This window comes from Thermobia domestica, chromosome 3, assembly GCF_964235325.1.
Source record: "Thermobia domestica chromosome 3, izTheDome1.hap1.1, whole genome shotgun sequence".
Lineage (NCBI taxonomy): Eukaryota > Metazoa > Arthropoda > Insecta > Zygentoma > Lepismatidae > Thermobia > Thermobia domestica.
Genome location: NC_137456.1, coordinates 197,974,769 through 198,046,857, shown reverse-complemented (window position 1 = coordinate 198,046,857; position 72,089 = coordinate 197,974,769). Strand labels below are relative to the sequence as shown.

General features: G+C 38.1%; 1 protein-coding gene across 1 annotated transcript; it reads right to left on the bottom strand.

Moving 5' to 3' along the window:
- Positions 1-51,249: 51,249 nt before the first annotated feature.
- On the bottom strand, positions 51,250-51,747 carry LOC145682074 (uncharacterized). Its single transcript, XM_081753671.1, has one exon. It carries the CDS (start codon positions 51,745-51,747, stop codon positions 51,250-51,252), a length of 498 nt encoding a protein of 165 aa, XP_081609797.1.
- Between the last annotated feature and the right edge of the window lie 20,342 nt (positions 51,748-72,089).

Sequence of the window (72,089 nt, the reverse complement as noted above, 5' to 3'; positions counted from 1 at the left end):
ATACGAGTCAGAAAACATTCAAGAATTCCATCTTATCATTTCCTCAGAATTCAACGTGGGAAGGAGCAGAATCATCATACATCATCCAGACTCGCTTATATGTATGTGTTTTTAACGTTAGAATTTCATCTCATTATCGAACAGGAAAACGCAAAGTAAATACACTGTCTGGAGTATATTTATAGTTAAATGAAGACCTAACATATTGTTTTATTCTTTCAGGAATAATCATAGACTGTAATATTTTTAATAATATACTTTTTACTTACCTATTTTAATAAAATCGTCTGATGATAACACTTATTTACAGCTCTAGTCATCCAACGGATCAACCACGCACAAAGAGACACACTCACTATTACAAATATGTAGTGAAAGTTTTTACGCGGAAGAGGATCCACACACACGTTTACTCTTCTAACTCTGAATCACAAATGTTCTCTGTATACAAACACACACACACACACACACACACACACACACACACACCAACGTGTTTGCCTTAGAGAAACATGTCATAACAAGTTCGATCATGCCTACCATAATCGAAAACATATCTCGTTACGATTTCAATACATCGTCATCACGGCTTTAACATAAGCAGGAAATTCATTTGGCATAATCTGATCTTTAATTTCTTTACAAAAGTGATTTTAATTACTTATCATAACAGTTATCATCATGTGAATATCCATATAACACATTTCACATCCTACGTTTTTAAAACAATATGATATGCTATGAGAAGCTTCCGCTATTAGAATTTGCTCAATCAATGGAATCCATTTACAGGAGGTCTGCGGGAGGAGTGTATGGGTATGTGTTTCGTTATGAGACTCATATATTGTTTCTTATCCCACGTTTTTAAAAAAAATCGTGAAATACAATATTTACCTTAGCAACTAAGTCAATTTCGTACAATCTGCTGAGAAGCTTTGATCATTTGAATATCACGTCTTCGGTTCATAACCTACATACACTTCGTGGGAATATGACCAAGGGGCTAAGCAACACGATTTTGCATGGGTATGTGTTTCGTTATGAGACTCATATATTGTTTCTAATCCCACGTTTTTAAAAAAATCATGAAATATAATATTTACCGTAGCAACTAAGACCAATTTCATACAATCTGCTGAGAAGCTTCGATCATTTGAATATCATGGTTTCAGTCCATAACCTACAGACATTTCGGGGGAATAGGACCAAGGGGCTACATCGCTTATGGTCTTTGGTTTTCCAGGAGGAGCAGGGGGTTGCGGGGGTTCAAATAACTAGACAATACAAGACGAGAAGACGAAAAGGCATGCTTCGTCTTGATTCTACAGCCGGTAGCCGTCCAAGAGTATGAGCATACGTATACCAGCTTAGCAACAGCGCCCAGGGAACGTTCCCATGGGAAAATTTTTGAAAATTTTCCCACGCCCGACCCAAGTATATTATTCACTACTACGAATTAGTAATCATATTCAGCGCTGTCCAGATTTTTGTTGTTGTTGTTGTTGCAAGAGCCATGTAATATTACAGACTGACATGAATAAATGGAAGGGTCGTTCAACATCTGAGAAATAGCTCAATGCAAAGAACAAGGTTAATTGGATTACGTCAATCAAGTGTCGTGGGAGGAGCATTAACGTCTAAATTCCCAAATATCTTTTCTTTAGTACACAAAGGTATATTGTAAATTGGTCCGTATATAGGCCTAATCAAAAGCATTCGCAGAAAAACATGGCTAAATTAATAATTTTGACAAGTCACAATAGGTAGTAACCCTATACTTAAATCAACAATCCAATAGTGTCAAATTGTCAAGAATTTGCGGAAACTGGTGGCAAATTGTCCGCTTTGTCGAATTTTGGTGGCAAATTGACTGCTGGTAAATTGTCCGTACCCCGAAGAAAACATTGAAGTGGCCCATTTCTATGTCTTCGATTGTACAATTTATTTTCATTTACATATAATCTACATTTTATGTATCAACTGTAAGTAAACAGAAGGCGTTTAAATCACTATTGTTTTATATTATCCTATACATACCTGTCGCTTCTCGTTTCTTTTTGTCCATAGTGTCGAAGTCTTGTGTAAGGTTTGTATATACTTCTTTCCAGGCTTTCTGCTTTTCGACCTTGTCTTTATATGAATCTGTAGTCTTGTCCCATAGACAAGGTCTCATTTCCACTAATTCAATGAAATTCAAAACATCGTACTGAAACACTTTAATCATTGTCACTCGATGAACGATGAAATGAATTGTCACTGAAGTAAGACTTCAGTGCACTGCAGAAAACAATTCACTAAATCAAAAAGCTACTTCAAGCGGAAATAAGTAACATATAGCTACACTCACGCAGAAAGTATGGCACTCCAGAATAGTTTCATATAAATGTTAAACGTCAGTTTAATCCAGCCCCTGTCAACTTGACCTACTTCTGTCCTTGATCCCCTGCGGGCTTGCATAGTTGCATATAGACGAATCGAGTACATTCCTGGAATCGAACGGAGGAAACGGAACTAAATTATGATTTTCTTCAGCATAGGAGGATTTTTGCCAGGGGAGATTTTGTTATAGATAGGCCTACATATGTAGTATGTCCGATATAACATTCATAGATAACGTTTTGCAATGCAGCTTGCATCTTGTAAAACAAAAACGTAGGCAATTTCGGCTGTAGCATGTTGTGTTGATAAATCAAATCATACTATTATACAAGATATTATTCTTTATGCATTTCTTTCCCTCTTTCAACAAACAACCCCTTCCAAATTACGTACTATGATCTTGCAGGAGCCAAGAAAGACAATCCCCACAAAAGGGAAATGCTTAGGAGAAACCTGATCGCTATCAATGATTGACGGAAGGTGTCTTGCAAACTATTATTTTTCTATATTTTCCTCTCGGGGGAGACTAAACAGAAGATCGAAAAAACAAGGTTATTTGCTCTTTGTGTGTGTGGATGTGTGCGCACGAGGTATATGGCCTTCTTTTGGTTCCTTTCTCTTTTTTTCACTTTTGTTGCCATAATTTTAACATCTGTTTAAATTTCTCAAAATTGAAACAGGCTGAGATCAAGCTATTTAAAATAATAATAATAATAATAGGTTCTGGAAAGGCAACATTGCGGCTGCCTATTCACTCAGTCCACAATCGTTCTATGGAACAAATGCCAGACCAAGACAGAGTACATGAATATTTTTATTATGATCTACTTCTACGATTATGATGGATATTTATACCGTACATACTGGGTTGCATAATTAACAGGATGAACGCTTGACAACTATCCTAGATTCATAATTTCTTCGTATCTCCATTTTGTTCATTTCCGCCATGTTGATTTTTTTAAAATTATGACTTCATATATGCTCACATATTCTCTATCAAAACGAATCCAATGACCCCTTTGTTTAAATCGTTTAAGTAAGTTTCAGGTGTAGAAGATAACAAATTAATATACATACATACATCTGTTAAACTCACTTTCCGCGTTGCCGTAGTTACATAATTCAAACAAGATCCGAATTTCTCTTGCTGAGAATTTATGTAAATAGCAAGCCGCTATATTTGTGGTACCTCACAGCCATTTTGATTATTTCATTCTTCATTATATGTTCATATGATGTGAAAAACAAAAAATAATAAAAAAAACTGAAGTAAACAAAAAATCCAAATACAGGAAAAGAAACAAAAATACACAACGCCTTGCCACTCACTCAATGTAGCTAGATTGAAGAAACCTATCAGCAAGCCGGCTCCGTCTTTACCGGCTGCGTGTGCATCCACGCATAAGAAAACATTGCCACCGACAAAACCGGAGCCGGAGCAGACACCGACATGTCGGCGGCTAGTCCGGCTGCATTTGCCGGAGCCGGGAGTTCCACCGGCTTTTTTGCCGGGTCGGAAAGCGTGTGCAAGCTACCACTTGATTACATTGCCGCCGATTCCATCGCCGGCATTGTCGGAACCGGATCCGGCATTGCCGGGGACGTGTGCAAACGCTGTCAGGACAGAACCGCACTGTTGGCAATCCTGGTAACCCTGAAATTTAAAAAAAATCTCGTTTCCTCTCATAAAGATATATTCTTACATTAAAAATAGCATGAAGAAAAATAATACATATATGCACTGATAATAGTGAATCCACACCTCTTGCCCCGGGTGCCTCAACTGCCCTGGTTTCTATTGACTATTTGTCAATGAGATCATTTTCCTACGTTTTTTCCTTCGTACGTGCAACTGATCCGATGGAAATAAGACGACGGAAATTTCTTTTTTACTCGTTTTCTTCATATGTTCGAAATTTTGAAAGGTTTCTAGAGCAGAAATGGTTAATAACAAACGTAGCTTCAATGTTTGAGTTGAATATTATTTTGAAATAGAGAAATTAGAAGCCAATAATAATAATAATAATTTGTCCGAAAACACGAAAATTACCAGCTCTGTTGGAAAGGGTATTTTTCTAAACCGGGAGGGAGTTTTGTAGTTCAATGTAAAACTGAGACCTCTACGGCACTGACAGTGAGAACAATGTAGATTCATATCCACAAACAAAACATTTAATCAGATATTTGTAACATTTCTTGTATCCATGCAGACAAGAAATTTAGATATAACATGTAGATTCCATATAAATAAAGGAAACAGTGGAAATCATCTATCAAAAGAGACGAATTAGAACACGATCATAGTGAAAATCATGTCTTGTAGTGGAACAGACCTACAATCTGTAAGAAGTCGATAGCGCAAGAACATGAAATGAATTAACAAATGTGAGTGAAAGCGGTTCGAGCCCCGTCCACAGAATCTGTTTTTCACTATTATAATTGCCCTCTTTGTATGTGAAAAAATAAACTACTAAAGACAACTTCTTCTTCCCCAAGTAAGTGGCAGAAGTGTGCATATAGCTTCCACAGCATAGTATTGAGTCATGTGAGGTTGGTAAAGCAGTAGATGCAGTTTTTGTGTTGAAAGTTTGAATACGAAAGAAAATGCAGGGGGGAGGTTCGCAGAAAAGAGAAAATCCATCGTGGACAGATGGTGTACCACTAAAGGTCTAACCTACAGACAACTAGCAAAACTGGAAGGAGTAAGTGTTGCTGCAGTGCGAACGGCAATTAAAGGTTGAGGAGTATATCTTCAACGACATATCCCGACCTAGACGAAAACAAGGACAAGCGAATCCAGAATTCGAAAGGAACAAACTGAAGGCGTTTGCCTCTAAAAAAATAACTCTCTGCTCGAGATGTTGCCAAAAATTTGCAATATCTATTGGAATGGTGCAGCGTGTCAAACGGAGACGTAACCTAAAATCTTACAACAAGCAAAAACCACCTAAAGGCAGTGGAGGACACGAAGTAGTCGTAAAAACGCGCGTAAGAAAGTTGTACGTCTCTATTCTGTCCAAAACAAATGTGTTTGTTATTATGGACGACATAAAGTGGGTCAAATTGGACTATAAATCATTGCCTGGACCCATATATTACACTGTTCGCAAAGTTTCGTTTGTCAACAAAGCTGAAAAATCAATTGCAAAATTTGCCAAAAAGGTTCTGGTCTGGCAAGCAATACGTGAATGTGGAACGGAATCACGTGCATTTTTTTACAAACCGTTCAATGACAGGTGATTTACAAGTCAAGGGGTGCCTAAATAAGCGACTTCTGCCAATACAGAGGTTGTTCAGTCTACATTTAGCCAATTTCGACTTACCTACAAATTTAGAAGAATCCATGGCGCCAGGTCCGTAAGTGCTCCATGTGTTTCCTTTGGTTCCTAACAGTAGCCCGACAGCCTAATAGACTTCTCTGAAGAACTGGGAAAGGAATCTTGTCCCATTCCCTTTGCACAGCTTTCCAAAGTCCTTCCATAATTGTCACACGCCGTTTTCCCAAAGCCCGCTTCAGCAATCCAAATCCACAATAGTCCATAGGACTTGCATTTGCAGATTTAACAGGTACCTCATTGAAAGGTATCACCTGTATACTACTTGCCTCCTCCATCTCCCTGTAGAATGCGAGGGATGATCGTGAGGTATGTGATGTGGCCTCATCCAAGTGAATGCACACCAAATTGGCGTCATTTCCGTACATTGTAGAAATCTCATGTTCGTAGATCGGCCATACGATCTGCTCCTGAAAATACTGCGGAAATACTGCAGTTCTTCGCCACCCTACGAATCTTCAGTTTATCTCGGTAACAGTAGCCAGTAACGACCATGAACCCTTTTGGGAAGGACTCTTTACAGACACGAACCCACTTTCTGAAGTTCTTGGCGCCGTTCTCTCGGTACATGGTGGCTCTCGGTTTGCCGCAATGGAAAAGGTAAATCCATGCTTCATCGAGCGTTACGACGTACATCCACCTTTGTTTTGCCAGATGCCGTTCGTACAGCTTCCGGGCGTTACACTTTCGTTCCTTCTGGTGGACATCCGTGAGAAGATGGCCGCGAGCTTTCACGACTTTTTCCAGCTTGAGTTGATGGTGTAACGTCCGGTTCACAGTCTCCAAAGACGCGTCAAGACGATTAGCAATACACATTTGTGTTGTCGGATTTTCTTGCATTGCCATTTTGCGAAGTTTCCTCTGCATGGTGGAGGTGGCGTTTGGTGCATACCCGCTTCCTAGGCAACTTCGTTGATGATCCAAATGGTAGAGTTTCGTTGCCCTTTTACTTTTTAATAACATTTTTTATTCCACTCAAATTGATGTTGCAACCATTCTTCTTGCATTGTTTTCTAATGACAGAAACACTAAAGTGGGTGTCATAAAGAGCCCCAACATAGTCTTCCCAAAACTGGTTTAGTTTGGACGGTATTTTATCACAAAACGGAAATTCACACACTTGGAAACAAATTTAACACAACACTCACAACAATAGTCCTGTTTTATGTGTTATTGTCGTCCGCGTCGAAAAGCAACTCCGTTCCCAGGAAGCAACTGCACAACACTGCAGGACGCCACGAGCCAGGTCGGGTGAGTCCATTCTGTCCAGGAGGGGGAAGGAACGAAATCGGCCAAACGTAGGCTGAACAACCTCTGTACTACGTAAACACAGTGTTAAAACATTATTTTGGTCTGACTTGGAGACATGTCATTATGGAACGGTAGCAATGAATTGGTAGCGGAACCGCGATGTCAATGTTGTGGGCATCGAGATGAATCCATCAAATTGCCCAAAGCTGCGTCCCGTAGAACAATTTTGGGCTTCAATGAAAGCCAAAGTGCGGGAAAGTGTTCGTTCTGCTACTTCAGGTGTGCAGTTTCATTCCGACTAGAACAGACCAGAACCTTTACTGACACCGCTGTCCGGTCCCTTATGAGAGGTTTCAGAAGGAAGGTTTGCCAACTAGCCAGACCTGTTTAAGTTGTGTGTTCGGCATATGTGTATCGTTTGTGTAGATCACAAAGTGTGTTCTAGCTTTCATGTATCCTCGTCGCCAAAAGTGCCTTTACATCGCCGTGACGGGTATGTGACAGTGCAGTACCCTAAGAAAGGTATGGTTGCATAAGAAATTTTGATTAATTTTGAAGAGTTTTTATTTTGACTAGGGAAATAACGTAGGTATAGGGAGTAAGGGCATAGATTTAAAGCATCAGTGCACTGTCATCTCTGAAAAGATTTGTATTTTCAGTTTTTCAAATTATTGTCTTATATGTTAAGTTAAAAACTGCTAACAACTGCTACTAGCGCTGTTACTCTTCAGGAATTTACTACGACATGTTCGGGCTTGAATTATTTCATTCGCCTCACTGTAATTATTTGAGAATGGAAACTGATTAAGCTGAACATGAATATGTTTCGTTATCTTAAAGTAAGGGCCGTAATAAATGTAGATAAGGTTCTTATTATTATATAAAACACATAAGTATTTATTCCGTGTATAGAATAATATAATACAGTAACTAGGCAACATCATAATCACTACCGCCCGCAGGATTTTTTCCAACGGGGGGGAAGAGACCGATATAGTGTTTTTCGTTTTATTCCATATATATATTAACAGTCATAACATTTATCATTGATAGCGTATATCGTCTTTCGCCGCTGAAGCGTATTAGCCAGAACATTCATCTCCAGATATGATGTCGAAAGAAAAACTAAATTGATATGACAGTGATGTGATTAATTTTACTGCACCCTGGATCGATCTATCTTCGATTTACTCATACTCCCCCAGGCCCCCTGCCCCAGGTATTTCAGCTGTTGCGTTATATATATGGTTCCATGTCAGAAGGGCCCGACAAAAGGGCAAAGACAGAAAGGCCAGAGTCAAAATGGCCTGCGACAAAAGGACCCGAGTCAAAACGGTCCTGCTTCAAACGGACCCGGGTTGAAAGGGGCCCCGCTACAAAGGGGCCCGAGCCAAAATAGCCCATGTGAAATAGGCCCGGGTCGAAACGTCTCCGCAAGAAAAGGGCCCAAGTCAAAAGAGCCCGAGTCAAAAGGGACCATGCTACAAAAGAGCAAGACCACAATGGCCCCCGAGTCAAAAGGTTTCCACAACAAAAGAGCCGGAGTCAAAAGAGCCCGAATCAAAACAACTCTCATCAAAAGGGCCAGGTCAAAAGGGTACCATGGCAAAAGGGCCCGAGTAAAAAGGGACTTGCCTCAAACGAACCCGGCTGAAAAAGAGCTCTGCTACAAAACAGCCCGAGTCAAACGGCCCGGGCTAAAAGGCCTCCGCAACAAAAGGGTCCGATCCAAAAGGGGCCGAATCAAACGACGCTCATAAAAAGAGCTCGGGTCAAAAAGGACCCACGACAAAAGAACCCGAGTGAAAAGTCCCCGGAGAAAAGTGGGGCATCGCTGCAAAATGACCCGAGTTAAACGGTCCGTCGTCAAAAGGGCCCGGTTCGGAAGGTCTCCTCAAAAATGGATACGAGTCAAAACGCCTTTCATCAAAACGACCCGAGTCAAAAGGGTCCCACGACAAAAGGGCTCGAGTTCCAAGAGACCTGCGTCAAACGGGCCAGGGTCAAAATGGGTCCCGCTACAAGAGGGCCCGAGTCAAAATGGCCCTCGTAAAAATTGCCCGGGTCAAAACCTCCGCAACAAAAGGGTTTGAGTCAAAAGACCCGAATCAAAACGCCCCTCATTTAAAGGGCAGTGTCTATAGGGTCCCATAACAAAATGACCCGAGTCAGAATGCCCCGCGTCAAACGGGCCTGAATCAAAATACCCCTCATCAAAAGGTTCCCACTACAAGGGGGCTCAAGTCGCAAGGGCTCTGCGTCAAACGGGCCAGAGTGAAAAGGGACCCCGCTACAAAAGGACCCGAGTCAAATGGCCCCCTGTCAAAAGGCCCCGCGTCAAGAGGTCTCGGCAACAAAAGGGCTCGAGTCAAAATGGGCCGAAACGAAATCCCCTCATGATAATGGCCAGGACCAAAAGAGTCCCGCTACAAAAGAGCCCGAGTCAAAACTTTCCCACGTCAAATGGGCCCGGGTCAAAAGGTCTCTTCAACATAAGGGCAGAAGTCAAAAGTGGCCCCTCTACAAAGGGCACAATCAAAACGGACCCGCGAAAAAAGGGCTTGGGTCAAACTTCTCCGAAAGAAAAGAGCAGGAGTCAAAAGGGCCCGAATCAAAAGGACCGCGTCAAAATGGTCCCACGACAAAAGAGCCCGAGTCAAAAGAGACCTGCCTGAAACGAACCCGGGTCAAAAGATGCCCCGCTACAAGAGGGCTCGAGTCAAGATTGCCCTCGTCAAAATTGCCCGGGTCAAAACCTCCGCAACAAAAGGGTTTGAGTCAAAAGACCCGAATCAAAACGCCCCTCATTTAAAGGGCCCGTGTCTATAGGGTCCCACGACAAAATGACCCGAGTCAGAATGCTCCGCGTCAAACGGGCCAGAATCAAAATACCCCTCATCAAAAGGTTCCCACTACAAAGGGGCTCGAGTCGCAAGGGCACTGCATCAAACGGGCCAGAGTGAAAAGGGACTCCGCTACAAAAGGACTCGAGTCAAATGGCCCCTGGCAAAAGAGCCTGGGTCAAAAGGTCTACGCAACAAAAGGGCCCGAGTCAAAAGGAGACGAATGAAAACGCTCCTCATGAAAAGGGCCTGGGTGAAAAGAGTCCCACGACAAAAGGGTCCGAGTCAAAAGGGCCCTGCATCAAATGGACCCGAGTCAAAAGGGGACCCGCTACAAATGCCCCAGTTAAAACAGCCCCACGTCGAAAAGTCCCGGATCTAAAGGATTCTGTGACAAAAGGGCCAGAGTCAACAAGAAACTGCGTCAAACGGGCCCTGATCGAAAGGGACACCACTACAATAGGGCACGGGACAAAACGGCCAGGCGTCAACTGGGCCCGAGTCAAAAGGGCCCGCGTCAGAAAGGCACAAGTCAGAAAGGCACAAGTTAGAAAGACTCCGCGTCAAAATGGTCCGGTAAATACGGTTCCACGGGTAAAAAGCTTGAGATCAAAGTAAGATTGGATATCAGGCATACACAAGAGGATTTTGTCCCCTTAGTAAGTTGAAGTGTTTGTGCAAATGAAGGAAATATATCTGTAGTTATTAGTAACAAATAGGAAATTTGAATAGTAATATTAGTTTTGTTTGCTTGTTGATTGTTTTGGAACACTTGCTATCGCTTAAGTCGTTCTCCATGAAAGTTTGCTAGCACTCCCGTCATAGGCGGACTGGGTGTATTAGGGCCTAGGACGCGGTTACCATGGAGGGCCCTCAGACTATAACACCAATTTCTAAAGTAACGTACAATCAGTGGCGCAACCAGCTATGAACTCGGGGGCCCATGCCCTCTCCGAAACAAACCTGGTCTATCTTATACAGCAGCGCTGCTGACAAATTTTGGTTAAATTTTAAAATAGATCACTGCATAAATGAATATTGAATTAAGTCAAAGCACTGTACGAAAGGAGAAATACCCAGTGAAAACCCCTACATTAATTTCTTAGAGTAATAAATGTTAGTAAAGAGTGCGTCATTTTATGCAAAAATAAAGATGTTCAAAATAATTATTATAGCGCAAATTTTAAAACTTGTAACCGTTAATAATAGGGAGTTTGTGAATTGGAATTTTCATTTGAAGTTTTTTAGCATGTTAATAATAATTATAACTAAATTGCTTGTAATGAGGAGAATTCAAAATTTCAATTTTGTCTACATCAAGTGGTGCAGCAAGTCGTTTGCAGACTACTGTACTGGATATTCTTAGCCCCTCCCGAAATAAAATCCTGGTCGCTCCACTGCGTACAATGAACATCTGCGATGAGCCATCGCGTTACGCAGTTGTAAATTCGTTGTTACTTGATAGTTGTTGCAAGCTATAATTTATCATTGGTCATTGGAAATTTGATGTCACAGCAAGCACAGGATTTCCAGAAACATAAACTATCAAGAGAATATTTTATAATTATTATTGTATTTCAACACGGGGTGTCTAAAAAGTCCCCTGACATGGATAACTCTGTTATTATCAGAGTTACAACAAAATGTACGAGGAGAAACCGCCTATTTTAGTAGACAGTAAGTTCATTCATTTATGTTGTAAGTCCGGGTAAATGGTAACGTTGCATTTTCAAGTAACATTGGGCGCATATAGAGTGTACAGCCCAAACGGCTTGTCCGATTTGAAAAATTCTTGCACTTTAGATTGAAAACATCATATATTGAGACCGTTTTCCCGCCTATATTTTGTTATAACTCTGATAATAAGAGAGTTACCGTATGTCATGGGACTTTTGAGACACTCTGTATAGTAGCTGAAACACTAAAAAAATAATAGCGAATAAGTTTTACTATGGAATGAACAGGACAGCTTACTAAAAATTGTAACACTAAACAACTAATAATAATTTTTGACTTTGGAATGAACACGATAGTTTTGCTGAAAATGATAAACACTGCTAAACCACTAAACAACTAATAATTTTAAAAAGTTAAGATTCTTTGCAGTTCAGCTTATGAATTGCGGAGTTCCTGAATAACTTCGTTCACAGACACTAAATTTAACATGTCTCTTTCCATATTCATTAGCAAAAATGTGTCCAAAATATCTTCACACAAACTAGCTCTGAGATTTGTTTACTCTAACTTTAACTTTGAGAAGCACATTCCACATGTCACTTGCGTGCATGGTAGAGACAACGCATGTTTGTATATAATGTATAAATTATTAAAGCAACTAGACTGACAGAAATTGGTACAAAATTTTCCCTGCACATGACAAACAATTTTTATACAAGGTGTTTGCAGCATCATTATCACTCTTACCATGAATCCCATCCAAAGATGTTCCATCTCCCATAGCATGCTCAGATGCATAATCATCATCATCTTCTACGGATTCAGGGGCATCATTCTCTTCAGGATCATCAAAAATCAGAACGTTTTTTGACAGTGAAATACACGACAGAGAACTGCTGGAGCTCTTTGTATATTTTCTCCTGTTTTATATTTAGTTTTTTTTTCGCAAGAACTCTGAAAGCTCTTGCAGATACATCATTCTTCTTGATTTCTGAAAAGTGCTTGGGTTCCAGTATTTGGAGTTCTTTTGGCTGCTGAAATCTATCACTGACACATGTAACAGCTGTATTCAGAATTTTCGTTGAAGTTTTTTATTCTGAATAAATCATTTTCACTTATATTTAAGTTCTTTTCCAGTTCATCTGCTCTCCTAGCATTTTCTTCTTCTTTAAGATTATTCTGTGCAGAAAGTCTTTTTCCATTGCTATCTCTACACCAGATTGCGCAAGCTGTTGATTTATTTTCACACAAAATATTTTTGTATTTTCGTAAAACATTAAACAGACATCTTTTGCCTCTATTTTCTTCTGAAACTGCTGCTGAAAATTGTCTAGAAGTCTCCAGGTTGTAAGATAGTCCAATCCGTGAGACTTCAGGTATTTTGAAAAAGGCTCCGTTTCCGTAAATAAGTCCTGAAACACAGAAGTCCTCATTACAGTGTTAAATTCTGTCCATTTATTCAGCAAAGTTTAGCTTAAAATTTTGATTTCGCATTAAAACCCCTGTCCTGTACATCATCATTGAGGAACAATAAAAATGAAAGAAATCTTGATGATAGACAGTCGTCCTCGTCTTGGCTTCATGTTTCGTAGCGAAACTCGTTAGTGTCCACTACTGCATTCAGTGCCTTGTTTCTGCTCCATCATCGTGTCGTACCAACTTGTTGAACTTTTCGTAGTCTGTCATGTCCCTCGTGGCTTGCATCAATCATTTTCTTACAAACATCCTTTCTTTTGTAGTATTCAGACAGAACACGGCACTGGTTTCAAATAAATTTGCAGCTTCAGGTATCTACTCAGTCGAATTTGTCATAACCAAATTAAGAGCATAAGCCATGCATTTGGTGTAAATGATTTCAGAATTATCCTTCTCCAGTAATGCTTTAACTCCCTAATAGTAGCCACTGAAGTTAGCAGCTCCATCAAAAGAGCAACTTACAATATCAGACATCAAAACATTTTTGTCACAAAGTACTCTTTTGATTTCATTATAAGTTACTTGTCTTGTAGTGTCACTGTTTACCACTGGCGTCTCTGGCATATACAATTTGGGGAGGACATCAAAGAAAGTTATTTAAATGGTACTATCTAGCCCAACCTGTTTATTATCTTTAATTCCATTTGTTACATTTCTGCTTACCTTCACGGACCCCGTGAGGCATATCAAGAACTCTGTTAACAGCCTGAATATTATATGACAAATAAATATAATTATTATTATTTATATGTTATTCTGTCGTTAGTAAATAAATTAAATTAGAACAAAATATTGAATATTTTGTACTTCAAAATATTGGGGGGACGCGTCCCCCTCGTCCCCCCGCCAGAGACGCCTAAGCTGTTTACGACAACTGCTAACAGCCGCTCAAATACTTGACCGTTTATAACGTAGAGAATTACTATAGCCAGCTGATTAAGCCCTGAAACATCTTGGATAGAATCAACCATTATGTTGAAAATGCCCGCATTCTTGGCGTCTTCCACTGTTTTCTCCTGTTATTTTGTAAACTATTTGATAGAAAATAAATTTTTAAAAATGCGCTGTTTTTCCATTTATGACTTATCAAATATAGACTTACAAAATGTATGAACATCCATAAAGAACCAATCAGCCTGTGGTTAAATATGAACCCAGCTACAAACCAGGCACCAGTCTTCAACCTTGAAAGGGCCGCAACTACCCAACATTATGAAAAAGAGGTCCCAGGTCCCAACAGCTCAACATGATGAGAAACATGCCTAGGACCGCAACTGCTCAGTGAAATGAAATAAGGGCCCCAACTGAACAATATAATGAATAAAGGGCCCAGGGCCCCAACTTCTCAATGTAATGAAAGAAGGCCCCAACTGTCCAATATATTGAAAGAAGGGCCCAAGACCCCAGGTACAAACTAAATCACAGTTTCTGATAATAAAAGACCATAGTGAAATATGGACCTAGCCACAAATCTAGTAACAAAAGGACCCTATTGAAAAAGATAACTTACTGATTGATGGAAAGATGGAAGAGGAGTGTGTGTTGGTAGCATAATAACACTGAGCTACCGAATTATTTAGCTCTCTTTTGTTTTAGCTTTTCTTTCTCTTTCTTTCTTTATTCTTTCATCATTGTTTTCTTAGAGGGCTTAGGCCGCGATTGCGACCTAAGGGCTCTGACCAGTCCGCCCCTAACTACCGTCTTTCTGAGTTTGTATTCTCGTGACATAGCCCAATCAAACTTTATCTATTGCTGACTTTCTCCTTACTTCTAAAATTCCATTTCTACTCCTGGATCAAAGTATAAAAATACATATTAGTATGAAAAATATTCTGTGGAAAACATTAGTTTAATTTTGCTGTGAGAAGACATATGTGGATCTGTATACAGGGTTACTGAAAAGTATTGGTACAGAACAATAATAACGACATGTCAATTGCATTGATTTGGAGTGTGGTCACTACGGAAGGCATCTTGAATTCCGCCATATTGCATATCACACAATATTGTTTTAAATGTAAAAGGTTATGATTTTACACTTCAATTTAGACTTGAATATTCCCACAAATGAGAATGTGAATTCATTTTTGACATTTCATCTGTTTGAGACAGGGTGTGCTATGTTTTACATATGTATCAAATAGGGAAAGTATTATGACAGGGCTGTAACAAAGACACGCATAGACGGAGGAAAAGTAAATTTTACAATTTGGCATTGGTTTATAAACTGCGTTAAATGATTTAGTGCACATCATGGCAGCCATCTTGAATTCCGAATATTGTATACCACACAATATTTTTAAATAGAAAGAGGTATGTGTTGAGTTTTGATTTAGAGTTTAACGTCCCGTTCAGCAGTGATGTTATATGAAAAGAGGTATGTGTATCACATATATTGATGCTAGAATCTTCGTACAAACTACATTCATCGTCCGTTTCAAAAGCATCGGAGTCTATTATTTCCACAATTTCTCCGGACGAAAATACGCCACTATCATAAGAACCACGACTTGTCGCGGTGGTATTCATTAGAGATGGCCTTTTTCAAAAAATCTGTTCTTCGATTTTCGGAAATGTCATTTCTCGTTTTTTCGTTCGTTTTTCGCAAAAAAAAATGTTTTTCGTTTTTCGGAAATTTTTCCGTCTTTCATTTTTCGAAAAAAAACTGTTTTTCGTTTTTTCGAAAGACTTTTCGTTTTTCGAAAAAAATCGTTTTTTTAAAAAAATCGTTTTTTGAAAAACAATTCGTTTTCCCTCTTTCGATGATTTTTCGTTTCTCGAAAAGTTTTCGGAATTCGTGGAATGATAATGTGGGAGGAAATGGGAGTATCCCGGGAAAATACACGGACACGATGTTGTCTGCCACGAACTTACTTGACCTGGGATCAAATACACAAGAGGAAAGCGTTCTAACTGAGCTACCGTGCTCCTTGGATTTGGATCTAATGAAAGGATAGTGTGTAGTGCCTACTATTGATGAAACTCATCCAATCACGACCAAAATTAGTATGGTTATCGACTGCAAAGTATTTATTACACACGTTAAATATTATGGTGTTTGGGACTTTGGTTCCAGAGTTATTGCTAATCATATTTGTGTTTTAAGTTAGTGATATCAAGAAATTTCACTAAGTCGCATTTGATTAAACTCAAATGATCTTGACGAAAGTTGGTAGGATTGTAAATATTGACAAGCTTGGTATGCATGGAAGCTCATGCAAAATATTATGATGTACAGACTTTTTGTTCCTGAGTTATTAGCTATCAATATTAGGTTTGGAATCAGTGAAATCAAGAAATTTCATTAAAGCGCGAAAGATGGAACTCATCCAATTTTTACCAAACTTGGTAAGGTGGTAGATCTTGACGAGCTTAGTAACTATAAAGGTAACCAAAAAAGATCTGTCACTTTTTCACCCAAGACCTTCAAACATCGATATTTAACCTAACACATACCTGGAAGATCAAAAATAGTCTCCTTCTGCCAACGTTTTGGAAGGCCATGTATTCCATCGCGGTAGAACTTGGTGGGCCGTGAACCGAAGAAGGTATCAAGTGCATTTTGCACCTCTACTAGGGATTTGAACTGGTGTCCTCTAAGCTGATTGTCCAAGGAATGGAACAGGTGGTAATCGGACGGTGCAATGTCCGGAGATTATGGCGGATGCAATAGTGTTTCCCATCCAATGTAGAATGGTGTCCCGGGTCATCCTAGCCACGTGGGGCTTAGCGTTGTCCTGTAACAGGACGACCCCTTTGCGATTCAGAAGTGCTGGCTCCAGAGTCTTGAGTTTTTTCTTGAACACGGCTCAACTGCTGACAATACACAGTAGCATTGATGCTCTGACTAGCCTGTAGCTGCATTTTTTCTCAAAATACTGTCCAGAAAAATTGGACTTGAACTTAGTTAAATCAGTAAGTTTCATTAAAACGCGTTAATGAAATATTGGCCAAAGTTGATATGGTCATAGACTTTAACGAGTCTGGTACGCGTGCGAGCTCAGCATGAAATATTGTGATCCACAGACCCTTGGTTCCCGGTTCTTGAGGGATGTAAATTAGAAATAATAATTCACAAAAGTAAACAGTGTAAAATTTATATTTTACAGAATATTAAAAAATAATATTTACTAATAGTGATTATTAATGTGTTATCGACAATATGGCATTACTGCTGAATCGCCGGACCAATTTGAAAATCGAAAAAATGGAGTAAAATATATTGCATTCGCTTATATTTGGTTGGATTACATTAAGTTACGTTAGATTATGTTATTAGAGGCGCAGTTTTACTATACGGATCCATAGTATAAGTAGGAGTAGAAGTAGCAGTAGTAGTAGTAGTAGTAGTAGTAGTAGTAGTGGGAGTAGGGGTAGTGATAGTAGTAGGAACGGGTTAGAAGCCCCACAGGGGTTTGTTGGTTTCTGTTCTCGACATGAAATGAGCAAATTAAAGATTTGCTCAAATTTATCTATACGTTTTACAATCTATGGATCCGCGAAATAGTCCATCCGCCTCCACATACAGTGCCGCTTACAACATCAAAAACAACCAGCAAATACAATCACTATCTGAGCTTTTGCTATTCCCCTTACCTGACTTTCAATCACTCTTCCTCATAAACTTAAATAAATTCTCCAATTGACCCGGTAAATTTCCTAAAATTTGTCCGGCGATACAGCAATTAGCCCAACAGTATATTTTATAACGTAAAAAAAAAGACTAACAAATTACCAAATAGAAGGATCCTGTATAAACTGGTCGTGATAGTGTCAGGCAACTCTGTAATAAATTCACTTTTAACAATTGATTTTAACAAAATATTAAACATGAAGTGATTATATGTACTGATACTAAAGACTTTTCACTAAGATCCCCCATTCATTTCTCTTATTTTCTATAACTAATTAAGTCAGTATCAAAAACAATTTGATTCTTTCAAAAATAGGCAATTTAATACTAACAAAATACTATTGAATAGTTTATGTTCTAAAGATGTTTTATATACGGTAGGACAAAGAACTAAGTATCTGACTATAATAATCTCATCAAACGAGAATTCAAATTTTATATAGGTGGGTCTTCGTTTTCGTATTAGTTTTTACTGCTACTAACTTCAGTAGAAGAATACTACTAAGATGACATTTTTTTTATTTGGTTGTTTGTTGAAGTTCAGCGTGCCTTCTCAGTATCGAGCAAGACTATACAAGACGTGGACCTACATTTTAAAGTGGAATCCGAACCACCATAACACGTTCAATGTTTTCCCACTCGGGACCCTGTGCATCAAAGGAATACGCGCTAGCCACTAGACCAATGGCAGGGCTTGAAATCTTTTCTTGGAATAATGAAATTATATATTTAAAAGAAACGTTTGTCGCTTCCTAGTACCTCTCTCGTTCTATGAGAAAAAAGATTGTAACCAGATATATAGTAAGTATTTATCACTTTCGGTTGCATTAAACTTAGAGATGGAAACTACCATTGTGGCACAAAATCCATATCAAAAGCTGCTTCCGGCTATCGTCTTTTCTTTACTATGAAATCGGAAATGGTAGTTTCTCACTATTTCCGGTTTACATAGAGGGATAGTGATCGATATGACAATCTTCGAATCCTGGATTCATATATATAAACATATCTCATTATCTCTTATTATTTTTGCTCTATGGTGATCATATTGAAATTAGAAGTGGTAGTAAATTTCTACCACAGGATAAAACTTGGAGATAGTCTATTGCGAAGGTACTGAATTCATGCTTCTCGCCATTACCATGCTTGCTCTATGGTGGTCAATACTGAAACCGGGAGTTGTGATCAGGGGCGGATCCAGGACGGACTTCTGGCGGGGGTTATAATACTGCTACTTAGAGCTATTTTTACGAGCTCCAACTCTGAGATGGGTTTTATTTATATATAAAATAACAGTGTTCTCTTCTGGGGGGCGATCGCCCCCTGGATCCCCCCTGATTGTGATACATTTTTCCTACTTCCTGTTTTTGTAGGAAAACAAAATGAGTTTCGTTTCACAGTGTAAAACTAAAAAAAAAAAAAAAACAGACTTGCAATCCATGCGAATTGAATATTCAAACTTCAGTGCAACAAGTAGCACAACTAAAACTCATGGTTGGAATAGATTAATAAGATCAAAGATAGAATCTGTTTCTCGGATGCTGAATCCGTATCAGAAAGCCATTATTAGCTATCACTTATCGTTTTTGTTCTATGGCGATAAAGATTGAAAGCAGGAATGGCTAATTTGAACCACTTCCGGCTTGAATAGAGGGTTAAGGGAGGAGACGGAATCTATTTTTAGAATGCTAAATCGATTTTAAAAAACTTCTCGATATCTTTTATAGTTTTTGTTCTATGAATATAAGTATTCGAACCGAAAGTAGTAGTAAATTTCAAACATTTCCGTTTACAACAGAGTGAAGCAGGTTATGACGATATGTTCTCTTAAAACCCTGAATTGATTCCAGAAAATTGCTTGTCGCTATCTATTACAATTTTTGTTTTATCGCGACAAGTCTTAACACCGGAAATGGTTAATTTGAACACTTTCGGTTCAAATAAAGTGTTAACGAAGAAGATGGAATCTATTCTTGAGATGCTGGATTATTTTTTAAAAAAAAATTCATCTCGATATCTCTGACCGATTTTGCTCAATGGAAATTAGTATTACCTATAAAATCGAAAATAGTAATAAACTTCAACCATTTCTGCCCTTGTGGAGTGTTGCGGATTGTAATTGTATTTCCTCTTGAGAACCTGAATCGATTGTAGGTGAACCACTTGTCGCTATCTATTACCAATTTTGTTCTGTGGCGATTAATGTTGAAACTTGTAATCGTTAATTTGAACCACTTCTGGTGTGGATAGAGATCAAGGGAGAAGGTAGAGCCTATTCTTAGAACGCTTAGTCGATCGCGAAAAACAACATCACTATTTCTTCAAGCTTTTGCTTTATAAAAATCTGTATTGAACCCCTATTGAATATACTAGTAAATTCAGCCACTTTCAATTTCAATAGTATTGTGCGTTGAGATGATATATAGCTTATATACTCTTGAGACGCTGTATCGATTCGTTTAAAAAACACTCACACACACTTGTGGCTATCTATTACTATTTTTGTTCTATATTGATCAATGTTAAACCGAAAATGATTATTTTAAACAACTTCCGATCAGGATAGAGGATTAATGGAAAAGATAGAGCTATTTCTAGGTAGTTGAATCGATTGCAAAAATCTACATCTCGATATCTCGTAATTCAGTATTGAAACCGGAAATAATAGTAAATATAAAAAATTTCTGGTTTTGATTGAATGTTGTAGATAGTTGTATGTTGTCTTGAGACGCTAAATTGTTTGCAATAAATCGCTTCTCGCTATCTATTACTCTTTTCGTTCTATAGCGATACAAATTGAAACCAAAAATGGTATTTGAACCACTTACAGTTTTAAATGGAGGGTTAATTTAGGAGATCGAACCTATTTTAGGGGCTCTAAATCGACTTATCATTTTAGGGGCAAGAAACGACTTCTCAATATTTGTTACTGTTTTGCTCTTGACACCTCTCGACAGACAGACGGACAAAGCCATTCTAAAGACTTCCGACACTTATGCATAGCTTAAGCTGCAAGTGTAATACAGGCGGACATTGAATATATTCTTGGGACACTGAATTGGTTCTGGAAAACCGCGTCTTTCTATATGTTACCGTTTGTGTTCTGTGTTAGATGAATCTATTCGTGTTGCAAACCTATGCTTCTCGCTATTTCTTACCGCTCTTGATCTGATACTAGCTGACAGACGAACGAATGGATAGGCAGACAGATGAACATAGCCGTTCTATAAGACTTCCTATACGTATGCATAGTATACTATAGTTTGGAAGTACTATCTAATGAAAAAAATTCAGTTTGTTTTACAAAAATTATCCGCTTTCCGTTTCTCGGTAATTTTCGTTTTCCGTTTTTCGAAAAAAAACATTTTTGTTTTTTTTTAAATCGTTTTTCGTTTCTCGAATTTTTTTTTTCGTATTTTCGAAAAATTTTTCGTTTTCCATTTTACGTTTTCGAAAAAGTATTTTTCGAAAAAATACGGCCATCCCTAATATTCATAGCCGAAAGCTCAACTAAAAAGAGGAAGTGAATGCTAAGCAAGCTACAAGAAGGATGTTGAAACAAAGCTTCCACTGGCTAATAGAAAAAGGAAAACAAAAGTAGCTACAGATTTTTGCCTTTTGAGTACTCATATCTTTTGGAAAATATATACTTGACATAACATGCCTTTTAACTCAACGACAGATGTGTCCTGTACGCATGAAGGTAAAAAATATTCGTAAAAGGTAAACAAAAGAGACTAGTTTTATGCTTCTGTTTCCTAACAGTCAACTTCGTGTTCAACTGCAGGAACTGACCTTGAAACCTACTACTTGACTGAACGCCTTGTAACAAGAGGGCAACTATAATTACCCATAGGTCTTTTGCAGCTACACAGCGTGCTGTGTGTGTTATGTCTCACTCCTTCTCTGCCCCTGGCTGTGTTCGCGAAAATATTGTATGCTTTTCATGCTTTGAGGGAAGAGGTAAGACACCCTTGCACACCTTCGAACATAAAAAGATCGAAAGACGACCGATGTTAATGTAGAGTTCATAGTTTCAAACAGTGGCGTATACTGGTTTGAAGGCATGGGCTACCACTGACCTTGCATATTATTATTATTAATTAAAATGGTAATAATAATAATAAAAGTAATATAATAATAATAATAATAATAATAATAATAATAATAATAATAATAATAATAATAATAATCACAATATGCACAACAATGAAGAAAAGTGGTTGATGTGTTTTGTTTGATCTTTTGTTTTGAGACCGTTAGTGCGTTTGCACACGGCAACGATATTATCGGCCGATCCTCCGACACGCAGATGCTGTCGGCCAAGCCCCCGATACTGTCGGCGGTATCGCCGACACCGATTTTGTCGGGGGCATTGTTTTCTTATGATTGGAAGCACACGCCACCGATTATGTTGGCCGGCCAGCGGGTTAGATGAAGAGAGTGAGTGACAAGGCGCTGTATATTTTTGTTTCGTTTCTTGTTTTTGGAATTTTGTTTCCATTTTCTCTATTACAATTGTATATTATTATTATTATTATCTTGTCCTATAAACAACTTCGGAACAGCTTACTATTTTTTTACAGTCTGTTTTGGAGTAGCTAATTCTCTTTATTAAATAAATATAAAGTGTGGGAAGTCTGAAGAGTACTGGTTTCCCTCTAAATAGCTATTACCAAATAGAATATTGGAAATTTTGATAACCAATTTCTTGATTATTTTCCACTCCTTTTTTTATTTTTGTTCTTTCTCTCTCTCACACACACATACTCTTTGATGGTATATTTTTTTAATGTATTAATGCTTTTAAATTTTAATACATTCTGGAAATTAACTTAAGCGTAATTTTCAAAGTTTGATACACTGTGAACATAAGCATATGGAAAAAATCCTCATTATTATTAATTTATTTTATTTTCATGAGAATAGTGTACAGATCACTTTTCCCGGTTCCACTCAATAAGCAATGATTGAATAGAATATTTGTTGACAAGTCAAAGTAGAATTATTATTATTATTTTGAAACGAAACCAGCACAATCAAACACTTTTTCCAAAGCTCCAAGGACAAGTTACTCATTTGGCATTTTCTTGATTGTGATCTCAACAATAGAGATGTGACTTCATGCTTCACTTGTTGCAGATTTTTCCTCTCATTTTCAAAACTATCCTAACCCCCTCTTTTTAAAAAATAATTTGTGGAATGGCAATTGAAAACAAAGACCAAAGCTATGTATCCAAGTTTTCCCTCTCCCCTTTGTACCGGGATCGACCTCCTGATAGAGTTCTGCAGTTTAGCTACAGTGACTGAATGAAAAGGTTGTGTATTATTGCATTCGTATCTTTCTAGTTTTGCTTAGATTTTTAGGGATGGCAGGAATTTTTTCATTTGATATTTTAACCCTTATTGAACTTGTGGAATGTAGACCTTGCATATGGGATAATATAACAGACTCTTTCAAGGACAGAATTGAAAAGCAAAAAGCATGGCGAAAAGATTATGCAAGACTTGCCTTTATGGACAAAAAGAAACGAGAAACGACAGGTATGTATGCAACAGCGCAAATCTGTCTTCAACATTGGGGGGGGGGGAGGTAAGATCGTTCCTATATTATATATATAGCAATGTTCAAACTATTTCTGTAGTAGAGAAACAATGCTGTGGAGGATCAGGGGAGCAGAGTTGTCTTCAACATTGGGAGGCGGGCAGATTTGAGGCTTATTCTGAGTGGACATTAATTTCATCTCATTTTCCTTTCCGGCGATCGGACACAATCAAATTTCTCTCCCAAAAAACACATTTCAAATCGGATTATTGGGGAGGAAGGCAATCTCCCCAGTTCCAAGATTGGAGGGGACATGTCCCCTTCATCCCCCCGGGATTTGCGCCAGTGTATGTATGGAGCAATGTAAAACAAAATTACTAATTTGAATCTTATCATTTAATCTACTATGACATTAATGTTAATTGCATGGAAAACAAAATAGTATACATACAATATGTAACGGTGTTCCAACAAAAATTAAAACTAATATAGGTTGCAATGTACAGCAGCATCAATTCTCATCGAAACGAAAATAATATGTTTACAGCATCTATTTAAAACGGCACTGTTAAATCTAAACATGAGGCATAGGACTATTTTTTCTAAGTTTTGTACCGTCCTCCACACCTCTTCACAACAGTTTTTGTAGTCCTTGTTTTAAAAAAGAATTTTCCCAATTATTATTTTTTTTATTTCTTTTCATATATGGAGAAAATTTTTTGTGTGTCGCTTACTTCGCTCATCACCGGCAACGATATTATCGGGGCTTCCTCCGATTTTGTCGGTATCGTGTGCAAACACGCTTAATGTTTTCCACCGTAAATGAAATTCCACCATACATTTGCGCAGTTAACTTCTTGTGGATTGCGTTCGTAAAATGTTAATTTTTACCAATGTCACTTCCCTCAAGAGTCGCCTCTGTTACTAACGTTGGTTGTCATTCCGTACCAGTCTACACAAAAATTCTGCAGACATCATTATAATTGTTATGTTTATTATCCCTATCTAAATCTCAAATTTTTGCGTTGTGTTAATAAACGATTCTCGGGCCCTTTTGTTGCGGAGACCTTTCGACCCCGGCATTTTTGATGGGGGGCGTTTTGATTCTGGCCTTCTGGCTCGGGCCTTTTGTTGAGGAAACATTTCGACCCGGGCCCTTTTGACGCGGGCCCGTTTGACTCTGGCTTTATTTGACCAGGGTCCGTTTGACGCACGGCCTTTTGACTCGGGTCCCTTTGTCGTGAAACCCTTTTGACACGGGTTCTTTTTATGAGGGGCGGTTTGATTCGGCCCCTTTTGACTCCAGCCCTTTAAACCCGCGATCTTTTGACGCACGGCCGTTTGGCTCGGGCACTTTTGTAGGAGGACCCCTTGGACTCGGCCCCTTTTTATGAGGGGCGTTATGATTCGAACCCTTTTTGTTGAGACCTTTTGAACCGATCCCTTTTCATGTGAGGCCGACTTCACTCGGGCCCTTTTGTAGCGGGGCCCATTTCGACCCAGGCCCGTTTAATGCAGGGCCCTTTGACTCTGGTCCATTTGCCGTGGGACTCTTTTGATTATGGCGCTTTTGATGAGGGGCGTTTTGATTCGGGCCTTCTGGCTCGGGCACTTTTTGTTGAGGAGACCTTTCAACTCGGGCCCTTTTGACGCGAGGCCGTTTGACTCCGGCTTTATTTGACCCGGGTTCGTTTGACGCAGGGCCTTTTAACTCAAGTAACTTTGTCGTAGAACCCTTTTGACCCGGGCTCTTTTTATAAGGTGCGTTTTGATTTGGCCCCTTTTGACTAGGGCCTTTTTAACCCGCGACCTTTTGACGTGCGGCCGTTTGACTCGGGCCCTTTTGTAGCGAAGCCCCTATTGACTCTGCTCCTTTTTATGAAGGGCGTTTTGATTCGGGCCGCTTTTACTCGAACCCTTTTGTAGCGGAGCCCCTTTTGACCCGAGCTCATTTGAAGCAGAGCCATTTGACTCGGATCTTTCTCTCGTGGGCTCCTTTTGACTATGGCTCTTTTTATGAGGGGCGTTTTGATTCGGCCACTTTTGACTCGGTGCTTTTTGGCTCAAGGTCGTTTGACTCTGGCTCTTTTGTAGCGGAGTCCCTTTTGACTCGGGCCCTTTTTATGAGAGTCGTATTGATTCGGGGCCCTTTGACTCGGGCCCTTTTGTTGCGGAGAGCTCTCGACCCGGGTCCTTTTTATGAGGGGCGTTTTGATTCGGGCCCTTTTGACCCTAGCCCGTTTGACGCAGGGTCTTTTGACTCGGGCCCTTTTGTTGCGGAGATCTTTTGACTCGGGCCCGTTTGACGCAGGGCCCTTTTTGACTTGGGTCTTTCCGTCTTTGCCCTTTTGTCTGGCCCTTCTGACATGGAACCATATATATAACGCAGCAGCTGAAATACCTGCGGCAGGGGGCCTGGGGAGTATGAGTAAATCGATGATCGATCGATCCAAGGCGCAGTAAAATTAGTTACACCACTGTTCATAACTATTTCTTTTTATTCTCTCGACATCATGTCTGGAGATGAATGTTCTGAATAATAGGCTACAGTGGCGAAAGACGATATACGCTAACAATGATAAATGTTATGACTGTTAATATATATAGGGAATAAAACGAAAACTGTATATCGGACTCCCCCCTTCCCGTTGGAAAAAATCCTGCGGGCGTTAGTGATTATGATGTTGCTTAGTTACTGTATTATATTGTTCTTTACACGGAATAAACACTTATGTGTTTTATATAATAATGAGAACCTTATTTACATTTATTACGGCCCTTGCCTTACGATAAACATATTCACGTTCAGCTTAATCAGTTTCCATTCTCAAATAATTACAGTGAGGCGAATGAAATAATTCAAGCCCGAACATGTCGTAGTAAATTCCTGAAGAGTAACAGCCTAGTAGCAGTTGTTAGCAGTTTTTAACTTAACATATAAGACAATGATTTGAAAAACTGAGAATACAAATCTTTTCAGAGGTGACAGTGCACAGATGCTTTAAATCTATGCCCTTACTTCCTATACCTACGTTATTTCCCTAGTCAAAATAAAAACTCTTCAAAATTAATCAAAATTTCTTATGCAACCATCCCTTCCTTAGAGTACTGCGCTGTCACATACCCGTCACGGCGATGTAAAGGCACTTTTGGCGGCGAGGATACCTTTCAGGCAGTGTAACACTTGTGCAGTATTTTGTGTGTGTATTTATATTAAACGATACAGCCTTTACATATGTCTAAAACTCATCATGTATCAAAGTAAGAAAAATTTTCCTCTTCACCTGTAACACTATTTTTCATTTTTGTTTGCAAAGATTTCGTAATTATTTTCTGCATGCTCATTAGTGCATAAAGGAAGCTTTCCAGTAAGTTCTTTTTCTTAAAAGCAGTAATTTAGGAAATTTTATAATAAATTTTCACATTACTTACATACTTGTCCCGAAAATTATATGATTGTCTCGTCTCGTGACATCACTACTTAAGAAAGTGCATTGTAGAACATTCCCCTCTATCTGCTTGTTTCGTAACGACTTCCGTATTAAACGTTTAAATTTCTATGTAAACATTTATTGAGATGAAAGTTCTATAATGCATTTAATTAACTAGTGATATATCGAGACAAGACAGTCATAATTTTCGAAAAGAGATAGCATTTTCATGACCAGGACAAGTCGAGATTTTAGTTGTTGTTGATGTTAAGGCCTCTTTCAGCAGCGAGGCTATATGAGACGGGACCTATTGCTTAACGTGGAATCCGAAACACAAGAGCTCCGGCCAGGAGAGTCGAGATTTTAGCCTGACTCGCGTCGTCTTGTGGCAACACTAGTGATGATGCTACGTGACAATATATTTTTCGTGTATCGTATCGTCTCGATAACAGGCGAAGACTTCGAAATTAGACAGACATATAATTTTCGAGACGAGACGCCGTTTGCAAGAGCCAGAAGAGACAGCCTACAAACTCGTTTCGTGGTAACACTATTAAAATATGGAATTTTGCCTTATGAAATTTTAAGTGTCAGTAACCATCGAAAACATTTAATTAAATCAACGTGAATTCCTAACATATTTCATTTCGAATAATTCGAATGTAGTTATTCACTAACAATTACATAAATATTGCTTTAAGGTGAAAACGGGAGTATTTTCAACGAATTTAAATGGTTCGTTACTGAATTCTCTGTATGTGTGTTTCCGTTATTTGCGATTTTTTCAATTTCGAGCCCTCCATTCGATAGAGCATCAAAAGCTATCTGAAAGAAGTAATAGAATTTTTCCCGTCACTTTTAGCATTGCCGAGGTTAGGGATGCGCACGAGTCGAGTCGAGTCGAGATTTAAGTCAGTCTCAACTCGACTCGAGAAAATGTTGTCTCGACTCGTGTCTCGACTCGAAAATATGTTTCTGTCTCGACTCGACAGTTTCTGTCTCGACTCGACTCGAATTCGAGTCGAGACGTCTCGAAATTCGAGTCGAGACAAAATATACGAGTTAAGATATACGGACACATCAGCCAGAACATAATGACTACCTACCTAATTGTCCGTATGTCCACCCTTGGCACGGATAACAATGGCAAATGTTCTTGGCATGGACGTAATGATCCTTTGTAGGTCGCTGGAGAGAGTTGGCACCACATGTGCACACACAAGTCACCTAATTCCCGTAAATTCCGGGGAGGGGGGCGATGCGCTCTGACGTCACATTCAATCACATCCCAGATGTGTTCGATTGGGTTCAGAGAGAGTTGGGGACAAACACATCACTTGGAACTCGCTCCTCGAACCACTCCATCACACTCCTGATCTTGTGACATGGTGCATTATCTTGTCGAAAAATGCCAGTAACGTTGGAAAACATGGTTTTCATGAAGGGGTGTACGTAGTCTGCAAGCAGTGTGCGATACGCCTTGGCCGTCATGGTGCTTTACTCGAGCTCCAATATTACACATGGATGCATAAGCGTAACCTTGGGCCATATGGTTGGGGGTGGGGCAAAACATTCGTGCACAAACATACACACACACACACACTCACACGCACACACACACACACACACACACACACACACACACATATATATATATATATATATATATATATATATATATATATATAATTCTCAACCTTTGTCGACCCACTTCTGGATGAAGGTCTCTTCAATTCTTTTTCACACTATATATTTTCGGCAGTTCGTTTCCACGTTACTCCACACTGCTTCCTAATTTCGTCACACCATAATGTATTACAACGTTTTCTGGATCGTTTTCGTTCCCTTAGGATCCAGTCAAGGATTGCTTTTGTCCAGCTATCGTCAGTACTTCTTGTAATATGATCATCTCCCTGACACTTGAGTCCTTTTATTTTCGCCATGATATCGGTCACTCCTGTCATCTTCCTGATCCATGTATTCCTTTTTCTATCTCTCCTGGTTATTCCAAGCACACATCTCTCTATGCTTCTTTGAGTTGTATATGCTCTCTCCCTATGGAAGTTTAAGAAAGAGCATTATACATTAACAATTGATCAAAAAAAGTTGTGAATTCAACCAGGCGTAGATTTTAATTCATACTTTAGATTGGGAGTAGCAACATATTTCAAATTATTGCCTTTGGTATAAAAAATCTATTATAAAGTTTGAATTTGCGGTGGCAAGCTACATGGCATGAGCGTGAACTGCGATTCTTCTTTTCTTTCATTATTAAAAGACAACAAGTTTTATTTATTGACTGTAAGATTCACAAGCTGTAATTAGAAACATATAATATACATTGCTCACTTGTGCACGTGTAAACTTCTCTTTGTTTCGACAAAAGTATATTCACAAATTTCCACTTGGGCAGGTAGTCTTCGACCTTAAATTGCCACTTTTTGAAACCAACCATACATTTGCTTGTAATGTTTTAACCAAATATTTAGCACCGTAGTTTCGAGAAACCTTCTCTGATTTTGGATCATCATTGTGTAGTTGGAGTGTGGGAATGATATAAATACTACTCAGGCAGATATCCAGCCTAACTTTACGTCAGTTTTTGCGGAAGAAAACCTAAAATTATACCCTTGCCTCTGTGCTAAAAATTGTTTCACTCAATAGCAGGAACGCCTTCCCCTAGAATAATTTCGCGGAACACAATGACGAAGAACGAAAAGTTCTAGATTAGTTCTTTATCGCGCTTTAATAGGATATTAATCTGCTTAAGATATGACAATAATAAACTGAAAAGATACAAATTTGGAGCGAGACAAGTACAGCACAGGAACTAAATTCGGACACCACACTGACTTACTGGAACGCAAAACTGGTGATTTCCGGCCCATTTTAAGCCCCGCTTAGCCAATCTTTCCCTGATCTTTGCCCAATCCCTCATATTGACCTGAGCCTTAAATGTTGTTAAGGAATTACCTGGAACAACCTATCAGCACAATATCCACATAATCGTTTACCCCAGCTCATTAATAGTGTTCTTTCAGAAAAAATCTCCATAGTGGGCATTTTGAAAGTAAAGAGGGGAATTATAGTTAAACATACAGTTTCTTGACATCCTGATTTTCTCTGAAAATTTGCCTGAAGGGTATTTTGCACTTGACTGTGTGTGTATGGAGGGGGAAGCCCCGGCTCACCCTCTGAAAGAAATACTGCTTATCAATAACACAAGAAAATCACAATATTATGAAATCCAAACAGTAGCCAGTACATATCACATTTATAATTTTGATATAATAAGTTAATATTTCACTTACCGCTAAATGTAATGATATGGAAACTGGACTTGAAGTGTTAATGGGGCTGGAGCCGCCTTCCTCGAATTGTTGCTTCTGAATCAAATTTGTCGATAATCTGAGAAACGTTAATGTCGTAAGACCTTTCTATGCACAATACAGCTAAACTACGAAATTTTTCTTAACCCATAGTGCTGCTTTTAGCCGTCTCAGGCACGAAAAGATACGTTCACTTGTTGCGGAACTGACAGGCACGGTTAGAAAAATCTTATAAACTTGGTTCAAATTTGGGAAGCATTCGTAAAGATTCAATTTTTAAAACAAATTTAGAAGCAATGAAAAATCATTTTCAGTCTGTCTCTTTGCACACAAATTGGAGAAAACTGTTAACTCTGATCAGTAGCGTAGGCAGGATGTGTTTGGGGGGGGCAAGTGCTGTTATAAGTACATATAGAAAAATTACAAACAAAAAAATATATAAACATAAAAAATTACAAACATCAAAGTACCAAAGTATATTGTCGGACCTCTTTGGGGGGGCGGCCCCTCTGGGCCCCCCCTTCCCTACGCCACTGACTCTGATGTCAGCTCAACTTTGGGATTTTGTAGGTGTTGCTGACAATTGTGATACTTTCTGCTCATAGCTTGTGTTGATTCAACACGTCGTGGAGGGAATGAAGAACTTGGATATCATTTTCTTTGAACTTTTATTGCTAATATCTGCCACTAGGATTTCAGTAATATTCAGCTACTGTCTCACACTCGAAGAAGTATCACCACCATCCAATGCTCGTGGGATTCGTCTTCTTCGTGAAACGTTCGGTGCAGTGCGTCCTATGGTTTCTGCAATTTCTTCTGTTTCTGTCCACAGCGTTTTGAAACTTTTCTCACTCCGTAAGGACTGCAGGCTGCAGATATTGGCTTGCGACAAATTTTTCACAGTAGAAAAATTGACACGTGTATTCTGTATGTGCATGGACAGTTGATTCGTGCATTCAAGAAGACGTCTCATCAGTTTAAGACGAAACAAAAATAAAAAGTCATGAACATTTTTTAACAGGGAATGCGCATCTGGGCCGTAAATTTAAAAGTGATCTGCTATTTCCTCTAAAGTTTAAACTACAGATTCAAAATGTTCTAAAACTGCACGAATAGCTTCCAATTTATAGCTCCATCTAGTGTCGCTCAAAGATTTTAATGTTACCAAATGCTTTAAGTTTTCTCCTTGACGTTGAATATTTTCAAAAATAGTGTGCTTTTCTGACGACACTTCTATGAAGGAATGCGAACTACTCAGAACACCAAACATGTTTCGAATTGCAGACACTTCTCGGCACACATCAACAATGCATAAGTTCAAAATGTGAACGTAACTGAATAAAAATGGCTAAATCGTTCACGTCCCTGGTCCTCTTTGCAACGCCAGAGCACTGACCACGCATAGGGCTGCACCATCGTAACATTGTCCTCAGATGTTATCTACGCTCAGACCCGGTGATATTAACAAATTCGTTAACAATTTGGACAAACTTTCGCCGTGTTTGTTTTTGTGTGTGTGTGTGTTGTAAAACCCGATAAAACTTTCGTGAACGTTTAATGTTTCATCACAGTATCGCAAAACAATTGACACTTGTTCATGTCGCTTGAGTTTCATCCATGGTGACACTATATATACCTACAGTCTTCAGACGATCAAATATTTTTCCTAGCACATACTCACACATTAAATCTAGAAATTGATTTTGGTTTCGGGACTAACTATCTAAATGTTTTCTTGTTGTTAACATAATACCGAAAAATCACGTCATTGTCTTTGGATCTTAGCGATAAGAGTTCTAGTAAATTACCTTTATTTTCACTTTCGTTATTTTCCCTATGGAACACATTGGCGAGCACAATACAAAATACTATCTAGAAGTGCTTTTAAATATATTATATTTGCCGTTAACTACATATTTGGTTTGTCTGCAAATCTAATTTACGCGCAACTGATCCGTGCAATAGTGCGTTTCGGAATTCCGCAGCCTTAGAAATACAAGTCTTATGAGCGTTACTTGCCTCATGAATACCGAATTTATCTACAACCTTCTTCCAGTTACGGATACCCTCCTTAGTAAAGGTGTCTTCAGATTTCGGAGAATGCGCAACAATAAAAGCAAAAAGCACTATCTCGAGAAATGCTATATTATAACCAACTACACTAGCACTTGAATTGTTATCTTCTGAAACGCAAGAAGTAGATTGTTTAGTAATTATTTCATTATCTCCGCTGGCACTGTCAATATTGCTAAGTTTCGGCTTCTTACTAAAATATTCCAACAAAGTTTTCTTTTTCTTTTTCTTTCTTTCTTTCTTTTCTTTTTTTCTTTTTCTTTCTTTCTTTCTTTTTTTTTGAGCACTGCATATTAGTCACAACAACTTCCTGTGAAACTTGAGAAATGTTCAAGTACTACAGATAAAATATAAAAAATGAAACCACTATACACTGATACACGTCAAAGCTATATATACAGAAAAAGCTTCAAACGAACTGCTCACTGCCAAGGGCACCGATTTCTCTGTAACTTTTGGGGGTGGGGGCATTCAGATAAGGGTTTGTATATTCATAAAACAATACATATAACAATACAAAATACATATTCAGAAAAATACATGGGGACCCATATGAACTTTGGGGGGCCCGGCCCCCTCAGCCCCCCAGGATCGGCGCCCTTGCTCACTGCAAACAAAAACTTCAGAATAAATCAAGTATTATTTTTGATTTGGGTGTCAGGGTGGCTATCAGTAAAAATAACTCGTTGTTTTAAACTTACAATTCTCCCTTTCCACTCTACAACAATACCAAATGTTGCTATTTTTGTGAATTACAGGGAAAGCAATAAAATATCTTTTGTATTTAGGACCACAAGATTTCCGACAAAGAGCCGAGTTCTGTCACGCTCAAAGTTCACTAACCTTTATTAAGATGGATGTAGCAAAACATTTATTGCAAGACATTACCAGATGTGGTTAAAATCAGAGTTCCATTCCCATTGTTATTCTAGAACTTTTTACAGACTTAAAGACAGTTTACAGTCGAACATTTTATAATAATATCAGCATAGATAAGACAAAATTTTTAATAACTCCATTTCCTAAGAAACAGCCAGAATCAGTAAAGTAGAAGGTATATGATCATCTCTGAACATGAGCATACACACATATATATATATATATATATATATATATATATATATATATATATATATATATATATATATATATATATATATATATATTAGATATAGTTCAATGACAAATTTACATTGAATTTGTGACACTCCCCCTTCCCCCCAAAAAAACATGCTCAGAATAAGTCCTATCTATTCAAATTACAAGCATTTCTGATGTAACAGAAAAATAAAGAAACAGAAATTTGACAATACAGTTTATAAATTATTATTATCGTCGTAAAGGAACATGTAATGTCTAAACACGAAAAAAGCAATAAAGTGAGGTGTGAACCAATTCAGATCACATGCATCGAAAGTGAATGACAATTACCCAACTAATAGTAAAGAGGCAGTGTCAGGGCTTAAAGTGAGCCGGAACGCACCGGCACTACGGTGCGGCAATTCAGCCTACTTTCAGAATTTAGTTCGTGCGCAACACTTGTCACTACACAAACATTGTGCATTAATTTTTAATTAAAATTTTGGTTCCGTCTATGAAACGACTATTAATATGATTTATCAAACCAGATCAGGAACATGGATCAGGGATTATTTACTTTCATTTTTGACTGTGTTCTCCCAAATCACTGTGGATATTTTCTAAGCGTTCTGGCGAGGTGGCTATTCACTGAAGCCACTTGAAGCCCTAGGCAGTGTGTATGCCTAACAAGCAGCATTTTAAAGTTGTAGAATGCCCACGAACTCTGTTACGACCGGCCATCCTGACTGAGTGACTGAGGTTTTACCTGGTACGTTTTGTCAGGCCAGGGTCGCTGTCTTTTCACTTCCTTGCCCCTCCTTTCTCTTGGCCTCGTTAGTCGCCTAAAGATCTTAATGCTGTGAAACAAAAACATAAAATTAAGCAAAATTGTGTTGTATACGCTTCAGCTCAGTTCATAGATAACACTGGATGACTATCCTAATAAACCTCAGAAATATGGGGGGGGGGCAGTTGCCCCCCTTGCCCCTAAGTTACGTCTATGCATGGATGCTCACTTGAATTAGTTTTAAGGCTGTTTGTGAATAAATACTTTCTTCAAAACAATATTAAAAATTATAAAAAGATTTTCGAGACATTCGAGTCGAGTCGAGATTTTTACGAGCAGTCTCGACTCGACTCGAATTTTATAAAGTGTGTCTCGACTCGAATTCGAGTCGAGTCGAGTCGAGATTCGAGACTTGTCTCGACTCGTGCGCATCCCTAGCCGAGATATTGGACAGAAATTCAGATTCGGGAGATTATAAGGAACTATATTTCGGGAACCCTAAGCCATAGAGAGATAATATTGGTTTTCATCAATATCTAAGAGAATGGTGAACATTTTGGTACCAATAGGAACCGATAGCCACTACTGGTTATATCTGCATTTTCAGTATATATTATATAGTGATAAAAGGTGACAGCTCCATATACCAAATTCAATAGATCCTCTAATACGCAGATTCCAAATATGTAAGTGTATTATCTATTGAATTTAATCAAAAAAATATATATAAAATTTCATAAAAATAAAAAAAAATAATTCTTTTTAAGTTCGTTCTGGCAATGCTCTTCTAGTATTCTCAACTGGTTTTCTTTGAATTCTATGGGCGCCAGTAGTGAGAGATACGAAATATAGTACAGTGAAACCTGTCTATGTTGGCCACCATCGGTTCCAATGAAAAGTGTGACAGACACCAACTTAGACAGGTGGCCAACTTACAGAAAATAAGTGTGATTGGTGTTTTTTTAAATATAGGATTTCTAGTATTACTTGATTGTAAAATTTCAATAAGCAATGGCAGCATAGATACTTTTAAATAATGTATATAGAGTAATCATAACAATGTACAGTACTAGAAAAAAGTACTACAGTATGTTTAATATATGTACGTTTATCTTCCTGAAAACTAGTCTGGTACACTTAGTTATTCGGATTGAAAGCGCAATAACACAAACAACCATATAATACAGGTAGAAACATATTTACGCAGTTTATTGAAATTGATATTGTAGCATACTGAGCTATTTAGATTGAAAACAAGGGCTTCAGTGGTAGAGCGTTCACTTCTGGTGCTAGGGTCTCTGGTTCGATCCCAGCTCGCGTCAAGTGAACTTTGTGGTGGACAGATACCGGGTGCGTAGGTTTCCTCGGGGTTCTCCAGTTTCCTCTCACATTCTTCATTCCACCATTTTACTCATTTCTCATTATCACCGTCTCCTTTAGCCTACCCGGCATAAATGTGGGGCTAAAGAATTCATTTCAGATTGAAAACAAGAAGAGCAAAATTATAAATTGAACAATTTATGTGCAGTTTATATGTCTTATTTTCGACAGTGACAAATATTTTCTGTAGATACCTTTCGAGAAAATAGCAAATAAGTTATTATACAAATTTATTCATCGTGGTTCATTCTAAACGTACTTCTTTTAGTCTTTCAGCACATATACACGTTCTAATTTTGTAGTCAACTACTTCTTGTTAATGAACTAGAAGTGTTTCCTCGGAGCAAAATATGTTTTAAGAACATCTTAGGGGAATTCATATCTCGAAACTTCCGCTACCTTTCGACAAGCCGTCAGGTGCCAATACTTGACAATTGAGATGGTTAACTTTAATTTTGAGAATTTTCCGGAATTACTAAAGCTCCCCACTGATGAAAGGAGCTGATATAGCTAATGGTTTTATCAAAACAGACAGGGTAAACAAATACGTCTAACCCTTTCCTGAATTTCTGTACGTGCTTTTTCTTATTCACACCTTCCTTCACCACCCTCTGGCCGTTGACCTCCAAGAACAAATCGTGCGAATCCATGTGTCTTTGTGCCCAGTCACAAATACAGAACATCTGCCTCTCATATGGGAATTCGAAAGAGTTAAGAAAAATAACAAAACGGTATTTTGCGTGGCCAAGATACGCAGGTAAATTTATCATTATCATCATAGGGCAAACATTGCTTCAATTAACAAATATGTTCCTAATCAACATAATGATGCTCCTAAGAGCGTAAAGAAAATAAATTGTTTAAAAAATAACTGTAATTACTCATACTCTGCTTCAGTCAAATGTACTACTGATGTTCACAATAATTATTGGAAAGTTCGTATTATTGGAATTTACAATATTATTGGAAACCAAAGATTCGTTTGGTTCAAGACTTGCGTCACGAAACAACCATGTTTCGTTTTATCTGCGTATTTTATCACCTTTGATATTTTAGCTGATTTTGCGTTTGTCGATGAATATTTCGTAAGTGGTAGAAAACTGAGCCATTATATAAAGAAAACGAAAATTTCTACCTTGATGAGGAGTTGAACCTACGTCCGTGAGATTAGAAGCGTTCCCCTCCGCTATTCTGATCTTCTATCAACAGTTCACACAAACTGAATTATTGGACAGTTCTTTTGCCTTGTCGTGGGAAATCATTTGAAAATACAAATAATTTACTTTCGTTGCTGTTAATACATGGATTGAGTATGAATTGTATTCATACATAACGAACAGTTTCCTAACTAGTAAAGAATTCTATTGTGTTTTAAATAATGTATCTTTCTTTTCTATTTTTATTTCCTTTCTTTTTCCAAATACATTCATTCATTTATAGGTATTCTGCCTTTATTGGCAGGTCACTTGCCGCAGCTTAGAAGCTTCCATGCTCCACGGTCCTCCGCTAACCTCTTCGTCTTCGCGTATGATCTTTCTGTTTCTATATCATCCATTAATTGTAGTCTCCTTCACCCCCTCCCCCTCTTTCCCGCCACCATACCCTCTAGGACGTCCCTCATGATACAATCTCTTCTTAGGCAATGTCCCAACCAGTTTCTCTTCCTCTTCCTAATAATATATAAAGTGTTCTTTTCTCATTCACCATTTCTAACACTGTCTCATTCGTTTTCCGCTCGACCCTACTAACCCTCTTTCCATTCTTCTCCACACCCGCATTTCGAAGGCTTCCAGTCGATTTTCGTCACCTTGACGTAATGTTCACGTTTCCGCCCCATACAGTACAACACTCCACACGAAGCATTTTATGAGTCTTTTTCTCAACTCTTTATTCAAGGTCCCACAAAACAGACTTTCCTTCCTCCTAAAGGCTTCTTTCGCCATTCCTATCTTTGCTTTTATTTCACGTTCGCACTTCATGTTATTACTAATAGTGGAGTGGATTAAAGGAAAAAATTCATAAGAATCATGCATATTGTGATAAGAACATAAAATTTTGCACAGAGTCTACTAATATAGTAGCAAATAAATTCTGACATAGACCCCAAAAATCCGACGCCAATTTTCTGGAATTCCAGACGCTGGAACATCTGGAGCACTGAAGAACGGTATGTTATCGCTGGAATAGCTATTACGTGAAAAGGGCTTGACCTACAGAGCCAAAGTAAGACTCAAATGCAAGAGAAATAACAAGACGTTAATTTAAATTCTATATTGTCTTAATTGAACATCATCCAGGGCCGCACGAGGGGCCCAAAATTCATTAAAAACAAAAAGCCTATGGCGTTTGTTTATGGTTTTATCCATCTGGAAGCTTTGATTTAACAGATATCGCAATAACACTCTTGTAAATCATTTAGCAGAACCTTAAGCTTTACGTTGATATCCTTTTAGTGTATATGAGATCAATAGTCTCGGAGCTATGTGCATTTAAAGTGATGCACTACACCACTGGTTTCCGTTCATGTTAGTATTGAATAGAAGCCTGCAACCATCACACTTTACTTTATCATTTTGTGAGCAAAAAATGAATGCAAAAGTGACCCACCCAGTGATTGTATCTGACACCGAGGGAAGCTAACAAAGGCATGTAAGTGTTTCCTCCCAGTATACAATTTCAAATGTATAGGCAGCAGTGAGAAATTACGCGCGGCTATGAAAAAAAGCACGACCAACAAGAGAAGGTCCCAGACGTTTGTTACCGCATGCGGTGGGACATTGCAGCCCCTACTTTGATACCAGTGTTACCAACCACGATCACTCTGTCTTATACCATTAATTACATTGCCACTACAGTTGCACCGAAAAAAAAACCTTGACACGCGAGTAGTAGCAATGTCACTGCGAGCTGTCAGAGACGTTCTCTTACTGGACGCACTATAGGTAGATGTTTGTAGATAATTGCAGTGGCTGGCTGTAGTGACTCCCAGCTGAAAATATGGTTGAAATGATAGCAATTTTGCGCCGTAACTGAAGAAATATATTTATATTTGACAAACGGGTTGTTGTCTTGAAAAATCTAATTATATTTTAACATTAAGAAAGCCTTGTGAAAGAAGCTTGAAGGTGGAATTTTAAATAACCAGCCGATCTTTCTGCTGTTCATTGGGATGTATGCTGATATTCAGGTAATGTTGATAAGTTTTTGTTTAACACAGAGTTGAGAGAAGATTTATATATCACAAGAATCTTCGTTGTTTAAGCTACCAGAATATATTAAAATTCCTACTAAACTACTGAATAACTTTCTCGCAATCTGTATGAGAAGGTCTAAAAACGTGGTTTATTTGCATTCTTACTGACGTGATCCTAACAAGCGATAACACGTCCAACATTAGGTTGGATTAGATTTTAGAAAGTGAAGGTTAAGCAACTAGGGGTACAACAGCGTTTGTGATGTGATATGCTAAATAAAAGAAATCTTAGCTGTTAAATTTTTTGGATTACGGTTATTTTTTAATAGAATTTGTTTCTGAAAATAAAAAGGTGAATCCCGACATCTGCGGAATGCATTCGACTATTTACTTCCAGAGTTCTATTTTGTGGATATATATCTGGTTAGGTTTGGTTATAACATATGCAAAAAGAAAAAATTCTTTTTTCTTGGAATGAAAACTATTCTGAAGTTATTTTGTATCAAATTACTGCTATACTTTTTTTGGTAAAATATCTGACTGTACATTTTTTGAGATTATAAAATATAAAATAGATTGGACAAAATATCACATAAAACAGGCGGTAATGTGAAATTTTAATTTGTATGTAAATGTGTATAGCTACAATGGTTGAACATATAACAGTTAGGACTGATAATGCTACAATATATATATATATATATATATATATATATATATATATATATATATATATATTTCAGGAATGATATATTTTGAGGTATTTATAAGACAGAAACAACTACTGAACAAACAGTAACAGCTACAAAAATGTTGAAAAGAAGAAAATGTGAGATTGTTAAGATCCCAGCCGATTTCAGCCATTCTAATTCTGAAACCATAGACTGGAACATGTGTATTTTATGTCAGAACGATAAAGCTGAATCGTTGGTCTGTCCTGCTAACAGCTCGCGCATGGACAATCGAGCAGGCTTTAAATCTTTGTGCAATGGTCTTCTAGATTTTAAAGAAAAGATTGGACCTCCATCAACATCCAACTTAATCTTCTCGACGATGGAAATGGAATAGAGGAGACGATGAGTAGAAAACATGCGAAGTTTCACAAAACTTGCCGAAATAAGTTCGACAAAAGTAAGGTAGCGCGGGCTGTTGCTGCCAAACGAAGATAAAAACTCTCAAGCGGGACCACCTACTCTATCATCATTCCGAGTAGGTGAAGTCAAATTCACTTGCTTCTTTTGTGATGAAGCAGGTGATGAAACATTAGTAAATGTGCGCACGTTGGAACTAAGTAATCGTGTACGCGAAGAAGCTGTCATCCTAAATGACACTAAATTATTAGCAAAACTGAGTACTGGGGATATGGTCTCAACAGAAGCCAAATGTCATCATAATTGTCTTGTGCAGTTCCACAACCGTGCACGTAAGGTCAAGAAACAGCCCGCATTTGTGGATGGGGACAACAATGCAATAATCTATGGAGCTGTTTTAACCGAAGCTATTACTAAGATAGTCTGTCTCATGGTGAATCTCCACCAGCTTTCAAACTTTCAAAACTTTCTCGCCTTGTTGCTCGTCGAATGTCAGAATTTGGAGTAAATGATGCCGAGAAAATGGTGCACAGTTCAGGCTAAAAGAAACAATATTAGCACATATACCTGAGATGACAGCACGAAAGCGAGGCCGTGATGGCATAAGCCGTGATAGTCGAAGCAGGCCATAAATCCATTATCATCAAAACGGTAGATTCAGATGTAGTTGTCCTGGCTTTGCATGCTTTCCCCAAACTACTTCTGTCCCACCTGTGGGTTGAGTATGGTGTTGGTAAGCATAAACGCTTTCTTCCTATTCACCAATACGCGGAGAAATTAGGGACAGAAATCTGTGACGTTATCCTGTTTTGGCACCCATTCACCGGATGCGATACTGTATCTGTCTTTGCAGGTCATGGAAAGAAAACAGCTTGGGAAGGGTGGCGGACAAATATAGAAATTACTGCTGCATTTGTAGAACTTTCACATGCACCTTTAAAATTAGACACTACATTCATGAAATTGCAAGGTTTCAACGTGTACCTATACGATGGAACCAGCCACCTGCAAAATGTAAACGACTGTCGTCGAATGCTAGTAACTAAAAAATGTCGTCAGTTGGAAAGCGTACCTCCCACTGAGGCTGCACTTCTTCAACATGTGAAAAGAGCCATTTTGCAAGGAGGATATAATTGGTCACAGTGGTCTGCGCCACAACCTAATTTGCCAGATCCTGAACAGTGGAACTGGAAAAGACGTGATTCAGGTATTCACCTTTATGGTCTGTGCTTTCTGAACTCTCCAAGCACTGCCAAGAACTTGTTCATTGCGGATGCAAATCTCTGTGCACTAATATGTGTATATGTGCTGGCCTATTCCTTCCCTGCACAGCCTTGTGTGCCTGTGATGGTATGTGTAAATGACTGTAAACTGATGCAATTACTACAGCAAGAAACTTTGGTTTACTTAATTTGAATTTTGACTTTATTACGATTTTATGTAACATTTCCTTCATGAAGTTACCAAAGAAAAAGTACGCCATAGGTTTTTTGTTTTCTAATGAATTTTGGGCCCCTCGTGCGGCCCTGGATGATGTTGAATTAAGACAATATAGAATTTAAATTAAAGGCTTGTTATTTCTCTTTCATTTGAGTCTTACTTTGGCTCTGTAGGTCAAGCCGTTTTCACGTAATGGCTATTCCAGTAATAACATACCGTTCTAAAGTGCTCCAGATGTTCCAGCGCCTGGAATTCCAGGAAATTTTCGTCAGATTTTTGGGGTCTACGTCAAAATTTATTTGTTACTATATTAGTAAGCTCTGTGCAAAATTCCATGTTCTTATCACAATATGCATGATTCTATCATTATGCTACCCCACTATAAGAATACTGCCCAGATATCGAAAACTGTTCGCTTGTTCTATTTTCTCCCCTCGTACTTTTATATTTGACACAGACCCCTTCGTTCCAATCACCATGGTTTTTGTCTTTCTAACATTTATTTTCATCCTATATTATTCAAAGCCCTTTCTCATTTTTTCTAACATTTTATTGATTTTCTTTTCAGATTCTGCAAGAAGTGCCATATCGTCTGCAAATCTTATGCATCTAATCATTCTACCTCCTACCGAAATGCCATCATCATCATGTAGGCTCTTTTTCACTATCTCTTCTAGATAGACATTAAATAGTGTTGGCGAGAGGCAGCATCCTTGTCGAACTCCGCTTCCAATTGTTACGGGATATGAGTTAAGGACAAGCTAGGACACCTTTATTTCATGTAGAAATTCAACCAGTCATGAATGGAAGCCAATCAGCCTTCAAGAGTTCACTGCCTGATGTTAGTAACACAAGTCTTCTGTTGTACGTCGCTAGCTGACTTTACATCGAAAGATTATTTAACTATTGCTTTGCTGTTATTGAGGAAGTCTTTGTACTTGAAATTTGTAATAAACAGTGGTAGCAACCTTCAGAACCTTCACCCTTTAACAGTCTCACACGCCACGCTTTTAATTTGCTTTTTTAGTTCAATTGCTTCTCTCAATTGGTTCGAACTCATTGGCCCCTCATAGTCAGGCTACTACAAGACATTGTCCGTTTCGTTCGTTTACCCACGACACGATGTTACAACAAGGAAGTAATGAATATAGAAGTAAGTACTTTGACTCAGGTGAGTCTCCTTTTGGTTCGTTTACCTGACAACGTTAGCAATCTCAGGAGCAAGTTTGAGAACTTTGTGTTTAGTCGACGACATGTAGAAACATGGACTTGGCCAATGTCAGTTTTGGGTAATTGACCACGCTCAGGAAACTCTGTGGTATCACCATCATCTCATTCTGACGTCAGAGGGACAGTCAGGTCAAAAAGCAATTGAGAGAGCGCGATCTTGGTCTTTGGATCTCAACCACGGCGCGAGACACATCGGAGTCTCCCTGCCTTTGGAACCGGCATTCAATGCCATGGTTGTTTGTCGGACAAGTTTTCATATGGACTTCATCAGGACAACCCAACCTGCAAGTCACTGAAACTTCTAGGACAGTGCCTAAAGATCACCTACGAGTAAAAAGGAGGAGATTGGAATTGCTTCGAATTATGGCAATACTGTTCAAAATTAGCTGCTATTCCTTTGCTCCACCATCTATTCCTTAACGTCCTTATTGCTACCAATTCTCAATGAAAATGCTTTGATTATTTTCAAATTATTTTAACACTAAATTCACATTCGTTACCCAGTCTAATTTTGCTCATGGTTCTAGTCGCCTAAGATTAGTGGTGGAGTCGCCCCCATTTAGCATGTGCTTTATTGCTATGAATTTGGTATTGTTATCCCGCACCTTTTAGGTGCCTCTCGTTTCTATCCCGACAGTTAAGTGGTGTCGGAACACAATTGCACTCTCTTCCGTTAGTTCTTCTCTCTATCCTAACACTTACTTGTTGGTACATGTATAAGTTTCTTATGAGTCTTCGATCTTTCCATTCCAACCCTATCTTCGTTAGAACTCCCAACAACAATTCCCAATTCACGCGGTCAAAAGCCTTTTCTAGATCAATAAATACAACATACACCTCTTTCCCTTTCTCTATAAATCTTTCACCGATCGCCCTTATTAATACAATTGCATCTCTTGTGCCCTTGCCTCTTCTGAACCCGAACTGCTCCTCCTCAACATCTTTATTTGTTCTTTCATATAATTTTCTGTTCAGTATTCGAAGCAGAATTTTAGCTGCATGAGATATGAGACTAATAGTTCTATAATCCTCACATCTCTTTGGGTTCGATTTCTCAGCTATCGGTATCATGATCGTTTTCAGAACGTCTTTTGGCCATTCTCCTGTTTCATATATTTCATTGTATAGTCGCAACAATTCTTTCTTTCCCTTGTTTCCTATATTTTTAATGTTAATTTGTTTTAATGTTTTGGATTGTTGACTGACAGGTGTGTAGAGTGCAGAGGCAAGTCTAGTGGAGTGAAACAGACTTGCCTCGCACTCGTTTCTTTTACAAATTAATTTAAAATAAGAGAAAGCCCCAGCGTGACCCTTGGTGAAATTGGTATAACCTATGAAGCTGTCGTCAACCTCTAGTGTTGTTGACCTTTCGTATCTCATTCACGACGTTAGGGATGAGACCTTTACTTATATTTCCTCATGTATTGCTACAGAGATGAACATGATTGATTACTTGAAATTGTTTGTTGAAAACTACGTGAAATTTTTTTGTAAGTTTGTTGTACTCGTAAGGACAATTACTTTAAAGGCATTAGCAAATGATACTATATGTCATTATCAGCCTTGGTGGTCACATGTTGATCGCATCTTAGTGGCATCACATTGAAATGTATAACTGAGTTCGAAGTACGAACCGGACATTTACCTTAACTGTGAATGACATTCCCAATCTATAAAAACAAGTCTGGAATATTCCAGAATACTATGTAAGTCACGAACATTAACCCTCAAATGCATAACATGGTCTCAGAGGCCCGGCCACTTGAAGGAATTGCACTAATTTGGTCATTTTTCAGATTAGCATGCTAAATGTCTCAGACATTTTTCAAAATATATTCAGGACTAGCTTCATACAAACAATTTACTTAAATTGCCAGAAATAAGACATTTATTGACTGTTTTTGATTTATACCCCGTTATTACATAACATGGGTCTCAGTGGCCCGCTAAAGCTTTTACCCTAGTTTGTCTACCATCATTCAAGGGAACATCGTGTTTTTCCTTTCTTAATTACGTATTTTTCTGCTTTAGAAGTGAATGGTATCTTAGAAGAAGAAGATCCGGTGGTTGTGGTGCTCCGGTGTTACTGTCTCGAGGAGAGTACAGTAAGAATTTATCATGTTTTATGTGTATTATTTTCTGTCATTTTCAGTTCATGTATATCTGTGAGTCGATTTGAAACAATAAGAAGGGTGTCATGGTTTGATAATAAAAGAACCAAAGAACGAAAGAGGAAAAACAAATCGACTGGTTTCTTTTCGATCGTTTCGACTCTTTTTCTTGAATAGATGTAGAACAAAATATGTTCTGAGTGAATGCATTCATAGCTTATTCCTTGTAGAGGACGATGTCAATTCATTCAATACTGCTACATGCATAGTAAATCAGGCCAAATATGATGCCTGATACGATTTTTGCTTGATACGAAAAATAGCGATGCATTAGACGGGATTATATACCAGAGTTGGCGTGGGTCAATGAAAACTTGACCCACGACCCACTGACCCACCACCCACCGTGACCACTCTGATCCACGTCCCACCATGACTCACGATGACCCATTGTGAACCGCCATGACCCACCACCCACCGTGACCCACCATGAACCTTTCTCGTCCACTGTGACCTACTCTGACTCGCCAAAATCCATCGTCATCAACTCTGAACACGATCCACGGCCTCTTCTGTACTGACTAAAGAGTTTACACTTGTAATAATACAAGACTGTGAAATTGTCACTAATCGGAGTTTGAATTTTATAGTCAATCGCTCAAGCACCACTCTGTTAGAATAACGGTGGATCTGACCTTTACGATATAATATGGTAAAGTGTTTGTCAGTGAGGAAATTGAAACAGTCCGAGGTGGGGGGAAATTAGTGTGTGCCTAAAATATACTTGTACTAAGAGAGTATTCTTGCAAGTGTTAATTTCTGAATGCATTCCAAAAGAAACTTCTATTCGCAGGAAAATACCTCTGTACAATATGGAAAAGGTTATGGTTTCTCAGTTCACAGTATTTTTCTCACGAAAGACTTGAAAAATCAGATTTTCATAGTGTATAAAGGTGCTCGGGTACCCTATGTGAGAGCATATCCATAAAGTATGCTCATAATTGTAATTTGTGTAATCACTAAAACACAACGTTAAATTTAAGTTACAAATATGCATAATTGCAATTATTATGAATATTTATTCAAAGTAGTTTACCTAAAGCAAAGAAGAGACTTGTTAAAAATTAGATACAAAGTTGAATAACACAAATAAGCCATTAATAATACGAGTATACATTTTCCATAACTCGTAATTTTCCACCTTAAAACAAACCTGAAATCGGGTTTATTTCATGTTGCTAACTTTTTCGTGGTAAATCATCCGCAGTGAAATGATGTCCATCCTTCAACCAAGAAATAAGTAGCTCGTCTACTTTGAGCTTGTCTAGCGGTGGGCCATTAACATTATTGAACACCAAGTTAGACAATGTTTCAGCACTTAGTCTATTTCTAATATCAGTCATCTGTAAATTCATAAGGGGAAATCCCCGTTCGCACTCTGTCGTGGCCGATTTCTGCAACTCCTCATCGACAATATGCTTGTTACACTTAAGTCTGTTAACGATTTTTCTCGGTCAGTTTTGAAATACTCAGCAAGAAGTATCATCTCTCTATCACCATACATTTTTTCCATATCGGCCATGTCAGTTGGCAATGTCGACTCATGGAGAACAGAAACTTCATCTACCACGCCTTCAATAGGAAATCTTGTGAATAAATTATCAATTAAAGCCTAATAAACTGATGATTTCTTATTTGTTTATAAATTTAAATTTTGTAATTACACATGAACGTTTGATGCCATTAAGTACCAAGTTCCCTCCCCTCTCTAGAAAGCGAAAGGGAATGAGGTTCCTTGAAAGTGTTCAGAGGTAATTGGGAATTTCCCTCCTTCTTCCCCTTCAGTCACCACACTACTGTTAGCCATATGCCAAATTACGATGAATTTCAATTAAATTATCATATATAATTATTTCCTTGTTGAATTATCGATACTTTTCTGTGGAAAAAAGGATGACATTTGAAAGTTCCAAATCAAGATAAGTAAACCAACGTAAAGGGGAAAAAAGTGTAAAATTCTCCATATAATTATGCGTACAATCCAAATTTAAAATTTCCGTGTAATTAAGCTTACAGTACAAATTTTATGCCTATTTTTCTCACAACTTTATGAGTTGATTGTCCTGCGTTGTAAGCGCTCCATATAATTAACATAAGCTTCAGCAATTATTATAGTAGAAAGCAATGGATATATGAAGCCAAGCACTGTATTTTTTGTTTCCGATTTTTTTCTTAAATAACGTCGATCGTTTTCGATCATTTTTACAAACCAACTCCCGCGATACCACATGAAAATTCTATTAGGGTATTTCAATGCGAAGGTAGGACGAGAGGATATTTTCAAACCGATTATAGGGAACGAAAGTCTGCATAAGGAAAGAAATGACAACGTTGTTAGACTCGTGAACTTTTCAACATCCAAAAACCTAATCGTGAAGAGTACGAAATTCCCACATCGCGACATTCATAAATACACATGGACATCACCAGACGGGAAAACACATAATCAAATTGATCACGTTTTAGTAGATAGAAGGCAATCTAGCATAATTGATGTCCGGTCGTTTAGAGGGGCTGATTGTGACACTGACCACTACCTGGTAGCAGCGATAATACGTGAGAGGTTATCGTTGAATAAAGGTAATACTCATTGTCCGGAAACGGAGAGATTCAATTTAAAGAAATTAGAAGAGAGCCAGGTAAGAGAGAAATACCAGATTGAAGTTTTGAATAGATTCTCGGCTTTAGAAGATTCGGAGTGCACTAGTGTCGAGGATACCTGGATTGAAATTAGAGATAGCATTAAAATTTCAGCAAAAGAAAAATTGGGACACGCGGAAATACGTAGGAACAAACCATGGTTCGACCAGGAATGCATAAAACTAGCAGAGAAGAGAAAACAGGCAAACTTACGCTGGCTACAAAATCCGAATGAAATAACTACACAAAATTTCGAAGATATCAGGCGGGAAACTTCCAAAACTTTTAGAACAAAGAAACGCGATTTTCTGAAAGCTAAAACTAAAGAACTTGAAGATAATAGTAAAAATAAAAACATCCGGGACATGTATAAGGGAATCAACGAATTTAAGAAAGGCTATCAATCTCGTGCTTATATATTAAAGAAATCTGACGGTACAGTTCTCACTGACACGGATAGCATCTTAAATAGATGGAAAGATTTCCTTGACGATTTGCTTAACACTCAACCAAAAACTAGTGTGCGTGGAGGAAAGGAGATACACACCGCAGAACCGTATATTCCAGAACCCAACCGAATAGAAGTAGAAACCGCTATAAAGAAATTAAAGAAAAACAAATCTCCGGGTGTAGATGAAATTCTGGCTGAATTAATTTTAGCTGGAGGCGAAAAATTGTGGAACAAGATGCACATACTCATTCTCCTTATCTGGAACAAGGAAGAATTGCCACAAGAGTGGAAAGAATCAATAATTGTTCCAATTCACATGAAAGGCGACAAAACGGACTGTAATAATTATCGAGGCACTTGTCTTCTGTCAACATCCTATAAAATCCTTTCAAATATTCTATTAGCAAGACTGACCCCATACGCAGATAAAAATATTGGAGATTATCAGTGCGGATTTAGACGAAATCGATCAACTATCGACCAAATATTTACCATTCGCCAAATACTCGAAAAAAAGTGGGAATACAATACCCCAGTACATCAACTATTTATTGATTTTAGAAAGGCGTACGACTCGGTTAGGAGAGAAACATTATACAACGTTCTTACAGACCTTGGAATACCGAAAAAACTAATTAGATTAATTAAGATATGTTTAAATGAATCCCAAAGTAAAGTCCGGGTAGGAAAATTTTTGTCCAAGAGCTTTTACGTCGAAAATTGCCTGAAACAAGGAGATGCGTTGTCGCCATTATTATTTAACTTCGTTCTGGAATACGCTATAAGGAAATTCAAAGATAGCAACCAGGGGCTAGAGTTGAACGGTATTCACCAGGTTATGGCGTATGTTGATGATGTAAATTTAATAGGTGATGATAGGAGAACAATAGAAAGAAATGCAGAGATCTTATTAAACGCTTGCAGGGACATGGGTTTAGAAGTAAATGCAGAGAAAACTAAATACAGTGAAACCTGTCTTTAGCGGAATCGAGCGGGACTTGCAAAAATTTCCGTTAAAGTCAGGTTTCCGCTTAGTGGAGGTAGATCTTTCCTTTCTTTCTTTCTTTTTTTTTTTTTAAATACATGCTTATAAAGGGGCATACTGAGGAAATATATTGCTGTACGTACGTTGTTCGATTACAGTACTTCTTTATTCTACGAATAAATACACACACACAAAAATGAATACAAAATATGCTATGCACACGTTTTCTTTATTTTTCTAATAGCCAAGCAGGGTTTTCTGTGTACATTGCTGCTTGGCTGCTTGACTTTCCGCATACGCTTTAGCCTGAGATATTATACTAAATGAATCAGAATCATTTTTTCGTAAGGCAAATTTTTGCAGTTCCTTTAAACTTCTGAGAGAATCTTGATATGTATTTATTCTACACTCTTCTTGGAACTCGGTATCGTATTCCTCTTCTTCCTCTATCTCGTTTTCTTCTTTCCGACATTTCGTATGATTCTTGATTAAGTTGCGGGGATTAAGGACAATTTGTGGGGGTGAATATGAGTAGTGGTTGGGGAAGGTCAACACTGTCCAGAAATATTTAACAAAAGGACGAACATTTTATCGCAGACAGTGTAATGTATATGTCTCACAGAATGTCTAAACATCTTCTAAACGCTGTAGTCCGGAACTCAGAATTTTCCGTTAAATTTTTATTTTTCTTTCCGTTGTCCGCGTAACACAGTTTCCGCTTAATGAAGGGAGTTTTACACGTTTTGTTCTCCAAAATTCATGGGACCGTGAAATATTTCCGTTTAAGACAGTTTTCCGTTTAATAAAGGGTCCGTTGAAGACAGGTTTTACTGTATATGGAAGTGCGTCGGGATCGGAATACAGCAAATTATGGATGCGTTAAAATATCAAATAATACTTTTGATAAAGTGGATAGTTTCAAATATCTAGGATCAATATTAACAGAGGAAAATCATATTCACGGAGAAATTAAATGTCGACTAAAAGCAGGGAATTTGTGTTACTATTCGGTTCAAAATCTCTTGTCGTCGCGAATTCTGTCGAGGAATTTGAAGCTTAAAATATACAAAACTATAATCATGCCTGTTGTTTTGTAGGGCTGCGAAACATGGTCACTTACTCTGAGGGAAGAACATAGACTGAAAGTATTTGAGAACAAGATCCTGAGACGAATATTCGGACCCAAGAGGAACGGGAATGGGGAATGGCGGAAACTTCATAACGAGGAACCACATAATTTATATGGTTTACCCAACATTGTGAGGGTCGTCAAGTCTAGGAGGCTTAGGTGGGCGGGTGATGTAGCTAGAATGGAAGAAAGTAGAAACGCTTTCAAAGTCTTGACTGGAAGACCAATCGGAAAACGACCATTAGGAAGACCTAGGCGCAGATGGGAGGACAATATTAAGATTGATCTCGCAGAGATTGGAATACAAAGTAGAAACTGGATGCAGTTAGCTAAGGATAGAGGTCAGTGGAGAGCTTTTCTGAACGCGGCATTGAACCTCCGGGTTATATAGGCCATAGAGTTAGTTAGTTAGTTAGAAAGTGACTCCCCCCATAAATGAAATTTAAAAAAATGCTAGGACACATTCTGTTTATTTTCAATACACTGAATTTAAGCTCCGTAAGTTTAACGGCGTGCGAGAAACTAATTTTTTTCGCAAAAATTCGGATCCTCACTACCTCCTTAGGATATTATGCATTATAATGAAAGCAATATAACATCCCAGTTTGGATTAAGGCCTAACTATATACCAACAGTAATTTCATTTGATTTTGCAATTTGACCGTGATGATCAGGCACACATAGTTACATTCAATTCTTTATATAATAATTTATATATTACAATTATTCAAAAATGTATTTTTTCCAGTAGTTAGCTCCTCTAAAAACTCACAGGTCTCGAAAGCCAAGTAGTAGTATAAGTCCTATAGCTATTACAGTTTGTAAAAAAATAAATGCATCACTTACATTTATAGCAATAAATTTTCTTATTTGGGTCTTATAAATTGTATGATACAGCATAACATATTTAAAATTAAACCAGCATGTTACTGGATGTTTATTGTAACTGCTAAATTAGTTCAAACACATTTTGTGTACAATTATTCACAAACTTATTTAAAATGAAGTACCCCTAGAACGCACATAACTATATTAAAAAGTATTTTGCAACAAACTAATTGAAAAAATTATCTTATAAGGTAACATTTAGCAAGAAAAAATATTTTTTCTTGATTTCCAAGCGACTGAATAACACAATATCATCCTTTTTAATACTGTCCTTCATTTAGTATTTTGTATGGCCTCCTTTAGCCTTCCTGACAGCTTGAATTCTTCTGGGCATACTGTGAACAAGACTACGGCATGTTAACATGTCTAAATCATGGTACCAAGTATGTACAATTGCTGCCATTAGCTGGTTCCTGTTTTCCAAACACCTTTTCCTCAGTTTCTTGTTCATAATATGCCCAGGTTTTCGATAGGATTTAAATCTAGTGAATTAGGATTCCACCAGATTCTCTCTATATCCATCTCCTTAAACTAATTATTGACTGAACGAGATCGATGGCGTGAGGCATTGTCATCCCGAAAGTAGAATTTGTTCAGATTTACCCCTGTAAAATAAGTCCTAGTTGTTGGAATTAATTTATGATCAAGAATTTATATGTACTTTTCGCTGTTAATTGAACCATTACAAATTTCAAATTTTCCAATTCCTCTCGATATTAAGCAACCCCACAACATAACACTTGCCGAGAACTTCTGTGTCTCAGATATACAATTATCATTTAATTCCTCCCCCCTACGCATCCAAAGCTTCACTCCGGCATCGTTTCCAACGATATTAAATTTCTTTCGTCCGAAAAAATCACACGATCGCAGATTTCCTCTGTCCATTGCCCGCACCTTTGCACAAAAACGTTCCTTGCATCCTTATGTTTCTTTGTCAGTTGCGGTTTTCTTCGCGGCTTTTTCTTGTCAAATCCAAAAGATTTCAGTCTAGACACTACTGTTGAATGGCTCACTCTAATACCTAACTCCATTTCCATTTGTGCAGCCAGCTGACGTGAACTCATGCTTCTTTTCTGCAATACTAGTGACTTCAATTTTCGGTCAACCCTCGCAGATGTTTTCTTCTTCCTTCCACAGCTGTTTCTAAGCGAACAGTGTCCAAATTCTAGTTGTTTCTTAATGATTCTTGACACTGTAGACCGATGAACGTTAACTTTTCTACCAATTTCTCTTGGACTTACTCCTTCCTTGTGTAGGACCAATATTTGTCCTTGCTTGCGAGGTGATGTGTCTTTCAATCTCATGATTCGTCAAATCGATAACAATCTATTCGCATTAAATACACTGCTTATATATTTATAAACTTCAGAACACTATAAAAACAAACACTGCAACACCAATCAGGCAAACAATCATGCGATAAGAACAATGTACATTACTTTATCAATCTCCACCCGAGCTGCATATGCAGTTTTTTAACACTAGCCAACAACTGACCCACCTGGTGACAAAAAGGGGAAACACATAACAACAAAACAAAAGACTGTGTAAGAGAACCACACAAGATTTGTTTTTATGAAAATCTATGAATGCATATCACTATTAAAAGTAACTACTGTTATTCTTTACATGTCCTGTTATTCTTTAGAAGTGATGCAGTTATTTTTTTTTTTACAAACTGTATTACAATTAAAAATATCAATATCCAAAAGTTCTGAAGTTCTTTTTTTTTTCACTTGGTTAGATATACTCACCTCAGGTAAGTAAAGAGAAACAAATGGAAAAGGAAGAGAAATGAAGGTCTTGAAAGTAAAACGAAGACAAATTTACCAGTCTTCAGAAGATACTGTCTACAATGCAGTGAGCAGAGTGGGTCGGTAGATCATACTAAGTCGGTGGGTCGCAGTGGGTCACGGTGGGTTGTGTGTCACAGTGGGTCATTGTGGGTGGTGGGTCGCAGTGGGTCATGGTGGGTAGTGGGTGACAGTGGGTCACATGCTGTTGACCCACGACCCACTGACCCACTCGGAAAACTTGACCCACCGACCCACTCCATCTCTGTTATATACACGAGAGAGAGGCAAATAACCCTATAGGAAAATATTTGGTTCAAAGAAACGTAGTTCTTGAGTTAGTAAAACACGTCGAGAAATGTTTGAGAATTATTTTTCGTCGCGTTTCTTCAGCAAAGGAACTCCTTGCGATAAGTTGACAACAGTTGGAACTATAAAACACAACAAGAGTGAAGTTCCACCTATCATGAAAACAAACAAGGAAAGTCCAGATCGGTCGTCTGAATTTGACTTTTGTGACAATATGACAATTGTAAGTTAACAATTGACCCCAAACGACATAAAAGTGTAGTTCCTCTCAGCACAACACACAGAGACAAAAATAATATCCAGAGATTTAAAACAAAACGGGAAATAACCATGTATCATAATAACACGAAAGGAGCAGTGGATTGTCTGGACCAGATAACAAGAAACTACACCACAAAACGAAAAAAAAAAAAAGAGAGAGAGAGAGATGGCCATATATTTTGTTTTTCAATATACTAGATGTAGCATGTGTAAGCGCTTTCCTGGTGTATGAGTCTCATATGCATCTCTTTCCCAAGAATTCATCCAAGAGAAGAATTATCCTAAAAAACCTGACAATGTTACTCTACATGCAAGAAGGAAATAAAAATGTCCATATTCCGAAAACAGCAAGAACTGCACTGGAACTCTAAGGACTCAATTCCCTTGAGGACAGACTCGAACTACTTCTGGGAAAACGAAAGATATGCTATAAGTGTCCAACAATTAGACAGAAAAGTAAAATGGTGTGTGTCGACTGCAAACGAACTGTATGTGGTGAACGCAGTTTGTGTGCAGTGCAAGCACTAATAGCTTAGCTTGAAGACGAACAATTTACTGGAGTTGTCACAACGAAAATTAACCCTGGAAAGCTAACATATTGAAAAAGTTACGTTAAGGCTAACGTATCGTAATATTTACGACTAGTTACAAAAACTTAACTACATACATATCCTTTTACAAACTGGGACTTTAATAACTAGAGTTGGTAAGAATACATAATAGTGAACATTTTTGCAGCCAGTTTGGTTGTTCAAACTCTTTACGCGCAGTACACACAGGACACAGCATTTCCCACGATGTTCTCAACAGATCGGCCTGTTGCAGCGGCAGCAATACATTGACGTCATTCTCCTCTTGGCTGATGGGCAAATCCCACAAATTGCGCGAGGCTGCTGGTTTTTGGACTGGACAACATTCTTCTATGGCACCGGTATTATCAGGAAATCAGCAATGGATTGCCGGAGATTTGTGGCAAATTTGAGTATTGAACCCATTCTTCGAGCCATCGCTCAATAAGACTGCTGTGAGTTTTCATGGCGAATTTTCTTGTAGAAAGAGGCATTTGAAACATTTTCACAACGTTTTGAACATAAATGACGTATGCATTAACCAGGGTTATGTTTATCATCCCATAGAAGACACACAAGGGCCACCGTTTGTTCATACGTCTGCACGATATCTGATCACAGATTTGGTCCAGTGCATCAATGTCTCCTTTCGTTGCATTATCAGTCTCGATAAGGTCACTGCCATCAATACGCTTTCGATTCATTTTTTAACTTTCCTTCAATAAATACTATAAAATGAAACCAATACCTTCACTAAAATGTATTTGTAAGTTCACTCTAGAAGTAGAAAATAATAGTAAACAACATACAAAAATCCAAGCGTTATTCCTAACGTATCGTAAATTTTACGAGCGGCTAACGAGTTAATATAGAAATACAGCCGGAAACTGAGCAAAGTAAATACTGCCCAACAATGCAGGCTTAGTAGAAAATGGAACTCAGCGGACGAGTCCATTTTCGCCGGGCGAGGGGAGTGAACATCAAAATAATGGAACTCGCTCGTAAAATTTACGACACGTTAGCTTTCTCGGGTTAAACAAGTTTTATATTATAAGTGTAAACGAACAGCAAAACGTACCGGTAGACTGTAATAAGTATGTTAGCGCAAAAGTACTGTGTTATGGTTATTAGAAAATTTTCAACCAAAATTGTTATATATTAATACAGTTTGTAATATCTATCTATCTATCTATCTATCTATCTATCTATATATATATATATATATATATATATATATATATATATATATATATATATATATATATATACACACGAGGGTCATTCGGAAAGTAAAGAACGTTTTTGTATAAACACTTTAATAACTGATATACAAAGGCGAAATTTGTGTTACAAACTATGTGATACTTAAGTTACTTTTCGACATAGTCGCCGTGTAAATTTAAACACTTGTCATACCGTGGTACAAGTTTTTCTATGCCTTCGGCATACACAGTTGCCGCTAAACTGTTGAACCAATCACTAACAGTTCCTTAAGTTCATCATCACTGCCGTAGTGGCTTCCACCCAAAAAGTCTTTCAACTTTGGGAATAGGTGGAAGTCACTGGGGGGCTAAGTCTGGACTATAGGGTGGATGCTCCCAAACTTCCCACTTAAACTGCTGAAGCAAGTCCCTCGTCAATGCCGCGGAGTGAGGACGGGCATTGTCGTGGAGGAGGATGACGCCGCTGGTCAGCAATCCGCGCCTTTTGTTTTGAATCGCGCGGCGAAGTCAACGTAACGTCAGACAGTAGGCACTTGCATTTATGGTCTCACCTCTGCATGTAGTCAACGAGCAAAACACCCTTACGATCCCAAAAGACCGTAGCCATAACCTTTCTGGTGCTCAAAATTTGTTTGGCTTTTTTCAGCTTTTTCGGAGAAATTGAATGCTGCCATTCCATGGATTGGCGCTTTGTTTCTGGAGTGATGTGCGAAATGCACATCTCATCTCCAGTAACAATACGATTTAAAAGTTCATCGCCATCCTTATGGTAACGGTTGAGAAAAGTCAATGCGGCTCCCATTCGCTTGGTTTTGTGTTCCTCCGATAACAGTCGAGGCACCCATCTTGCACTAATTTTTTTTGTAACCAAGTTCACCACTGACAATTTCGTACAACACAGTTCTTGAAATTTCAGGAAAGAATTCGTGCAGCCCATCAATAGTGAATCGCCTATCCTCTTGGATTTTCCGCTCAATTCTTCCTTTGAGTTCGTCAGTCACAACAGAAGGCCGGCCCGAGCGTTCCTCATCGTGCACATTCGTCCGTCCGTCATTAAACATAATGCACCACTTACGAACTGATGCTTCATTCATTACATTTCCATACACCTCAGTGATTTGTCTATAAATTTTTATCGGACGCACTTTTCTTGCATTCAAAAATCTTATCACACTACGAACCTCACACTTGGCGGGATCAGTAATTGTATCGCACATTTTAGGTCCCCTTCATTCGCATCCACTGAGTGGAAACACTGAGTTGCGCCACTGCTTATGAAAAGACGAGCAACTGACAGCAGGTACCAAGACTTCTTGTTATTTTCTGTTTCCCCACCCCTTTTATTGCCCATGTTATGAATGGTGTTGCCAGGACACATAGAAATACATGGAACACGCAGAAGCGCACATATAGCTATTCATGGTTCGAGATTTCGGTGTCCATTCGGCGACTATCCGGTTCATATAGTTCGTAGAAGCATTTCCACTGTCTCAAGTTATTCCACTTTAAGAAATAGCTGTTAATAGTAAGCAAGCACTTCTTCTTATTTTGCTGCTCAAAAAGAAGAAACGTAGAGGAAAAAAAAACGAATGTCCGTGCATCCTATGCTATCAACGAGATTGCAAACTGGCCTGTATCATACTTTGTATCGTGATCTCTGTGCAGACAAAATGAAGTTCTTTAACTACTTCAGGAATGTCGAAAATTTTTAGATATTTACAACTAAATCCTTTTCATTGAGTGAGTTCCCTGGGTTTTGAAGAGCTGACATTAAGGGGAATATTTTAGAATCCCCGGATGACAGTTGGCCTGAACTAGCTTGAATGAGAATTCACAGGACTGCTCTCTTTCTGCTAAGAGATTTGCCTTAGAGGAGGATTTGCATGAGAGCAATCCTGTCATTAGGACTATATACATATGCATATTATTTCCATACTTTTTTTTTTTTTTTTTTTTTTTAGGTGTTGCAGCTCCAAAGTCAACATAAACTTTGTAATTAATTTCTCAATTTATATTCTTTTGTTAGACGCAGGTAATACTCTTCCACTTACCTATATTTTTGTTTATATATTTTTATTACTTACTCCGGTGCTTGTGGTCCCTAGTTCGATCCCAGCTCGCGCCGTGTGGACTTTGTGATGGACAAACACCGTGCTCGTGGGTTTTCTCGGGGTTCCTCCCACTTTCTTCATTCCATCATTTCATTCATTTCTCATCATCACAGTCTCCTTTAGCCTAACCGGCATATCCGTGGGACGTAAAACTTAAAAATTTCATTTCATTTTTCATTTTTATTACTTACAGTTCAACTTCATTTCAACACGTACGCTACTAGGCTACATGGGACGTAGATCTACAAACCACAGTACCTGCCACCGGAAATCGAACCCGACTCCTGCAAGGGTGCAAGTTCTAAGCATTTAGCCACAAAGAATCCCATAAATATATATTTGGTTTTGTCAACAACATATTTCCGTCCTTTACTTCTTTCCTTAATGATTTAATATTATTATTATTATTATTATTATTATTATTATTATTATTATTATTATTAATAATAATAATAACACATAATTCTGTAAAGACAATAAAGTGGAGCGTGCCAATATTTTTTTCAAATTAGTCTGGAAACCAAAAATGGTAGGTTCTACATGTGTACCAGGTTTGGTTTTAGTAAACAGATTAGAGTCGAGATGGAATATTATTCTTGGGACACAATTGATTACAGAAAACCGCTTCTCCCTACCTATTACTGTTTTTACCTTATAGTAATCAACGTTTAAACCGGAAGTAGTTGATTTATGCCATTTCTGGTTTAAATAGAGGGCTAAGAGGGGAGGTAGCACATTTGAAATGCTAAATTGATTACAAAAACACTTTTCGCTATCTATTATCGTTTTTATTCTATGGCGATCAACACTGAAAGCGGAAATGGTTGATTTCTGCCACTACCGATATGAATAAAGTGTTAAAAGAGAAAATGCGAACTATTCTTAGAACGCTAAGTCGATTCCAAGGAAATCGAACTTGTTCTCTTATCGGTTTTCTTTATATAGATTAATATTGAAACCAGAAGTCGTACTGGATTTCTACCACTTCCGGTTTTAATACAGTATTAAGGATGGACATGGAAGATATTCTTGGAACACTTAATCGATTTGAGAAAACCCCTTTTCGCTATCTATTATGGCTTTCGCTCTATAATGGCAACGTTAAAACCGGAAATGGTTGATTTTTACCACGTCCGGTTGATTAATCGTCTCCATTAACGAACTCGGACGAGATACCATAATCGCTCCACATATCTATTGCAAAAACAGAATATAACAATTTGGCATTTGTCCAAGAGTTATCGTAGGAGTAACGGACGGACGGACTAAGAATACAATATTATAAGTCCCGTTACGTGATAATAATAATAGTTATAAACGTATCCGGAAATGATTCATTTGGCATAAGGGGTGGCTGCTAATCTGGTGATGAATGACTAATACCCAAAGAACAAAAGATAATAAACGACTAGGCAGAGTTGGATTTACTACTAGGCCCGGGGCGCAACGTTTTGAGGGGAGCACTTTGTATAAAAATTTAATTAGCAAGACGAAGAAAAGTGCAAAAATATAATAATAATAATAATAATAATAATAATAATAATAATAATAATAATAATAATAATAATAATAGAAGTCAAACAGTTTCCAAATAATAATTGATTTAGGAAGTCTATTGGCGTTAATCATTGGTCGTCGAAGCTAAATAGAATTTTAACATTCTACTTGCAGTAGACAGTAGCGAAGAGGCGGGTAATTATGGTGTACTGCACTTCCCTCGCAACCCTCTGTGCATGAGCTCCTCAACACCTTGTCACAATATAAATCTAGATAACGTTCAACAATCCGACAAGGGCGCCCATGTTGTGGTTTACAAGGCGCCCATGTTGTATAAGCGACGTTTCAAAAATAGTTTCAAATTTTGCTGTAACTAATGTAAAAATTCTATTGGATTTTCGATATTCTGAATACAATTTCCTCTAGGGGGGGCGATCGCCCCACCTTGCCCCTCCTGATGGGCGCCCTTGCAATCCGATTATTTTAATTCCTTTAATGAAATTCTTAGTGTTGGAATATTCAAATTATTACGGGCGAAAATTCAAAAGGAATTTATTTCATTATTGCGCCAGCGCATAACAACAAGAAAAGATCGTGAATTTATAGTAATTAAAGTCTTTCTTCACAACATATGTAAAATGAAAATTCATTAAAATTTCTACTAAAACGAAATAAAGGTATGTATAAAATAAGTTTTTCATTATTATTTTCTATTGTGTTAAAAATTTCCCCCATCGGGGAGGGGTAGTAAACCCGCGACTAGGGCAGGCATGGAAAGATCAAGTGTGCATGTTTCGTCTGATCAGCACCTTTTCTTCTTTTCTTTCTTCCTTTTTTTTTAAACAACATATACATACATTGGCATCGAGATACACTGGCAACCTTGTGCGGTGACCGCCACTTCAGTGTCCCCGTACGAAGGCTACAATTTAAAGCAATGCTTTTCCTCGAGTGGAAGACACTGAGAGTTGCTCGAGACAGTTGCGCGAGAGCGGTCGGTGGCGGCAACCGTTTTAGTGGAAGCAAACGAAGGCAGCAATTTAAAGCAATGCTTCACAAGCAGTTGCTCCACCGAGTTGCGCCACTGCAGTGGATAAATATGAATAGGGACTAACAGTCGCACAGCGAAGCAATAACGGACCGTAGCGGATCGCAGCTGGTGCCAGACTGAGGCTAAAGCATGCCCAGGTCAATAACCCAGCGGCACCGGGGGTGGGGGAACACGCGCACGCGCTAGCGCAAAACGTTCTTTACTTTCCGAATGACCCTCGTATATATATATATATATATATATATATATATTATATGAAAAGAGAGAAAGAAGCACGAAGCAAAAAAAAACAGTTATTTGACTTTTAGCTATGTTAAACTTTCTTGTAGTTCTGAAACATAGTAAAAGTTATAGAATAAAAACATATTTTTCGTTTATTTGAAATGCGGGCCTGAGAGACCCATGTTATGAATTTGCGTAGGAAAACTTGGCCATGCATTAGAGGGTTAATAAATGGAGGCTGAAGCCATTATTTCTTATGGCTCCAACCTCCATTTATTAATGTTCGTGACTGTACCTGTCATCTTGAAAATTTAACTGAATATGTAAATGCTTTTATCAAGATGTGTTATCTCTTAATTGATGGTTACTGGATGTAGAAACATTTGCACATGTAAATGCCTTCCCTCCCTTATGCACTAAAACTTTAATAAACAGCAACTTTGCAATATTCCAAACTGTCATGTTCTTGTCATTTTGAAATTTTGTATGAAAGTGTATTTGCATTTTCCAGACAAAATGTTATTTGATGCTGGTTGATTGGCATTCCCTTCCCTTAAACGCATATATATATATATATAGGTTGTTTAATAAGTAATGGTCATAAATTAAACCGTAGATAGTACATGCCAAAACTAACAAAAAAGTCTTAGTAAACATGTGTCCGCAAACGCTTTGTAACGGAGATAGGGGCTGTCAAAAGTTTGGGAAAATGAAGTTTAGAGACGAATATCTCAAAACGTATGAATCGGACAGAGAGCGGTCCAATGAATGACTATCGAAGTCAGACATGCGCTATGCAGAAATGCATGGTTGATAACTCTGCAATGCGCGCGCAAGGGATTCCCCAAAGAAACGGAGGGATTCCCGGAAAATTGTCTAAGGAAAGGGAGCTCGAGATGAACATCGAGGGCGAGTCTATCCACCAGTAATTCATACGTCGTGGTACCAGTTCGAAAGCTCGAAAAGATACAAAATGGCGGACAATGTTTACGTGCCGTGTGTGGTTGCATAACCAACAGGAAATGAGAGAGGCAGTCGAAGAAAGGTGGTGGTGCATGTTCTAAACTATATCAGAGTACATTCCTAAAACGAATGCACATGTACAGAGTAGTTATTTACTGTACCAATACCAAGGTAAAACAAACGATGCGCGAAAATGAATGGAATGGCCGAAAGGAACACTGGTAGAACATGCAAGCCAGCTGGAAATACTGAATCGGGGTTGCAACAGACGTTGAGCTCACCTTGGGTGCATGATGTTACGGCTTCAAATCCGCTGAAGTGCCCACTGAATGCAGTGGTTCTGATCTCAGATTTTCGAGAAAGGGTGGAACAATGGTGCGGACATATTCAACAGGATGTCGACATGTTATCACGAGTACGTGGATCTTTGCGAAAACGAGTACGAGCATGCATTCGCATGAATGGACGACACTTCCAACATTTACTTTAATGATAGAGGTACGTTAATTTCTCATGCATCTCTTCTGTGGTTACACATCTGGGTATTTACTGTTTACCTTATGATTAATGCTGTACACATTACCAACATGACGATTTCTGTTTGTTGATATGGAGAAACACTACATGTCCATCATTTTTTGCTTGTTGTAATACATTTACGTGTTCAACATGCGGAATGTTTCAGATTCGCCTCCCACATACTCGAATGTTGTCATGCTTTTCCCATTGCAATCCAGTTTGCGGATATTCGTTACGTCAACTGCTTAGCACATAATGCTTCATCAGTGCCTTGCATACCGTTTGATTTACCTAAGTGCTGCCACACTTGTACGTATGCATTAGTTGTCGAAATTCTTCCTGGAGCAATTTTGAACGTACATCACTACACTTCGATTACCTCTGTCATTTCCTGCTGGTTATGCAACCACACACGGCACGTAAACATTGTCCGTCATTTTGTATCTTTCCGAGCTTTCGACCTGGTACCACGACGTATGAATTACTGGTGGATAGACTCGCCCTCGATGTTCATCTCGAGCCCCCTTTCCTTAGACAATTTTCCGGGATTCCTTCCGTTTCTTTGGCGAATCCCTTGCGCGCGCATTGCAGAGTTATCAACCATGCATTTCTGCATAGCGCATGTCTGACTTCGATAGTCATTCATTGGACCGCCCTCTGTCCGATTCATACTTTTTGAGATATTCGTCTCTAAACTTCATTTTCCCAAACTTTTGACAGCCCCTATCTCCGTTACGAAGCGTTTGCGGACACATGTTTACTAAGACTTTTTTGTTAGTTTTGGCATGTACTATCTACGGTTTAATTTATGACCATTACTTATCAAACACCCTGTATATATATATATATATATATATATATATATATATATATATATATATATATATATATATATATATATAAGTTTTGACATTTACCTTATACCTTATTTTTACATCTTGATACTTAACACACATCATAGATTCTTTCTGTTTTTACGTGATTGTTCATGTGAAGTTTGTTGTTCGTGCTCCAAATTAAATGTAAGTACTTTTTTATCTTGTTTTTTGTTTAAGGTATGGGTACACATCAAGAATTGATCCAAGGTTCACTTACGTAGTGATAAGTTACAGTCTCTAAAATTCGTGGAATGAGAACGGGAGAGGAAATGGAAGGACCCCAAGAAAAACTCACGGACACAATGTTATTATTTTGCACAAACTTAGTTTGTTGAGAAGCGTCCTAACGCACTCTTACGGAGTGATAAGTGAGGAAGTTTGAAAAATAGCGAAATGAAAAAGTTGGAGGAAGCGGAAGAATCACGAGAAAACTTATTGTTGGGATTTAAACTGTTATGATAATAGTTAATTAGGAAGCGAATCATATTTAAGGGCTCCTAATAAAATTAATCGATATTAAGTCATGGACTTTAAAAAAATGGTGGAATGAGAATGTTGTGGAAATGGGAGTATCATGAGAAAACCCACGAATAGGAGTTAAACTATTATGAAAATACATGGTTGGGAAACGAGTTATATTTAAGGGCTCCTAATAAAATTTGTCAACATTAACTTTACAGACTTTGAAAAAATGATGAAATCATGTGGTAGGAAACCGGAGAACACCGAGAAAAAAACCACGGACTTGATTGATTGTTTAGTACAAACTGTTTTGTTTTTACCGTAAAAAGTGATGGTTGGACCTTGGATTTTGAAAAGACTGGTTAGGGCTCACATACTGAGTTAGTGCCTTTTGGACTTTGAAAGTTTATAAGATTATAGTGTAGCACAATTTAAAGAAAATTGAAAGCTGAAGTGAGAGTTGATTACTGGATAATCAACTATACAGAATTTCTTGTTTCGTTTTAAAGTGTATGTTTTGTCTTTTACGTCTGAAGCAACTGTTGCGTTTTATAAGTTTAATGCCATATTCAGGAGACAATACATGAGCCGGGGGTTGAACTAATGGTACATGTAATAGAGAGTGATAGGATTTAAACGTTTCTGACATTTGTGTTTTACCTTATTTTTTTTTATGAAAACTTGTTTAGAGTAACCAGTGGTTTTAAATTGTTAAAATTATTTAAGTTTATTGTTCAACACCATGGATTTGCGAGACGTGCACCTACAGTTTTTAGACAGTTTAAATTTGTTACTAGCTAGTTACCTTGTTTTAGAAATTGTTAAAGTATAAGAAACTAGTGGAGGAGAAAAAGCTTGCTGAATAATCTTATTTTGAGTTTAACGTACTGCGTTTTTTTTTTTTTTTTAGCACCTAAAGCACCCCCACGCCAAAGGCCGAACGCTGGTCTCCCACGCCAAAAGCGTGATCGATATGATCTCTTGCGCGATGCTGAACACGTTTTTCACGCCAAAGGCGTGAACCACATAATCTTTGGCCGGGGCTCGAGACGCAGTTTTCCACGCCACAGGCGTGAACCATATGCGCTGCTGTCGGTGCTGAACCCAAGAGAAGCTATGTTTCGTACTCCAAAATAATTCGAAATAAGGAAAAATGGGGGAATTGTACGCACCTAAGCCAAATACGTTCCTGTGGTGTTGACAATGAGGACAACGAAATAGTAATTACCTGAATAGGTTCTCTCACCACTATACTGTCATAAAGTAATATTAGTTTAGATCTACAATTAAACATAGGGAAATTATACTGCAATAATACAAGATATGTGTGTGTGTTCACAAGGTTCCACGCTGTGGGGTAATTGGGAGCAGAAGGCTGGGTAAGGTTGCGCAGCAAATCTGGAGATCCGAAGGTTAATAAAAACACGAATGCAATTGTAATGTACACTTTATTAACATTAGTCTGAAATAGTAGTCGAATAAACAAAGAAATATATTCATTACAGTAGCGTACGCAGGGATTTATTTTGGGAGGGGTTCAAACTCAATATAAGGGTATCTTATATTAAAATTCCTAAAATTCCCCCTAAAATTTGCCTAAATTTACACAAAAGTCAAAATTTCGGGGGCGTCTGGACCCCTAGGACCCACCCCCTGCGTACTGCCCTGTATTGAGAATAGATATTTTTTAACAAACGCTTTCACTAACTTCCGACAATCCTGTTCCAACTTGTTCCCTCAGGCTTCCTTACTCTAACATCAAGGTGTCACTGTAGGAACCCATATAGCATTCCTTTCCTGCTAACCCTACGTCTTTGTTAAAATTATTCTTTATTTTCATCTCTTCAGCATAACGAAATGCAGCACGCTTAAGCTCTTTTGGTGCCAAGCCATAACATACTTTACTCAGAGTAAACACATGTCTCTTAATTCTAACTCTACTTATTTCGAAAAGCCTGCCAAATATTGGTATTGATGGCCGGTTTAGTATCAAGTATTTTCTCAATGTTGATTCTGATATGATGTAACATCTTCCTACTTCTCTACTTTTTTACGTCATCGTTCCGTATTGCATCGACAGCATTTTGCAAAGTTTCTTGCGAATAGGAATTCTTATGTTGTTTTCCTAATGTACCTGCGCGGCATCTGTAATGAAAAATGATGAAGAATGAACTTAGAACTTGTTCCACAATATTTGAATGGGTGGAGGAATCATACACATTTCCGCACACCATTACCCAATACGTGCCGTCGAAATAAACTTTATTCTCAACAATGGGACATTGAGCGACAGAGCAACCTCATTACAGTATGTTCTACAGGAGGGAACTTCCTTTCGCATTATACCTACTTTAATGTCGTTAAGTTGCAAAATGTAGGCTTATATCCTTATTTTCCACAGCTCGTAAATAATAACAAACGTAGGAATTTTCTTTCGTCTCGTCTAGCTCATTCCTCAACACTGAACGCACTGGGTCGTGTCTGCAGTGTTTCGCCTGGAAGCACCTAAGAACCAACACCTCACTGGAGACGCTAATTATAGAAATTGCGGTGCGCACGATTATCCCACTTTGCCCTATTATTATTATTATTATTATTATTATTATTATTATTATTATTATTATTATTATTATTATTATTATTATTTTTGTTGGGAGGGCTCCAATATTATAATTGATGTAAGAAAAACGCTATTGTAAATTTATGCATTTATTCCTGGTTTTGCAAATTGGTTTCCTCTGCCTTTTAGTACTAGGTCCAACCCTACCTGTAAATGTTTTGCACCCCTGAATCCTTTTGGTAAAACGGGTTGCTATTACTGACCTCCAGGGCTTTGCGGACCTCCGTAGAATTGTTGGTAAAAACCATACGCACGGAGTGGACTTACGTTTGTAATGAAAAATACTGTAAATTTAGGGGGAACATTTGCCCTTATGTTTTCTTATACCACCACCACTGGAGGCGTATATACTTGCTAGATGATTTTCGATCGCTACTTTTGCACACATGGTACTGTACGCAACCCCTTGATTATGAAAAATGCATATTTAACTATGATAATTTGTATAATAGTTTTAAAATGCTCATTTAGCTATAATAAATTCGTGCAATGTAGAATAATTTGTATAATAGTGCAATGTAGTGTTGGTCTTTTGCATAGTACAGTGATAGTTTTAAACTTTTCTGAATTTAACATACATGTATATATTTCGCTTACCGTAACACGGAAATTGTAGAACAAACGTCCGCACTGATCAACACTTGACACTAAACTTTAAAAAATTTGACACCAGGTGTCACTAACATTTTAGATTTATTAATTAATTTTGGATTACCATCATTGTTAAAGTATTGCGACTGCTAATCTGGTAGGAAACTTAAAAACAAATGTTTCAGTATTTTGAATATGTAATGATTAAGCGAATTAATATGGGGGTATTCGAAGATAAAAGAGTAAAGAACGAATGTAAAATTAAATTTCTTATAAGCAATCATAATTAATGAATTTGAAAGACATATTTATTTAATATGGTTACTGCAAACAATCTTATTTTGTTCACCATCGAGACTACATTTTGTACTTTTTTTCAAGTTTAACCTGAGAGGCCCCCTTGATTATATTTCATACGAAAATTTATTCTAAATATTTTTCTATAGAGCTGAAATTTTGTGACATCTTATAATGGGTTTCTTAGTGGTATTGTGAACACATTATTGTTTCAATACCTACTTTCTATTTCAAAATATATTTATTAATTTAATTTTCCCCAAATTTGCACTTTGGAGGCCTAGGAGGCCCCTATTGAAATTAATTGGTTTTGAAGCTACACATGTTGTTCAAACAAGTTCTGTATTAGAACACTGATGACATTACTATTTATTTTATGAACATTGAGGTAATTCTATAGTTTTAGCAGTAATATACTCATAAATTACTATAAGTACTTCGTGTTTAAAGATTACGCAACCTTTTGCTTCGGTTCAGGGCGTTGCAGAGATGGTGATTTCCACAGTATATCAAATGCTTTAGAAAATATTAATAATGACGTGGAACTTAGTTGTTCTGACACAAGTGAGAGTGAAATTCAAGAGCCTTCAAATTCAGACAATGGACAGCCCCCCAACACTGGTGATGAGAGTTATGTTCCAAAGATGGACATGTGTTTGGTCACTTACTCCATCCAATATTTGTAAAAGTAGGTCACAATATTGTACGACCGACTTCAGGACAGTAGACCGGGAGAGGAAAGTGGTCACACGTCACCATTACAGATTTAGTACGATATACTAAATTTATTTTTGAGGTTATAAAACGGTTGTAAAAGGGAATGACATTACTATCTTGTTTGTGGGTCACACCGCCGCCCCGACAGGTTAGTAGGACATAGAAATTTATTTTGGGATCACAAAACGGTTTGAGAAGGATGTAAAAGTGAACATTGATTTCTTTCTGTTGAAAACATGATCGTACACGTTTGTTTAATCGAAATTATAATTAAAAATAAGTTTTAGATTGGATGAAACATGATTTCTAGCTCCGACAAGCTTTTCCCTAATAATAATGATTGTATTAAAATAAATAACTTGACAGGTTAAAATGTAATTAAAATATGTTTTTAAATTGATTGAAATATGACTTCTAGCTCCTAGAAGTTTGTTTTCCCCTATTAATGAACAATTTTTAATTATTATTATGATTGTATTAAAATTAATTAGTACGTAATTGCACAAGAATAATATTAGTTGGTTGCAGAAATTTTAAGGAACTATATTTGAAAAAATAGTAAAAATTGCGAAATGTATGGACGTTTTCATACTGATATTATAAGCTTAAACTCCGCACCGCGACACTGCCGACGATTTTAATAGAAGACGTATTGTTTTGTAATGGAGTGAAAAAGATGTGGAGATGAAGGGAGTTGAGTTGAATTTAAGTTTAATGTCCCTTTTAGCAGCGAGGCTATGTGAGACGTGAAACCTACTGATTAACGTGGAATTTGAACCCGAGTCTTTTGCGCCAAATGTATGTACGCTAACTGCTTAAAGGGAAGGGTTGAAGGAAAAGAAGAGGAATGATTATTTATTTATTTAGTTGGTGTATATTTTATAGTGCTGTTGAATTTTTGTAACATTTGCGGTTTTCAGTTTTTGAGAAAACCGGTTTTCTGAAAACCGAAAAAGCGGTTTTCAAAACCGAAACCGAAAAAGCGGTTTTCAAAACCGAAACTGAAAAAGCGGTTTTCAAAACCGAAACCGCAAATGTGGCTTTCAAAACCGAAACCGCAAATGCGGTTTTCGAAACCGGAACCGCAATAGCGGTTAAAACCGAAACCGCAAAAGCTCTTTTCGAAAGTGAAAGCCGCCCGAAGCAGTGTTTGCGGTTTTATAAACGAAACCCTGTTTGTTCTTTTCAAAGCTGAAACAGTGTTTGATGTTTTTAATTACACCTTTTAACAATTGTGAAAGCATCTATCGATCGAGACAATTGTATTGATTTATGTCTTTGTTTTAACTTTTTTTATTTGCTTTAAGACTATTATGGTAATATATGCAGCACTGCGCGAAAGGGATAAAATTAACGAAAAAAGTTCTGTCGTTTTTTGACCTATCACCTTAAAGCATCGATATGTCACCTAAGACCAGGGGTGTAGCCAGCACGTTTCTGCAGGGGGGGCCAGTCCTTTTTGAAGGGGGGCAGCTACATTCTTAAAAAAAAGTTTTGCAGCTAGTATTTTTGAAGCCTGAAAAAAACTGCAAAATTTTGGTTTTCTTCCGGAAAACTAAAAACACTGTTTTTAGCTTCTTCTTCTTCTTCTCCTTCTTCTTCTTCTTATTATTAATAATAATAATAATAATAATAATAATAATAATAATAATAATAATAATAATAATAATTTCATAAATTATATTACAGATAGTTTGTATTATGTTTAACCAAGAACTACTGCCCTCGACCAAACATTATACTTTTGTGCATAGCTATTTCAATACGCAGAACCGATCTATAAAGGTAAACGAGGAAGTTCTATCGCTTTCTCACCCACCACCTCCGAACATTCATATGTCACCTAACATGTATCTGGAAGATCAAGAATAGATCGACAACCTTCTGCAAACGTTCTGGAAGGCCATTTATTCCATCGCGGTAGAGGTTGGTGTTCCGTGAAGCGAAGAAGGTATCAAGTGCATTTTGCACCTCTACTTGGAATTTGAACTGGCGTCCTTTAAGGTGATTGTCCAAGGAAGGGAAAAGATGATAATCGGACGGTGCAATGTCCAGGGAGTATAACGGATGCAATAGTGTTTCCATCCAAGGTGTAAAATGGTGTCCTGGGTCATCCTAGCCATGTGGAGCTTAGCATTGTCCTGTAACATAAGGACCCCTTTGGGATTCAGAAGTGCTGGCTCCAGAGTTTTGAGTTTCTCTTGAACACGGCTCAACTGCTGACAGTACACAGTTGGATTGATACGATGACCAGCTGGTAGCAGTTGCCGATGCACGATGCCGCTTGCAGTTCATCAACACACAGGAGGACTTTCTTCTGGTGTAGTGCTGGTTTCGGCTGTCTTGGAACCGTTCCTGGGATGCTAACCAATTGCGATGGCGCCCTGCAAATTCGTACAGGACCCATTTCTCATCACATGGCAACACCTTGTCCAGAAATGGCTCCTTCCTCAGAGGAGACAGCAAAGAAACACAGGTGTCTGCTTGCGTTGCCTTTTGACCCGGAGTCAAGTTATGTGGGACCCATCGACCCAACTTCTAGTGTTTCCTCAGTTGATGAAGGTGCTGCTAAATAGTTTCACCACTCACACTGAATTGTCCCCATGCCGTAAACGTCGGTGGACCACAAATGGGCAATTAGCGACATCTCGCCAAACATTGGCGGCGCCGCAGCGACGATCCCCGGTGGCCCCTCTACCGTTTTGAAAATTATACTACCAGCAGCAGAGACGCGACAAACGCCAATGAACCACAAAATTACTCCTCCAAAATGTTAAATCGGCTATATGTGTGATTTAGTTACATTAAGATGAGTCTAAAAAACACTTTAAAAAAGTATCAAAAAATTACCGCGAAGGGGTTTCAAACCACCAACCTTATGATTACTAGGGTAGTGTTCTTCCTACTTCGCTACGAAGGCGATGAAGGAAACGTCGCTTGCAAAGGGATAAATCGTTAAAATCTTTTTAATTTGGTCAATCAGAGTGCTCCTTTAACCGTGTATATTCGACGATAACTGTTTGGAATTAGATAAAATGTGTTCGCCATGTAATTTTGTAACAAAATGACGCGTGTCTATTTACTTTATTTATAGTTCTCGCATACTCACTTTCTAATGATCGACGACAGTTGCTATCTAATCATACAATTAACGCACTTATCTCAAGATTTTTCACTTCATGATGTGGCAGAGATTATTCTTGACCCAGGAGCTCACTTTAGGAACAATTCGTCAGAAAAATATTTGATAATAACCGCATCCACATGACTGGCGATAGTTCGTGTTGGTCCCTTCACGATTCTCCGCGAAGAATCTAAGAAGTGCGGACCAAAACGAAGTTCTCGCTGGTCGCTGCTACGCGGTGGTAACTTCAACCCCCCGACGCGAGATATATGTTTCGACTCGACGAAACCCTGCCGCCAGTGAAGGCCAATTATCGCAGACCTCCACAAAAAACGAAAAACTTTCTTGATTACTTTTATACATAAGACTGATTTTCTTTGAAATTGCACTTAATTTATTTAAAATTTTCTGACAAAAATGTTTATTTATTATTCGTGACTGAAAAGACATAATTATTTTATTGACAGCTATATCTCACTTCCTGTTTTACACGAAATAGCATTTAAAAAAGCGAATGAAATTCAAACTGAAAAACTGAATAAAAACGTTGCTTTTCACCAAATTTTCCATCTCATAAAAAGTTTTCTTAAAACACTAATTACAGCATATAAATAATATATTGTACTTACGATTTAGTTTAGTACCATTGTTTTATGAATTTATAGTACCTTGTCAAAACGTTTGTCTTCAAACTGTAATATACAAATCGCCGAAAATTGTGTAATCTGCTGTCACAAAAAGTATACCATACTATTTTCGGATCGCTATAAGGAAGAAATATCATACTATTTTGTGATCGGTATGGTAAAATACTATTTTTCCATACTATTTTACCGTAAATTATTAATTATATGTAAACTGTTATTTTTAAAAGACTGAAACGAAGTAATCTCACGATGATGTTTTAACATCTGGTCATTAGGGGGCCAGGTCCCGATGGGCACCCCCGTGGCTACACCCCTGCCTAAGACGTACCTGGAAGATAAAAAATAGTACCCATTAGTATCAACGACCTTCTGAAAACGTTCAGGATGGGCATGGATTCCTTCGTGGTAGAACTTGGTTTGCCGTGAAGCGAAGAAGGTATCAAGTGCATTTTGCACCTTTACTACGGAGTTGAACTGGAGTTCTCTAAGGTGAGTGTCCAAGGAATGGAACAGGTGATAATCAGACGGTGCAATGTCCGGGGAATATAGCGGTTGCAATAGTGTTTCCCATCCAAGGCGTAGGATGGTGTCCCGGGTCACTCTAGCCATGTGGGGCTTAGCGTTGTCCCGTAAAGGGAGAACCCCTTCGCGATTGAGAAGTGCTGGCTCCAGGGTTTTGAGTTTTTCTTGAACACGGCTCAACTGCTGACAGTAGACAGTTGCATTAATGTTCTGCTCTGACCAGCCGGTAGCATTTCCCGATGCACGATGTTGCGAGCAGTCCACCAAACACACAGCAGGACTTTCTGCTGCATTACTGGTTTTAGCTGTTTTGGAAACAGTTCATGGGATTTTAATCAATGATGACGACGCCATGGAGCTTCTCATCACATGTCAACATCCTGTCCAGAAATGGCTCCTTCCTCAGACGAGACAGCAAAGAAACACAGGTGTCTGCTCTCGTAGCCTTCTGGCCCGGAGTTAATTCATGTGGGTCCAATAGACTCAAATTGTAGTGCTTCCCAAGTAGATGGAGTTGCTGCCGTATGGTTTCTTCACTCACATTGAATGTTAGCCCCAGTTCCTCACATGTCTCTTTACTGTTCGCCTCAATCGCTACCTGAAGATCTTCATTTTGTACATGTGTTGGTCTTCCGGCACGTGGTGCATCTTTCGTGAGTGTTTTGTCACCGTTCTCAAACTTTCTAAACCACCCTTGCACTGTCTGCGTAATCACGACACCCTCACGAAAGGCCTGAGATATCTTCCGCCCCACTGCAGTGGCGTTTGACCCAAGTTTGGACTCGTACAGCATACACGCCCTTATGACGCTCTGTGGAGGTTCCATATTCACTCTGTCCTTACATAAGTTCACGTTGTAACTGAACTGCCACAAGCAGGTAGAATGTTGGATATACCCACACCAACATCTGACCTTCGCCTTTTCTCCATTCGCATTCAACTCACGGTGTGAGGATCAATTGAACACAGACCTCCTCAAAAAGCGACAGAACTTTCTTGGTTACCTTTATATGTCTCACAGGACATAATGTATTTCGTATAGAGAATATATCTATATTAAACTTAAAGTTTTAATATCTCGAGTTCCGGAAGTCGGAATGTAAAAAAATCCTTCAGATTCGTGTTCCTTGTGATCTAGTTTACGAAATATATAAAAATCAGGTTTACTTCCGTGGTCACTTTATGTTCGAATATCTCGAGTTACGAAATTCGGAATGTCAAAATTCCTTCAGATTCGTGTTCCTCGTGGTCTACTTTACAAAATATATAA

What these genes read in the sequence shown, in the direction of transcription:
- LOC145682074 (XM_081753671.1), bottom strand. Translation starts at nt 51,747, where the DNA reads ATGAGATTGAAAGACACATCACCTCGCAAGCAAGGACAAATATTGGTC.